At 41.6% G+C, this 72089-nt stretch overlaps 1 protein-coding gene across 1 annotated transcript; it reads right to left on the bottom strand.

The window, feature by feature from the left end:
- Positions 1–12990: 12990 nt before the first annotated feature.
- Positions 12991–39726, bottom strand: LOC126100534 (pupal cuticle protein 20-like). Its single transcript, XM_049911151.1, has 4 exons — positions 39667–39726; positions 28879–29120; positions 18701–18889; positions 12991–13880 (listed from the first exon to the last, which is right to left on the bottom strand). The coding sequence occupies exons 1-4, from the start codon at positions 39679–39681 to the stop codon at positions 13781–13783; spliced, it is 546 nt and encodes a 181-aa protein (XP_049767108.1). The 5' UTR covers positions 39682–39726; the 3' UTR covers positions 12991–13780.
- Positions 39727–72089: the final 32363 nt, after the last annotated feature.

Here is a 72089-nt window from a genome sequence, read left to right as displayed (position 1 = left end):
ACCCAACATCCACTCTGTGCGCCAGATATGACACACGCTGACGTCAATCCAGTCTCAAGCTTATGAAAATTTCTGGCTGAAAAATATATTGAGTCCAAGCATCCATAGATGGACAACACTGTTGTTAAACCGTACGTAATTCCTTCCAATCGTTACTATTCAACCGGTTAATCTTTGGGTGAATAAAATCCAAAGCCGCGCGGGATTAGCCGAGCGGTTTAGGGCGCTGCAGTCATGGAGTGTGCGGCTGGTCCCGGTGGAGGTTCGAGTCCTCCCTCATGCATGGGTGAGTGTGTGTTTGTCCTTATGATAATTTAGGTTAAGTAGTGTGTAAGCTCAGGGACTCATGACCTTAGCAGTTTTGTCCCATAAGATTTCACACATTTTGAACAAAATCCAAAGGAGATTGTCGGAGAGCTGCAACACAACAAATCTATTTTAAGCTTTTGCCTGGACCAAAATAAACTGAACTATATATTCCCAGGAAGCTCGCTGTAATATGTCCGAAGCCCTGAGCAAAATTTAGTTTTATTTTTTTAATATTTTTATTTTTTATTTTTGGCTGATGCACGTAATCTAATGTATACGATGTTTCACCTACAATCCGATAAATTACTGCTAAACATTGCTGTATTCTTGAATTAAACGTTCCTTTTAACGGTAAATATTTAATCTAACCGATAGCACCAAGCATGACAATAATACATCTGTACCACTAACACGACAATGAATAAAATTAGAAGGGTTAACTAGATGCAGTCGTTAGAATAATGTGTGTCATCCAAAGAAGTGACACATATGAAGTGAAATCAGTCGTAAGCTACTACAGCATATAGGGCACAAATTAAACTTACCATCCCACAAATCCTTTTTCGAAACGGGCGTAACTTGCACGGGTTAAACCGGAAAAGTAGCAGTCCCTAATTTGTGAGTAAGAGGAATTTTATATGCTCGGGAATTGAACAGAAAGCCAATCTAGTGTCACTGGTAGTTCGTATGCTTCGAAACGGGATTTTAATTTTCTTTTCACTGTAAATGTAACTACGTAGATCCTTATAAATGTTCACTTACGGCGACAAAGATTCTTTGCTGCTGTCGCGTTAATCGTAGTGGAACTACAAATAGAGCTATGAAATGTTTCTATAGGGCTCCATCTAAATTAATAAAAAAATAGCACCGTCCGTAATTTTGATTTTCACATTCAGTGACTGACGCGGAAATAACGTTCTTGTGTAACTTCCCTAAGGATTCCAAGGGAATAGGTTCAAAAATCCCCGGGGCACGCCTGCGGAGTAGGCTAACTGCGATGTACACCGTCATAACCGTGCTTTCAGTACCTCTATTTGTGGCAGAAAAGTAGTGCGTGCATGGTGGAGACCAGTTTCTCCTTTTTCTTTCATTTGGCCACAGCTTATTTGTCACCAGATGAAGGTAGTGAATCAAATGAGCATGAGTACTGTGCGAAATGTTTCATTGTAATTCGAAGCACACAACGCCCAAAGCCCAATAGTCCAGTTTTAGAAATTCCAAAAGCCACCTCGAATTCGTTTCCGTTTGTCTCGTTCGCACTCCGCAGCTACGGTCTAAAGATCGACAGCAATTGCAGAACGTTGAATTGTAAAACTCCTTTTTTATTTTTCCCTCCGCTTCCAAGAATCACGTCCCACCTCTTTATCCCGTTGGTTCTTCCCACCTAATAACTACGAAATGACAGACGTAAAAGACTGGAATTCCTTTTGTTTTTATTGCCTTTATGAGAGGGTAAGTGACTCTAGACAGGAATAAAGGTATGCACGACCCCCGAATTCTGTCCCAATAAGTTTACACTGTATCTCTGTGTTGTTTAAATTTACAACAGTAAATGCTAACGTCATGAGTTGTATCAATATGATGAACGACAAGTTTCACTATTTAAGTTGTTACTAACTTATGTTTGAGTGCAACACAACTTTCCAGCGTAACGTCACAGCAGTGGAAAGAAAATAAAAATGGATAGAAGGTAGGTTATCTGGGAACGAGTTGGGAGTATTTGGAATTGAGGGCTATAGACGGATTGTGACATTTCAGTAGACTCGAGATTACAGTCATGCGAAATAGTCTATGAAATCATGCCAAAACAGTAAGATATTGTGGAAATCCATTTGCTATTTTGCGAGTTGAAAAAGCACAGGATAAAATTTACAGAGCAACAGAGTGATTGGAGTTTATGGCACAGGATATTGGTGACACTGACTGTGGTGCGTGATGAAAGGAAAGGCATGACGAGCATAAACAGATTACTGAAGAAACTACACTGAAAAGAAAGACGAGTCCTACACAAGAATTGCCACTGCGGGCATAAAGTATTTGGATGTTATAAGAATTATCGTTCTGCTCGTGAATTGTGAGGATTACGTTGGAAAACGATCTTTTGGCGCGCGTAGTAATTTAAACTAGTCAATCCCACGAAGTGGGAGGCTAATTGTAAACAGGAAATAAGAGGATCGATAGCTGGAAGTAAACAGGTATGTAACCATGTTATTCAAAAGTGTCCTGAGATTTGGTTTTCCCAAATCAATAAGAAGGGACAGCAGTGCTACCTACTGCAGGTGGTGTTTGTGTAGCCACCGCTGTTGAAGCTTCGTGGAGTCAACACAGCAGGTGAGAGTGTGTGAAGTCTGCTCTCCACGTGCACGAACTCGTGCACAGGCTGCAGCCGCAAGGCCGCTGGATGACGCGCCTCCGTTGTACGCGTGCCATCTGGAAGATGCTGCAGCTTCCGCAAGGCCGCGCACTGCATTCCACGCTTTCCCTTTCTGTGACTACTGCATTCCGGAATCGCTATTTCTGGACATCGTTGTAGTCGCAAGATTTTCAGGTGATGACGACGACGCTCTTGTACGCAACTTTTTCCTGCAGCAGAACAGGTTTTTCTGCTCAAACTAATTTTATGTATAACTACAAACTATGCAGAAAAGCCAATGTAACATGAACAGAGAGTTTTTCAAGCATCGTTAAGGAGAAAGAGTGGCAGTATGTTTGTAGTGCTGAGCACATAGATGACAAATATAATGCTCTCCTCAACACATTCTCAAGCTCTTTGAAAGTTGCTTTCCATTAGAAGCTTCAAAGAATGGCAGTAGCTGTAAGAAAGGTAACATAAGTGGCTGACTAGTGGGGTAGGGATATCGTGTAGAACAAGGTGAGAAGTAGTCACAATCGAGCTACACTAGCCCACTGCAAATACAGCTGTAAGGTGCTTAAAATATTATTGGGAAGACAAAGATCAGCTAATTCATAGGATAAAATTAAAACCTTTATTGTCGGTTGTGAAGGAAGTGTTGGCCAGTAGCGCAAGGTCAACGACATAAAGTCAGTGCGTAGTGAAAATGTTTCTGTTACTTATATATGTACAGTATTTACGAATCACTTTTTGAACTTAGCTAGTGAATGAAATAAAAACTTAGCGTCTACAGCGAATCATATAACCCTCTTGGAAAAACGCCTTTCCGAGACTGATACCTGAAATAATCCTTCTTGATACTGACAACAGAGAGACTAAGTTAATCATTAAATCACTGAAGTCTAAGGACTCTCATAGATTTGATGGAGTATCTAGCGGAATACTGAAATCCTATGCTGTGCATGGTAGCTTCTCATTTATCCTTATTTGTAATTCTTCCTTTGGGAATGGTTACTTTGTTGAACCATTAAAGTACAGATAGTAAAGCCGCTATATAAAAATGGATAAATGGATAATGTAAACAATTTTACACCTACTTCTATACCATCAGTGTTTGCTAATGTAACTGAAAGCGTTGTGTACGTAAGGATAATTGACCATTCATTTCACATAATTTGCTGTCAGTTGTACAGTTTGCTTTTAGAAGTGGTTTAACAACTGAAAAACCTGCATTCCGTGTTCTTTGTGAGGTACTGGTTGGATTAAACAAAATGTTTCGAGCGCTAGGAATCATTTGACTTAACTAAGGCGTTTGATTTTGTTGATCATAAAATATTGCTCCAGAAGTTGGACCATTATGGAATACGAGGAGTAGCTCATAACTGGTTTACCAATTACATTGAGAACAGACAGCAAAAGGTTATTCTCCACAGTTTTGAGAATGGATGTGATGTGTGGTCCGAGTGGGGCACTCGGGATCATTCTGGGGCCACTCCTGTTCCTCATTTATATGCTTGTTAGAAGGGTTTGTAATTTATGTCTATTTGCTGATGACACTATCCTGATAGGAAAGGATGTTGTTTGCAACGTTGGTACTGTTTGAAACAATACAGATCAAGAAATCAGATCATGGCTTGTAAACTAAAGCTAAATCACACTAAGACTCATTTTTTTCGGTTTCTGACACATAATGAAACAAAACCTAACGTTCTAATTACACACAAGGCGCATATGATCAGAATGACATAACAGTTCAAATTTCTAGGTGTTCAGGTAGTTAGTAAAGTGTCGTGGAAAGCCGATGTTCAAGATCTTGTTCAAAGATGTAATGCTGCCATTTTTACTATTAAAACAGTATCTGAAGTAAATCATAGCTCAACACGACAAGTAATCTACTTCGCTAATTTTCACTCGCTTATGACGTATGCTATTACATTTTGGTATAGCTCTTCCCATTCGCCAAAGGTATTTTTCCCTCGGAAACGAGCAGTTCACGCAGGAAGTGGTGTAAGTTAGCGAACCTCTAGAATTAGCAACTTCCACTCAGTTAATACTAGCCAGAAATGCTGTTTGTATTTGAATCCCACCTCCTTGACTCTTGTGCAGAAAGAAATTCAATATTCTGCTGCCTCCATTATCTTTGAGACAAGAATTCAAAAATCTTAGCAGTAATCTACGCGCTTTCAAATAAAAACAATTTCATGGGCTATTCCATCTATTGGGCTATTCCATCTATTTTGTCGAGGAGTTCCTTGAAAAATTAAGCTAACTTTTGTGTTACATTGTTGATAGACATTGTGTGAACTTACAGCTTGCCGTCTTTTTAGCTGAATTTCAAGAAGTATTCCTCAAGTTGATTTTAGTAGCGTTCCTGTTCCAGTGGCGACTACAGTCACTGTGTTTAGTGGAATACATAAATTACCATAACGATAACTCAAGATAAGCAGTAAGGTGAAGCGAATATTTTGTTGCTAAATACAGCGACCCATCAGTTTCTCTGCTAAATGCTTCACAAGTTTCGACAGAAAAATTAGAATTTAGTTAGGTAAACACGCTGTCAAGATTAGTCAAGGAGTGCATTGTAGTTTAACATTGTGTTCAAACTCTTAATATTGTTGCCTGGATTCGCGAGTTGAAATTTAGGAGCTACGGATGGCACACAAAGTGTAGCAAGGGCACATTGTGTCAAAGACGCGAAGAGAATCAATTAAAAATAGACGTAAAGACAAAGCCATGTTTGAGAATAGTAAAGGAGGGTCGTTATAGCTTCATTGACATCTGCATATCAATAAGTTTCAAAATAAACAGTTCTCGGAATGATACCTAAGAAAACTGTGATTGTGGATGAAGCATCGTTTAGGCTCCGTGGTATGTTGATAATATAAACTGCCTGACGAAAGTAAATATATAGCAACTTTGCTCTATCATGTGTAATGTAAGGTTTTCAAGAATAGCGCCATTGGTCCCTGTTTTATTCACAAAACTTTAAATATACTGTGTAACAGAATTAAAGGACCACTTTTTCGAAACCTGTAGTTGTCTCCCACTCCGACGCATATATTTCAAATTTGGATCAAAGGTACCTTGAAGCGTGGCGCCCTAAGACATCACCCTCACCCTCAGCTTCAAACATGCGAAAAAATGGCCACAGCTCGGAAGTTCATTTGAGACTTCAGGTGGGTTAGTAATGTTACACTGGCAGCAGATTTGACCACGAATCTACCGAACACCAAATGATGGAAAGATCGTCACACCTTCTCTCAGCCACCTTTCACCCAATCTTTTCCCTCCTCCACGATAGGGTTCAGAGCGCGAAACCCGGTGTTGAAATCATGTGATTTTTCTGTGAGTAGCTGAGGGAAACATTTCAAATACACTGCAGCTCAAAATCGACACAAAAAGACCTCAGAGAGTGTCATAAATAGCGTTAGTAAAACCGCTCTTCTCCCTTACGTTAATTCCTTCACAATTTGCTATCGAAAATGAGCATTTGCAGTGCAATGAGCCACAGTTCTTGACAACGTTCGACGCTGCTGCCAACCCTTGGGCGTTTCAACCACTTCTCTAAGGATGTAGTGGAGGTGCAATCCCCTTGAACGTGATCTGACTTGTTTCAGTTATAGTGCGGCAACTTTTTTGCTCTGGTATATGGGATAGAACCACTATGGACCGTTAAAATCCACTGTATGTCATTTGAACGTGGTTTGAAGTTGCAAAGTGTTTTACGCTTTTTCAGCGCTTCTTCTCACGCTCTCTTGTGGCGTGATCACGAGCTTAGATGGAGAGGGGAAGGGGGAGGAGAGATGGGAGAGGGGTGTCACATTACTATGTGCGTGAATAAATCTCAAACTGTCCCACCATGACCTCTAGTTAAGCAACACCCTCGGTGCTGTCCGCGCATCTTTGTTGAGCACTGAACGCAGGCGCCGGCCGCGGTGGTCTAGCGATTCTGGCGCTGCAGTCCGGAACCGCGGGACTGCTACGGTCGCAGGTTCGAATCCTGCCTCGGGCATGGGCGTGTGTGATGCCCTTAGGTTAGTTAGGTTTAAGTAGTTCTAAGTTCTAGGGGACTTATGACCTAAGATGTTGAGTCCCACAGTGCTCAGAGCCATTTGAACCATTTGAACTGAACGCAGGCAAACCGCACCTAAAAGGTGCCGAAAGGCATTGCCTAATCCTCAGGCGTTGCAGCAACCGTGAGGCTGAATCGATTTTGACGTTTCAGATAGGCACATTTTTAACGTTCACGAACTTCCAACATGCTGGGATAGCAGTTGGTAAGCCACTTCTGTTAATCAGTACCTTGAAAAACCAGAACAATCACAAATAAACGAAAAACCAGCCCAAAGTAGAAAATTTTTCCTTTTTTTAACACACATGGTGACTAGTTTCGGAGCGAAACTAGTCATCGAGTGAATAAAGAAAAGTAAAATTTGCAATTTTAGACTGGTTTTTCGTTGTCCATTTTTAATGTGCCCAACAAGAGTACGTGATCACGCCACAGGAGGGCAGGTAGCAATAGGGTGGAGAATAATAATTGGTGTCAGCGCTAACAGAATAGTAATGCAGAAAACACAAGTCCAAAAACGATTTATTGGACTCACACTAAAACGAAACAATAATACAATCTCAAAGAAAACAACTTACTCAATCCCATCTGTGGATCAACAAAAATACAAAATAACAAATAATAATAACAGAAGAGACCCTACTGTTTACGGGAAGTGGACACAATAAGCACTTCTATAACGTAAAGAGGTTCGTCGAGTTTACCAAGTCCATTTACCAGCGATCGGCTGGCTAGAAGAGGCGTCCGGACGTGTCTTCCGAGGCGGCAGCGCTGTATCTTTCCAAGCGGTGCGTCTAATTGCCATTTGCCGGCAGTGCGCCGCCTTATAGAGCCCGTTGGTGGACGGAACTATTTGCGATCACATGCCTGGCGTATCAAATAGTTCCTGGGCTAGCTACGACCTCTGGTAAAGCTGTTCTGCAGGTTCGGCGAACGGGTAGCGTCTCTGGCGGCCGTTGATGGAGACCAGGTGTTGTGTTGTGGGCCCCGGTAAGTATTTACGTTGAAAACACAGACGACATAGGATTTCCTGGTGAATATACACCCTGTGATGCAGGCATCCCGTGTTGTTTCGACGTGAAGTGGGATGCCGATGCGGTAGGCGCTACGATGTACGAAGTGGGCGGCCGCAGCAATAATACTCTTCTGTTGCTTCACATCCCATTCAAAATTCGTCAAATGGTTTTCAATTGCTCCAAATGATATCAGCTTGAATACCAGAGAAAAAATTGGTGCCGCACGAGACTCCGAAGGGGACGATCACGTCCTATGGGGTTTCAGCCCCGTGATGTCCGTCAATAAGTGCTGAACTGCAAACGTGGTATCAACAGTGCCAAAGATTGTCAAGGACGTCGTCCTTCCACTCATCACACTGGGAACTGCAGTTTCAACCGCGAAATGTCTGGTAATTAATTCCCAAAGGAAACTGATCGTTTCACTAACGTCTTATCTGCCACCACCTGAGGCCTTGTCGTTTCGATTATGAGCAGCGGTTATTTCAAATGCTTTTCACGCTCATCCGTAAGAAGGCGCGATTTCTACGCTGGCCCTCGCGGTTCTGATATTTAACGTACCTTACAGCTCATGTGAACTTCAGACCTGTGGCCTTTTTTTTGCGAGTGTAGGTATCTGGCTGTTGGAAGCGTCACCAGGCCCAAGAGTGACGTCCTGCTTTTGCATCATTATAGAGGAAGGCTGTAACCATCTTTGGGAGAAATTTCAAACTTACATCTCAGAATGGGAGACAGTTACGTGACTACGAAGAAGTGACAACAGGATCTGGTTTGCAAGCTAACCAGGCATAGCACGTCTGAATTGTTTTTTCTGGCGAAAATTGAAACAAGAGGTGTGCAAGGAACATCGACGGCTCCCCAAGACATGAAATTAGTAAAACAGGGGAGTGTACCGTTGTGAGTCCAGAGGAAATTCAGTCTGCAGTATTGCCTGATTTGGAACGGCTTATAACATGTATCAGTAATCCAGGTCAACTGTTACAGTACTTGATGAGCTGGTCATAGTAATAACCACACAAATCGTACCTGCTTTTTGTGTGTCCCTGCATTTGGTATGGAGGGATAGGTGTTTTAAGATCTCTTCTTAAGACGGCAGAAAAGAAGTTCGCGCTGTTATCTTGTTAACTGTTTGATCAGGTTCCACTCATCTTACTTCAACGAACTCAACTTAGGAGGTTCTTTCCAAAGCCCAGGAAAAAGAACATAACTCTGTTTAATGAGGGAAAGAGTAGGGGTCGTATTGCGGCAGCTATAAATGTTAGCAGTAACCTGTGAAAGTCAGAAAAATCCAGTACTACTTATCGTTCTAGGCGCATCAATTAGTGTCAGGAAGTAATGCCCCCTGTGTCATAAAAAATTTAATAATTAACATATAACAGCGGATTAGTACAGATCAGAGCCTGAGTTGTCCTATACATAACACCACCAGTAAACATTTTTATCGTGCATTTGTAGATATCTGCGCCATTGCTGAACTCAGGTATCTAAAACACTTTTCAAATATTCCTGTTTTGCTTCTTGACCCACAATTTTAAATCAGTTGAAATCTCACCCATGAAGAAAGCATAAAGGGACGCTTTAATGGACACGAGTAACGTGCGGCGTCGGGTGAAGGAGTTGAGTAACGGAGAAATTGACATTTCAGATACACCGCCCACAGAGGACTTGTTCATGAAGTGAGACAGATGCGTTCTCAGAAAACAGCTTCCAGTTTCTTTTAAGAAAATTGGGCTAAGAAGCAAAACCGGAAATTTTCCAAACTGGTTCCGATGCCAGGTTTAAACGATGACGCAGATGTCTACAAACGCATCAGAGTACGTAGAACGTTAGTGTTGCGTAGAGGTCAGTTTGTGTTATGATAAGATATATTATTGTCAATACGTTCATTATTAAATTTTGTGGATAACAGGAATGACTCGGTACTCTAGTCTTTGACTATCAATCAAAATGAGTTGGTTCCCTGTTCGAACCTAGTCACTCGGTAAATTTTGAATAAAAATCATCACCAACTAAGACTTGGTTCTGCCAACGGCCTAGTCAGAGGTCAGAGGAGTAGAAAGAGTTTCTGGGCGCTTGCTTGCTCCTAGAAGACGGATGAATAAGCAATGATCAACGGCGTGAGCACGGTGAAGGCAGTGGGCTCCACCGGCCTTAAAACAGGTAAGTTATGTACACAGCACTTGTACCCTGTAATTGAAAAGGTGTAATGATGATGTCTCCAGTGGCAAAAGATTCCAGAAAGCCCCTGCGAGGGGACTTGCAAGGGGATGTCGGCTATGAGAATATAGGGAATAAGAATGTTATTCAGCAAGTGGAGGCGGGAAACGTAAGAAGTTTGAACGTATTACGCAAGGTAGATAATGTGAAAAGCAAAATTCTACTCCTCAATCTAGATATAGTAGAGGTCAGTGAAGTGAAATGGAGAGAAGAAACGGATTTCAGCTTAGACTGCAACAGTGCAGTATCAATAGCAGCTGAAACTTGTATAATGGGAGTAGGTTTCATTATTTACATCCACATCTACGTAGAAACTCAGCGAGCCACAGTACCGTGGGTGGTGGAGGGTATCCTGTACCACTACTACTCATTTCCTTTCCTATTCCACTCGCAACTAGAGCGAAGGATAAACGTCTCAGTATGAGCCGTAATTTCTCGTACCTTATTTTCATTGTCCTTACGCGCAATGATTGTTCACGGCAGTAGAATTGTTTGGTAGTCATCTTCAAATTTCTCTAACTCTTCTCAACAGTCTTTCTAGAAAATAATGTCGTCTGCTCTCCAGGGATTCACCTCTGAATTCGGAGGTAACACTTACGTGCTGTTCGAACCCACCGATTGCTTCGATGTCTTCCTTGAGTCCTACCTCGTACCGATCCCAAACACTAAAGGAGTACTCAGTGATAGGTCACTCCAGAGTCCTATATGCTGCCTCCTTTACAGGTGAACCACTCTTTCCTAAAATTCTCCCAATAAACGGAAGTCGTCTCCCCTGTCACATTTCTCACATGCTCGTTCCATTTCGTGTTGCTTTGCAATGTTACGGTCAGATATTTAAACGACTTGACTATGTCAAGCAGGACACTAATAATATTGTACCCGACATTACCGTAATCAGTACGCAAAGATAGATGAAAAACTAACAGTGATGGGGGATGGGAGTGCTGTTGTAGGGGAAGGACTGGAACAGAGTATTACAGGAGAATGTGAACTTGATAGCAGGAATGAGAGAGGTGAACGATTGAGTTTTGCAGTAAATTTCAGCTACTAATGTCGAATGCTCAGTTCAAAACTCACAAAAGGAGGAAGTATGAGTCGTGAAGATTCCAGCTGGTCAGACAGTGATTCTGAAATGATAAATTGGATATAAGGGGTACCCAGGAGCAGATACAGATTCAGATCCCAATTTAGAAATGATGAAGAGTCGGCCACCTTTTAAGAGACTCGTACATACTAATTAGTGTGGAAGGAAGTGTGATAAGGAAGTACTAAGGACGTATGAGGTGTGTTTGCAGTTCGATAAAGATGTGTATACTGTGGTCAGATATACCGTAGCAGACATTTCAATTAAAGGGGAGTGGAAATCTCTTGAAAAGAAGAGTCACAAATGTTGAGAACAAAGATCTAGGTGCTAGCAATATAACAGCAAAGAAACCATGGATAAGAGCAGAAATACTTCAGTTGATCGATGAAAGACGTTAGTACAAAAATATTTAAGGACAATCAGGAATGCAGCAATATAAATCACTCAAGAATGAAATACGTTGGAAGCGAAGACGAAGTGACTGCAGAAGGTAGTGATGATGTCGAAAAAGAAATGGTGGAGGAAAGACTGACTCAGCTTATGCAAAAGACAAAACAATAATCGGTGAAATTAAAAGCAAAGGCAGTAATGCGAGTTCCTCTATTAAACGCAGGCGAAAGAACATAGTTGAAGGCCTTTATAGGCCTCTACGAGGTAGAAGGGGGAGGATTTGTCTGATGACGAAATGGAGGGTGAGACTGGTTTCGCCTTATAAGAGATAGTGGATAATGTACAAGAAGTAAGAGGGAACAATAAGAATGAAAGACGAAATACGAAATATTCGGATTAAAAGGGTATAAGGAGTGGATGGAAACTTTCAATCCTATTGTTTAATTTACAGAAGCAATGACGGAAAGTAAAGATAGAATCTAGAGTGGGATTAAAATTCAGGATTAAACGATAGTAATTATAAGAGTCACTAATGAGATGTTTATCATTAGTGGAAGTGAAGAAGAATTAGAGGATGTTGAAAGGAGTGGACAGTCTAATGAGCACAGAATATCTATCGAGAGTAAACTGAAGAATGACGAATGTAGTGAGAAAGAGAAGGAATGAAAATTGCGCGAAGCTTAACATCAAAACTGGCGATGACGAAGTAGACGAAGTTAGGGTATTCTGCTACGTCGGAACCAAAGTAACCCACTACAAACGAAAGATTTTCTCTTCCTCGTGATGATTGGGTGTTGTGTGATGTCCTTAGGTTAGTTAGGTTCAAGTAGTTCTAAGTTCTAGGGGACTGATGACCATAGATGTTAAGTCCCATAGTGCTCAGAGCCACAAACGAAAGAAGGATAACATAAGAAGTAGACTAACACAGATCAATACAAGTAGTATCAAACATAGGACTTTCTTTGAGAACAATGTACTCTTCGAGCAGAGCATTGAGCAGTAGTGTATCATGGATTATGGGAAAAGCGGAACAGAAAAAATCCGAAGCATCTGAGATGTGGTGTTACAAAAGAATGTTAAAAGACAGGTGGTCTGAAAGCGGGGAATGACGAAAATCGGAGAAGAAATTAGCATATGGAAGACACTGACAAGAAGAAGGAGCAGGATAATAGGACATACGTCAGGGAATAACAAGAGGGTGAAAACTTTAGAGGAAGACAGAAATGGGAATACACTCAACAAGTAATTGAGGATGTCGATTGCTACTCTGAGATGAACAGGATCGCCCAGCAGAGGAATAGGTGGTGGGCTTGTTCAAAACCAGTCAGAATACTGCTGAATCTAAAAAAAAAATCGTAGTTGTGATCTCCTTTATAGCTACCTTAAATGTCGTTGAAAGTCTGTTTCGAAGTACATAACCGTTTGTATAATACTGGCTGAAGTAGCGTCCGTTAGGCTTAAATTTAACGCCTCTGAATGAAAGAACAATCTTGTGTTTTGTTAAAAATAGTACTATTCAAGTTCTTGAATGAGAAAAATGCTTTCTTATGCTCATATCAAAAAGTCATTTATTTGGAAATACATACATACTTACACACATCCATAATAAAGTTACAAAATAAAATTACAAAAAAAAATATCCACACATCATTCCTTTTCCATATCAATAGAGAACTGCAAGTATATTACATGTTAGTGAAAACCAATGGATCTGATGCTAACATACAGTATCAATAGTATATACAGATAAAACATTAGGAGGATGAACTGAGGTTAGTGATCGAATAGAGATCTTTATTGACTTTGATCTCTAGTTTTCAAGGAAGTAAAACTGCATAGCATAGTGCCCACAATGTAGGCTGGTACAATAATGAAAATCAAACAGTCCAGGAGCGTATGTTTCGAAATGCAGGAAGCACTGCACTGCCGGAAGTCCTGTTTCATAAATTATTGGTTGTTGCACAAGAGGAAAGAGGTAGAATAAGGACCACTCGCATTACAATATTAACAGTCACAGGAGACCAAACCGCATTTTTTGGAACAACTTAAGCTCTCCAGCTCAATGACCGCGACAGTAAGTGGTACGTTGCACGGTAGGAGTTAAAAGTAGGAATTCCCCTTTTTCAGTGTTGTAAGTAGCTTCGATGTATAGGAACTGACGTTACCAGTGAGTCGATCACAATACTGAAATGGCAGTGAACCACAATACTTGTCGAGCTCGGCGAAAGCAGTAGGCAGGCGGGCGGTCTCCAGACAGCTGGTTGTGAAACTGGCGTAGGATTGTTCCGAGAATTGTGCACCGAGTCGTCGACAGCGAACTGTTGTCACCCAGTCGACGTCCACCTTTACTGGGCAGGCTGGCCGCTCTGACCGGCCTGACCAGCCTGACCGCCTTGACCACCGTAGTCGACCATCGGGTGGTATCCAGACTCGTCAGCCGTATACCTGTGACCAGACACATGTAAGAAGTCACGTAGGGTACATTAAATGCCGCGAAAACTACATGACCTATCGCAAGACAAGACCGCTCTTTCATTTACAACGTAATGAAAACTATGATATATAAACACATGTGATGTAGTTCAGAATCAGCTTATAAATATTCTGTGGCCCTGGATATGTAGAGAGTCGAAAGTGGTCACGTGAACCTTCTTATTTTCACTGATATCACAAGATAGTGCCTGCCGCTGGTGGCCGAGCGGTTCTAGGCGCTTCAGTCTGGAACCGCGCGACCGCTACGGTCGCAGGTTCGAATCCTGCCTCGGGCATGGATGTGTGTGATGTCCTTGGGTTAGTTAGGTTTAAGTAGTTCTAAGTTCTAGGGGACTGATGACCTGAGATGTTAAGTCCCATTGTGCTCAGAGCCATTTGAACCATTTTTTTGAACCACAAGATAGTATTTACTACTCGTTGGCCACACTTACATGACAACAACGTATAGTGCACAACGTATCTTTCTCCCTTAGTGGAAAGGTGTAGCATTAGAGCATCTTACAAGTACTTGTTGTCTGGTATTTTCTTTCGTGGAAAAAGTCAATCAAATGCTTCCGAATACTGAATACTGCCCGGATTTGAGGTCTTTTAATTTCAAAAAAATGGCTCTGAGCACTATGGGACAACAGCTATGGTCATCAGTCCCCTAGAACTTAGAACTACTTAAACCTAACTAACCTAAGGACAGAACACAACAACCAGTCATCACGAGGCAGAGAAAATCCCTGACCCCGCCGGGAATCGAACCCGGGCTCCCGGGCGCGGGAAGCGAGAACGCTACCGCACGACCGGTCTTTTAAGTTCTGGTACGTTAGTACATAGTGAACATGAACTTAATGGCAGCGGCTACGACAACAACTGGTATTCTGACCTTATGTCTATAACATTTCAAATGTTTTTTATTCCAGTCTTTTATCGCAATATGAATTCTTTAGACGATGACCGGTTTCAGTCCGTAATGACCATCCTCAGATCTTTTTTACACCACGTCCTAAGGTGATAAGGCCATAATGGCATCGTCAAAACATATAATCAGCATGTTTTGGCGGTGCCATTATGGCCTTATCACTTTAGGACGTGGTGTAAAAAAAGATCTGAGGATGGTCATTAAGGACTGAAACCGGTCATCGTCTAAAGCATTCATATTGTGATCAAAGACTGGAATAAAAAACATTTGACAGGATTGGATCACAGTTTATATACGGGACCGTGTCGCAGTTGGTATAACATTTCAAGAATTTAAAAGAAAATGATATACAGGTGTTGATTGGTAAAAAAAATTATAATTTGTTTTAACCTATGGTAAACAAAGTAGAATTAAATATTTTGTTGTGATACGAGGGAATGGAAACTGCAGTGACATTCCGACGGAGCTTTGCAAATCTGTGTTGGACAGTGTCCGTAGTATGTCCATCGATCTCGTCACGTCACCCGTTTCAGTTCTGATCGCACTCTGAGCACGTAAAGATGTATAGAAAGTAGTGTCTCCCGCCTGTGAGAGATTTCGCCTGATTTCATGCAGTCCACACAAAGCAACAGTCGTGCAGTTCCTTCTTCATGACAGTTATCGGCGGCGCACTGAAGGGCAATGAGGACGCTCCTGTAGCGTTTCGATGGGAAGCATTTGGTCACCCACGATATACGTCGGACTTTGCTCCCTCTGATTTTTATCTCTGCTCCCATCAACCGCTGGCTATGCAGACAACATTGTGGCACAGAGAACGGACTGCAGGTCAATGTAGAAAATTGGCAGAAAGTACAGGCGACTGCCTTGTATGATGAGGGTATTAGAAAGTTGGTACAATGCTACTATGGATGTAGTAACTGGTAGGTGCGGCTAACTGTTGCAAATACAACGTTTTTTATTTTCACTGTGGTTTCCATTTCGCGACCGATCGGACCTTTTTTTTCGAACAGCCCTCGTATTTTAGCACCTAATTTTATGAGTAACGGCATTTATCCAAACATAATGGGAATGCGAAGAGTACGGCCTAAGCGTTTGCAGCTGAGAATTCTACTGACATTCTCAACCATATCTCTCGAATAATGTTTTTGTTTTCCAGTGAAGGTGCGACTGTGTTTGCACTGAGGTCAGAGTTTTAATGGCAATTGATCAATGCACTTAACATCGTAAACAGCTGGTGAGAAATACAGCTTTTCCTTCTTTCCTTCCTTGTGTGTCCACATTTTTGAAAAAGAACAGTTTGTGTTATTTCCGTATTGAAATGATGCCCGTCTATATCCATCAGATACGGGAGAAGTATGCTTATATTCGAGTTCCGCCTATTGATTGTGTAGTTTTGTTTATCTGAGTTGTTATGGGTAATGGAATGAAAGGGACAAGACCTGGTGCTATAGCCATTTGCTGCCAAACAGTGTTCGTTCAACAAGGAAAAACCACATACAATAAATGATACAGCATAGATGAAGAAGGGATCGATTGGTAGGACATGTTCTGAGGCATCAAGGGATCACCAATTTAGCATTGGAGGGCAGCGTGGAGGGTAAAAATCGTAGAGGGAGACCAAGAGATGAATACACCAAGCAGATTCAGAAGGATGTAGGTTGCAGCAGGTACTGGGTGATGAAGAAGCTTGCACAGGATAGAGTAGCATGGAGAGCTGCATCAAACCAGTCTCAGGACTGAAGACCACAAAAACAACAGAAGTCAAACATACGCAATTGAAGGAGAGCTAGAGAAATGCTGTCTGGTAATGGTATAGAGGCGAAGGGTACCTTAGTAAAGAGCAATGTCATCTTAAAGATACATTACAATAATCAATTTAGGTAAATGAACAACCCATGACATATATAAGTACTACGGGTATTCGGAAAATAAATTCCGACTGACCGCGGAATGGAAACCACGTTGAAAATCAGAAATATTTCATCTGCAACATTTAGCTACAGCTTCCAGCCTCTGCTCTACACAGTCACCACTCCGACTTTTGTCGTAGCGCTGTACCAACTTTCCAAGACTCTCGTCATAAAAGGCAGCCGCCTATGCTTCCACTCCAATTCTCTACTCTCGTCTATAGCTCCTTGTCTGTGCGAAAATGCTGTCTTCATAGCCAGTAGTTAATGTGAGCAGAGGTGAAACACAGAGGAAGCCAGTTACGGGTTGTAGTGCGGGTGATCAAACACTTCCCATCGAAAACGGTGCAGGAGCATTTTCATAGCCCCTGCAGATTGCGACCGAGAACTTTCACGAAGTAGGAACCGTATGACAGTTCTGTAATGGGGGCTGCATAACATCAGGCGAAACCTCGCACCAGGACCTCATACTTCGCGGGAGACAATATTTTCTATGCATCTTTATGTGCTCACCAAGCGCTCAGAACTGAAAAGAGAGAAGTTGCGTAACCGACAGGCATACTAGAGACACTGTCGAACAGACATGTGCAAAGCTTTATTAGATTTTCACAGTGGTTTCCATTTCTTGACGGATCGGAACTTACTTTTCGAACATCCCTCGTACATTATTCAGTAAACTGATACACGTATTAGTTCCACATGTGTTTTACACAACCTTCAGCATTTTGCAGATTTCAATACAATCTTTTCTATTTTTGTATCCACCGTTCCACACCTTTAGAAGGGTAAACTACAGAAAAATACAGTCACAAAATACTTCTGACACTATATATGACGTAACTAATTTTTCTTTTTCAGAAATTCTCTTCTCGCTATTGTCACGCTGCATTTTATATCCGCTCTGCTTCAACCACCGACACATACTTTTTTGGACAAACACCACTTTTGCTGATACATATATCTAATAACCTCTCTAGAAGACACTGTTTATTCCGTTCGACTTGTTTTGCAAGTTCTTTGCATCTGTAAAGGAGTTTCAACGCTGCGGACGAATTTCAAAGGTATTATCTCTTTTCCCTGAACATTAATTCCCGAATCAAATTTCTCCTTCGTTCCCTTCGCAGACTGCTCCATATACAGACACAATAACGTAGGGGGTAGGCTAAAACCCTGTGCTACTCCGTTGGAAACTGTAACTTTCCCTCGACTATACAACATTTCGCTCTCTGTATTCTATCCGTGCTACTTTCTGAATTTTGAAGAGTGTGGCGTAGCCAACTTTGGCAACAGCTTTGCCTAAATATACGGTTACTACCAAAATAATTTTGCCTAAATTATTTGTCAGTATGTACCGGGTGGTTTTAATAAAAGTGCTGCTAATCACAGAGGTAGCCTGTATGCTGTAATTACCGTAGGACACGGAAACATGATGGATATGCAAATGCGCTGATGGGGAACCGATTCACACTGGAAAAAAAGTAGTTCAAGTTTTCACCACCAGGTGCAAATCGGTCGGTGTAAATTATCTCGTCAACGTCTCTGCTGCTCAGACTGAACCGGTTGATAATAAAATCAACATTACGTTTATCTCATCTGTTTGACTTTTTCCGCCCACGTCCCGGTCCTAATCCGTTACAAATGGAAACATTTCTATTAGTATTTCTAGCATTCACAGCGCCGGATTTACACCTGGTGACCAAAATTGCAACTATTTTTTTATTTCTAGCATGAATCAGTTTCACATTAACGCTTTAAAGTACTTACCAAATTCTGCTGAGACACGATAATTGCTGTCTTCTCTGGACCTCTGTGACTAGCTGCACATTAATTATAACCACCCGGTATATAGACAAAATTACATTAGTTGGAGACTTTGAATGCATGACTGCCATCTTTTCTTTCCCTGCAGCCCTCACTGTCGCGTGACGCGAGAGTGGCGGCGTGCGGCAGCGACCCACCTGACGCTGATGGTCTTGCCGTCGGGCGCGACGTAGGAGAAGGAGCCGGTGACGACCTGCACCTCGTCCCCGGAGCCCTCCTCGTCGGCGCCGCCCTCCGCCCCCAGGCGCGCCTGCGGGCCAGAGCTCGAGTTGCCGGGCTTCAGGTAGCCCGACTGCTCCGCCTTGATGCCGTTGCTCAGCTCGTAACTGGCAGCACAGAATGGAGAAAACATTTGATTCCTGCATCTCTGACTCGAACACAACACAAGTAAGGATAAATACTCCTGTGGACCAACTGGTGAGCTGGTACCAAGACACAGTAATCACAATATGTAAGACAACACTTACGACATACTTTTTACCACAATAACGAAGTGCAAGGAAGTGATTATTATATAGGAATATGATATTTTGTACCCAGGGAGTGCTAGGAGGCACCGTCCACATATTCAGGGATACGACAGTAGCGACCCCTCAAACGCTAGTAAACATCGGCTCTAAGCTGCATACCCTAGGACAGGGCTACTCTTTACGCAGCATTTTGACGACAAGAAGACGGCAGCCCAGAAGATGGCCAGGTCGTTGATTCCGTTCCTGAAGAGTAAGGATCTCAACCCTAAGACTAAACTCCAATTGTATAAGGCAACGGTGGAACCCACAATTTTGTATGGCTCCACCTCGTGGGGAACTACGTGCGTCTCCAACTACAACAAACTCCAAGCGCTGCAAAACATTTGCTATCGATGGATCACAGGAGCTCTATGGTGGACAAGAAACGTCGACGTCCGCACCGCACTCCACGAGACCACTATACAAGAGAAGGTCCATGACAAGGCTCTACGAGTTTTTGACAAGATCGATGCCCTTAGGGACGAAGTTCGACAATTACAATCGGTAGGAACGGTAAACCCTGCAAGATGGCACAAGTATCGCGTACCGAAGTCAATAACGTTTCACCCCCCATAGGCAATCTGTCATAACACGAGGAAGCAGTCACACATAACAGCCTTGACACATTTCACCCTCCCCAGGAGATAGACATCACCAAAGACAGCAGGCTAAAGGACCCATTGCGTGCCCAAGCCTAACTGAATGCGTAATAAATAGTTTTCCTTTTATCCTTACATCCCATCCTAGAAGAATAAGTCATCAAGGATGATCTCTTCAGTCCACACTACACACACAAAAAACAAAAACAAAAAACAAAAAAAAAACTACGATAGGGCCGGCCAAACTCTGCACAGTGTGCAGACGTGCGGAAGTGCTGCACACGTGCGCACGTGTGCGACAGCGAGCGACAGCGACATCTGTTATTACACATGTGTCCTAAATGAACGGCGGCGGCTCCACTTACCTGTCGTACAAGCAAGAGCGCAACATATCCAGTCTCGTTTACCCCTGGTGACCGTAACCTTAACAGAGAAGTACTGAGAAGTGGCAAGTACTGTGAAAAAGCAAAGGACGGGAACTCTATGTTCTCAGTCGTTTAAAAATGACTGGGAACTGCAATTCTTTTTTGTAGCCGTTGGTGACAATTGTTTGCTGTGCCGCTGAATAATAGGCGTCCAGCGTAAGTTTTCAATTGAAAGACATTACGATACATATCTTAAAGACGAGTGTAGTGTACTCAACAGTGAAGAACGGCAAGCAAAATTAAATGTCCTTAAGAATATGGATGAGACACATCAACTCGATTTCACTGTACGTCAAAGTAACTGATACTTCCTGAACTCTCAGTTTCTTGTGTTACATTTATGTCTGTTTTAGTGTAAGCTGTACAATGTACTGTTTTCAATTTTCCAGGATGACAACAACACTAAATGTTCACTGCGAGCAAGTTTTAAAATCGCATTAAGAATTGCACAATCTGGGAAACCATTTTCCGAAGGGGAGTTTGTGAAAGGGTGTCTGATTGGTGCTGCAGAACTTGTGTCTCCCACGAACGTTAGCAGGTTTCAAGAAATCAGTCTATCCAAACAAACAGCGACAAGACGCATCAGTGCTATGGCCTACGATCTGCACAGGCAGCTAATAAATAAGGCTAAAGACTTTGTTGCTTTCTCTGTTGCGCTCGAAGAAGCAACAGATCTTAGAGATACAGCCCAGGTTGTGATATACATACGAGGTGTCGATAACGCACTTTGTGTAACAGAGGAGCGACATCGGTACGTAGAAACATGCACTACATGAACGCTGACGGCTGCGGCGTGCACGCTGTGACCGGGAAGTTGCACATGTGCAAGAGCACCACACGCGTGCAGAATTTCTGGCCGGCCCTGCCCTTCGAATTATGAGCACTTTCCATAATGATTTTTTAAATATTTTCGAATCACGTATGAAGATCCCTATCATTTTTAACTCTAAATGAGACGGTTATAAATTGTGGGAGTAATAATAGATGAAAATCTAAACTGTTCTGAGCAGTTAACTGCAATGTGCAAGAAGGCACCAGAATCTCTCCATGTAGCACAAAAATTTAAAAAAGCTCCTCCCTCTGAAAAAAAAACAGTAATAACACTTCTACTTACAATACTGATTTAAGCGATGTTATGCCGAGTGGCCTTTCTCAGGAAAGCTCACGACGCCTGGTACTGGTTATGAATGTTGGTTTTCGTTGTATCTGTGGTGTTCGATTCTTTCATCATATTTCACCATCATAAGCACAGCTCTCCTGCCTGCGTCCAGACAAGGGCAGAGATTTGCATACCCTCTGTCTTCTCTACTGTCGTATCAACGTACACCGTATCTCTCCGGAACCTTTAGTCCCTTGTCTGAACAACATGGCAGAAACACCCTTTCCGTATCAGAGCAAAATCCCTCCTGCCCACTCCATCGTTCAGTCATTTTCACGAAACCCTTCTCAGTAACTCGACCGTGGAATAATCTCCCGCCTTATGTTAGAGAACCGAGTAACATCTCCATCTTAAAAAGACAGTTAATGATATATCTGCTAAGGCAGCAAGCGCTTGTACATCCGTTTTTCCACAACAAGATCTTCCTCATTTGCCAGAATTTTTGGCTGGTGCAGTCTCCTTCAATTTTCTTTTCCCAGATCTTGCTGTATCAGAAAACTTCTATTTTGTACACCTAAACATTCAGGTTCGCCGATGACATTGTAATTCCGTCAGAGACAGCAACGGACCTGGAAAAGCAGTTGAACGGAATTGACATTGTCTTGAAAGGAGAATATAAGATGAACATCAACAAAAGCACAACGAGGTTAATGGAATGTAGTTGAATTAAGTCAGGTGATGCTGAGGGATTTCGAGTAGGAAATGAGACATTGAAAGTAGTAAAGAAGTTTTGCTATTTGGGGAGCAAAATAACTAATGATGGTCGAAGTAGAAAGGATATAAAATGTAGACTGTCAATGGCAAGGAAAGCGTTTCTGAAGAAGAGGAATTTGTTAACATCGGGTATAGATTTAAGTATCAGGAAGTCTTTTATGAAAGTATTTGTATGGAGTGTAGCCATGTATGGAAGTGAAACATGGACGATAAATAGTTTGGACAAGAAGAGAATAGAAGCTTTCGAAATGTGGTGCTACAGAGGAATGCTGAAGATTAGATGGGTAGATCACATAACTAATGAGGAGGTATTGAAAAGAATTGGGGAGAAGACGAGTTTGTGGCACAATTTGACTAGAAGAAGGGACCGGTTGGTAGGACATGTTCTGAGGCATCATGGAATCACAAATTTGGCATTGGAGGGCAGCGTGGAAGGTAAAAATCGTATAGGGAGACCAAGAGATGAATACACTAGGCAGATTCAGAAGGATGTAGGTTGCAGTAAGTACTGGGAGATGAAGAAGCTTGCACAGGATAGAGTAGCATGGGGAGCTGCATCAAACCAGTCTCAGGACAACAACTATTATTAGTGTCGTTGTTATTGATATCCTTCGTCTTTCTCTTCTAAAAATTATTTTTACTGTTATCAATATTAGCGGCAGCAGCAGCACGAGTTGAAATACTGCCCCTATTTACTTCATTAGTTCATAGTCAGTACTATTTACTCACATTTCCACTTAAGACACTCAATTAATTTCATTCTATTTGTCGTATCAAAACTGTTTCCTCTCCTAGGTCACTATGATTAAAAAAAGGTACATCACTATGATGTAAAAAGGTACTCTATCTGTGAAACCCTTGTCCGATGTAAGACAGGGACCGATCGCCATTATCACATCAGATTAAATAAAAAAAGAAAGAAAGAAAATAAATAAATGAGACCGGGCCAGTGTACAAGCCCGGCATTCACTTCTTCTACTGCTGCTCTTTTGTTTCCATATTTTTGGGGATGTGGTATCGTCCTGAACAAGAATAAACTGTCTCTTCAATGAATTCCTTCAGAGCTATGAGTAGTTGTTAAGTAGAAGAGACGTCCATCATAGTAGAAAAGATAGCCAAGTGCTCATAGCTCTTAAGGTATGCATTTTATGTTTTTTGCTTCGAATTATCGTTCCTGTCATATCCCTGAATGTTGACCAATCCTCTTGGTAAATCCTGTATAAGGGCATACATCCCTTTTTGAAACCAGAAGCATATGTCACGAGGAACGAGATGCCTTCGTAAAACGAACGTAATATCGTTTGAACCTAGGATTTACAGTGAGACTAATTTGAGCCATTTTTGGATATCAGTTTCTACTGCTATAATACATTTTCCTATGTTTTGTTCTTTGTTTCTCTTGGACTTTATCCATTGCCTTCACATGATCGGCATGTTAATTAATTGATTAGACAGCATTAGCGGCAGAGGTTGTCCGGATTCCGTTCCTTCTCCCTTTTCACAGCGAATATTTGTCCTAAGCTATTAAGGCAACAAAATTTGAGTAAAATGTAAATTAAATAGTAACTTAGCAAGCGACTATATTTGCACATACAGTAAGTATATGATGTCATCCACGCTACAAGCCATAATAGGCCGGCATCGGTAACACATGATTATGCAATCATCATAATGCATTGATGGCTTCAAACACTGTAGTTTTATTCTTTCTCAATATAGTGTTTTCTTTCGGCACATTCTTCATCCTGCTGAAGCTGGAAAATACTTTTCATCATGCAGGAAATTAATATTCATCGTATTGTGTTTAAAAGCTGCTTTGTGGCGCTTTAATTTGTAACACTAACTGTAACAACTTGAAGCTGTAGTTGTAGCAGTGCCAAGATACAAATCGTTCATTACGTAATGAACTTGTCATCTTGTCTTATTTGAGACATGAAATGAAATGATGGTATGGTATAGATGGCCGGGGAGGTCCTATCCGGGGACGGTCGGCCGCCAAGTTGCAAGTCTTATTTCAGGTGACAACACAACGAGCGCCTTGCGTGTCGATAATGAGGATAATACAACACCCAGTCCACGAGCAGAGAGAAATCAGCAATCCGGCCGAGAATCGAACCCGTGCCCGGTTCACAGTAAGCAATCAAGTTATCACTCAGCTAAGCAGGTGCCCTTTGTTTGTATAAGTTCGTAACGACTGTGATTGGCATTTGTTTCCATGTAACATGGTATACCACAATACGATGCAATAAAAATTTGTTAATTTTTATTAAGGAGGGACGATGTGAGTGAGTGTAACAAAACTACAGATTTTAGCATACGTACACAACAGAAATAAGGAACCTCTTACAAATCTTTAAAATTAGCTGAACTGAATTTGTTTGGACAAGCAAACTCGGGTACTGATGTTAGCGTTGCAAGTCCTTCGGGCTCTTCAGCAACCCTCAAACAACAAGAAACCACACGTTTCAGTCATATCTGCAGAAAGTCACGAAACTAAAGGAAAGACACTTTACTATTGCAATGCATTCAGGTTGCCTATATTTTGCTGTCGGTCCCGATGTATTAGTCGAGGGCCCTTGCCTGCACAAGCTACAGCTGCCACCTGATGGTGGTACACGTAACCTCTTGCCACAACGAGCTTGCGCGCATCCTCAGATAGTTCCAGCTTCCTCCGCAGCAACCGTCGTGGAGCTGTTGCACCTTCTCTGTACGATGAGCAAGTATAGCACAGAAATCAGTTTGAAGAAGGAATGAAAGAATAGGCTGAATACAGTAACTACTTTGCCAATAAATATTTTTAGAGTAATGAAGTATCGGTAATAATTTTTAACTGTATTTTATTTCATTTCATTTTACTCATGAGCATTTCTGTGGCACCAGGAAATCATTTTCTTAATTTCGATGTTGATGATTCATTGTCAACAACGTAAACAACGATTTAATAATTTCCTCTCTTTATTCCGATTCATATCTACTCGGTACAACTTATGTTCGTTTGGTAATCATATATATGTTGTAAAGCATTTCCAGGAACCTAATACACTACACATTAAGTAATAAATTTGTCTATCATCTAATTTGTTAGTCTGCAGTTAGGTAAAATAAAATCCTATTGCAATGCTCAAGGCTTACTGATACACTTTTCCGGGTTTTAAAGGAGCTAACACTTTTTTGTCCACCTTCAATTACCTTTCTTCAGTCCATTTTATTCTTGTTTTCTTTGCAGTTTCATTCTCTGTCTTCATTTCCCTTCTGCCGGATTTTTCTTTTCCATACAACTTTCGGTGTAAAACTTGCGAGGAATTTATCAGTGCTCACTCTAGATCTTGTTTGAGTTATTAAACCCAGCGTATACTTTTCAGTGGTCGTGTGTATATGGCATTTTATTTTGTACCACAATTCGGTTTGTATGAACGACGTCTCAACACAGACATCTATTTACTGACTAATTTAATTCGTGCTGAATCAAAAAGCTTTCGGACCATAGATTACAGACTGAGGCACTGTTGAGCGTGAAGTAATTTATGCCGATGTCTGAGTTCTAATTAGGCATAGAAAGAGCAAACTATATCCCGTGGTCTGTTTAAACGTAACACCCAAGATTTCTTCTGTAAGTAATTTAGAACACCATAGATAAACTACACAGAAGACACTTCCACGGCGCGTTTGGTCCGCAGCTCGTGGTCGTGCGGTAGCGTACTCGCTTCCCACGCCCGGGTTCCCGGGTTCGATTCCCGGCGGGGTCAGGAATTTTCTCTGCCTCGTGATGACTGGGTGTTGTGTGCTGTCCTTAGGTTAGTTAGGTTTAAGTAGTTCTAAGTTCTAGGGGACTGATGACCATAGATGTTAAGTCCCATAGTGCTCAGAGCCATTCCACACTTCCACGGCGCTTTACTATTTTATTACAAGTTTTTTAAAGTTGCAGTTCACTGTTAGACTATTCTTATAATCTGTTTTTCCTCTCTTACTCGTCGGACAGTTTTAAACTGGCCCCCAAGATTTTCTCAGATGTGTCAATTTATCTGTCCCAGACTACTACGAGTACATATACCAAACATTTTGAGTTATGTTTTAAATGTACTCCATTTGCTATCTCCTCCTGCAGCCTTTGCCCTTCACGGCTCCCTGTAGTTCCATGGAAGTTATTTGCGGATTTCTTAATAACATGTTTCGTCCTCTTGTGTTTCCTTCTAGACATTGCATCCGACATGTTTCCTTCCTTCTAGAATATGTGGAGAATCTCATACTTATTATCACTTACCACTTAGAACGACCGTTGTGTCACAGCAGGCACATTGCTACAATTCTTCCCAGTTTGCACCCTGGTGTAGTTTTTATCTATTCTACATTGGGACATGGAATGAACGTTTGGGCAAACATAGGCATAACTTGTAGTGACTTGCTTGTGCCACCATTGTCTCGTTTGTCTAGTCTCATTATTTCTCGTGAGTGTTGTCAGATGTATGGTCATAATTCGCATTATATATTCTCCAAGTGATGTTTTACATTTGGAAACGACGACTTAGTTCGTTGAAACCGGTAATGCAACCCCCCTTTTTAAAGAAAACATTTTATGTACTGTACCTGTGGCTTCACTATTGTAGTGTCAATTAAACATTGTGGTTATTATACACTCAGTCATTAGATTACTTTCGTACAACAGTCCTATAGAAGTCAATCGTTGACACTAACTTACTCAATTTGTTGACACTCTGACACTGTGTTCTTAATACCTCGTTTCTAATGCCACCGTTACAGAATACTTTGTCACAATGTATTTAGTGTTAAGGAGTTCTGGAATTTGACAATATTTAACTGCATACATTCGGCAGTACTCGGTACGCACGAGTCCATAGATACCATCCGAGATTTGGTAATCACTCCATTGCGATCTTTGTTGATATCGTGTTCCTTTTTTCAAATATTATCTCTTCATTTCTCATTGTAGTAACTAATTAATAAATTTTAAAGTTTGTCCCACTGATTTTACATAAAACTGTATTTTCCCATGCTTAATTTACGAATGCTTTTCTTGCATGTTTTGAAGTGTTCGTTTTGAGATTTTGTATAAATTGTTTTAGAGAAATGTGGTCGCCCATACAAGACTTTGAAACTCTTAGTTTGAGAATGTGAGTGTTAAACATAATTATACTCAGACATCTTATCGTCAGGTACGTGTGTCACATGTCTTACTGTTAGGTACATGCGGCTACATATGTACACGTTTTATATCCCAAAAAAAATATATAAATCTTGAAACCACCGTTATTTTACACTGTGCCATTTGTTATTAAAATTTAGAATTTAGGAGGTAGATTTTGCAAATAAGTGAACCAGAGCATCATCTTGAATTATTACCTAAGAGGTAAATTCGAGTATAACATAAGCAACGATGTAGTTAGAACTCTGGACTTATACAGTATCTGACACCTACTTGTGCCCACCCTTCGCCTTCATGAGCGCTTGAACTCTGCTTGGATACTGTCAGTAAGGCGTTCGAAATGTCCATGGAGGGGCGGTAACCCATTCTTCCTCAAAAGTGGAAACCAGAAAGGATAATGACGCTGAGATCTGCAGCGAAATCGACTTTCTGTCTCATGCAGAATGTGTTCCGTTGGGTTCAGATCGGGACTGTGGGCGAGCCAGTTAATTTAAAGAATGATACTGTTCACAAACCATTCCATCACAGATGCTGCTTGATGACAGATGGCATCGTCATGCAGCTGCAATCATCGTGTCCGAAAATGTTCAAATGTGTGTGAATACCTAAGGGACCTAACTGCTGTGGTGATCGGCCCCTAGACTTACACACTAGTTAAACTAATTTAAGCTAAGTACAACACAGACATCTATGCCCAAGGGAGGACTCGAACCTCCGACGGTAGGGGCCGCGCAGTCCGTGACATGTCGCCTCAAACCGCGCGGCCTCTCCGAGCGGCATCGTGTCCGAACTGCACGCAATGCGCAACGCTTTGAAATACGTTATTAGTCTTTGGCGTTTAGCATTTTCATGAACTCATAAGAGAACCTTATCCTAAGAACCAAAAATACCCTCGTTCCCCACTGGCACTACACGTGATGTCAGGTAACGTCCTCCAGGCTTCCGGCATATCCAAATGCTTCCAACATAATGCCACAAGATATAGCGTAATTCATCACACCAAATCTATTACTTCTGCCATCTACTGTCCCGTGGAGTCGCACTTTACAACCCCTGAAGATAGTTTAGCACACTCTACGGAAATGTGTGGCTTACGACCAGCTGCTCGACCACTGTACCCGTTCCTTTTAACTACTTACGCACACACACTGTTGTATCTGGACTGTTACTGAGTGATTCGTTCTGCTGATACCATGCGATTTTGTACAGCCATCTACCGCAGCACTCAACAGTGCCTGCCCGTCAGTACGTGAGGCTTTGCCTGGTCTTTGGTTTAGCACTCGTTGTGCCACCGCATTTCCACTTCACCATTCACTTCAGTAACAGTCTGGCAGCATTAGAATCGTTATGCAAGTGACATCCCACCATTAATTCATGTTCGAATTCACTTAGCTCTTGTGAACGATGATTTCTGTTGTTACTGCTTCTCTAGAGACAACACAACATAACACCCCCCCTTCACCTTATTTTATACTAGTATGTCCGCATCACGTGACATCCAGTGGTAAATTTCTCATCACGCAGAGGTGTCCAGATAGTGTTAATCAGCGTAGAAGCACGGTCAGGACCCAGTGCTTTAGGTTTAATGTGGTTCCCGAAATCTCTTAAACAATCAGAGCGATCTTCATCTGCAATCTGCATTTTCTCTCGCAACCACGATGACGACGGGCCATAGAACGCTGAACCATTTCCCTTCTTTTCATCGCTGCGCCTGGCCAGGAAGTATCACGTATACAGCTGCCACTCACCTGTAGTTGAAGCTGCCGTCGGAGTTAATCACGGAGTTGCTGGAAGTGATGGAGGCCTCCTCGCCGGCTCCCTGGGCAGGCGCCGCCGCTCCAGCGGGTCCCGCTGGAGGGGCAGGGGGCGGTGGAGGTGGAGGCGGCGCCGGGCCTCCTGGAGGTACGGGACCCGCTCCAGCCGGGGGCGGGGGTGGGGGCGGTTCCTGGGGCAGCGCCGAGCACACCGCCACCAGAACCATAGCTGCAACCTGTCAGGCACAGTGATGAATCCGTCGTGAGTCGTAAAACTAAGTGTTACAGGTGGCACTTTTCACATCCACATGTTCTCAGCCAGTACGGCACAGTGAATGAAGTAAGGACGCCCTCATTCTCTAGCACAGTAAGCAATCTAGTGGAATTTGATAATTGAAAATATTAGAAGTTTACATTTTCACTTCCACAAATGGTTGAATGGTATGTGAACGGAAGTACATTGGTTATTCAAAGACCACTACCAGTCGCAATTCTCTGTTAATTTTGTTTATTTTCTGTTGCCTTCCCTCATTAGTCCCGCACGTGATTGACACAGAAACAGAATGAATTAACGTCATCCATAGTGACATAGGAAAAGCTGTATTTAAAAAAAATGTTTTTATGAAACAATAGATGAGAAACCAGGAATGGCCCGGTATTTTGCAAATTTTCTAATAGAAACGTAAACAAAAAATAAACTGTGTTTATAGTGATGTATCGAAAAAATTTCATTTCCCTCTAACGGTAAAAACTTTATAAATTGTGAAACATGCATACAAAAAAATACAGATGTGGGTAAATTCCAAGAATGTTTGCCTATCGAAGCCGCGGGCTCCAAACGATAGATACCGAACCTGCGATTCTACATCGATCACGCAACTGTGATGGCGGGTGCTATGATAAATTATTTGTGAGATGCTAGGGAAACCCAAACGATTTCTGACGGTAGTGAGTGGGATGTCTGGTATTGCAGACGTTTCTTAAGCCGATTGCGACAAGTGGAAGAATCTAATTCCATGGTTATGCAATGTAGAAAATTGTTTGAATTTTTGTTGGAAATGTGACATTCCACTCATATTTTGGCATGACATTGGCAGAGTCTACACAGGTTACGGCAAATAGGGAATGCTTTCCGTAGCATACACATCTAACGGAGTTTCCCATGACGACAACGTCAACGATGAGTGAGATAAGTAGTTTCCTTTGTAGTTACAACTCTTCTTTTGTCGTTGCTGTAATAATCACTATAAACACTCTCATAGCGCTCGCCACCACAGTCGCGTAATCGATTTAGAATCGCATATTCGATATCTACCCATTGGAGCCTGCAGCTTCGATAGGCAAACATTCTTGGAAATTACCCAGATTTGTAAGCATAGTATGTAAGTTAATAAACATGGTCCTGGTCAGCTTTCGTACGCTGGGCGCAAGCTGCTTCCCGTATCTACAACGCGACTTTGTAAACGTCTCTATGGCAACGCCTGTTCATAGCTCCGTAGACGGCTATTGTTTCCGCCTACAGCCGACTGAGCATCGCATCTGAAAGCTGTAAAAGGCGCTTCCACGTGCAGGCATTTCCCAAATTTCACTCGACTGCAGGAGTGTCTTGGTTGCAATGAATAAACATATTAAAAATTCATGCATGATGCGATATTTTTTCACGAATCTCAGCGTTTGTGATGCCATATTTCTTGAACAGAGTTTCGCATGATAATGTATTTGTGTAGGTACATTAAGCAGCATATATGGATGCTGTTAGCGAAGTACGTTGAGGATAGAGTTAGTTGCAAGGAAATAGTAAGTTAAATCGTCAAGCATGATGCAGTAGCCTTTCATGCATCTCATTGCTTGTGACATAACATGTAGTGAACCATGACAGGTTACCAACACGATGATTGCCTGACAGCAAGGTATGTGTGTAGTACGTTTGAATGTTTGATTGAAATCGATGTAGAAGATGTGTGATATTGACACACACACACACACACACACACACACACACACTTCTTTCGAGTTACATCTTTATCATCCGCCATAAAATGACAACACAAAAATGTTTTTAAGACAAGACATGGTTAGGTAAGGAGACATACAGTCTTTAAAGTTTTCTTGGTCGAAATGTAAAGAAGCAGTCTGGTAACTCGTGCAGTTGCTCATCAACCATATTTATTTAGATCATAGTTCCCAATGCAGCTGGCGTCCTCGCATTGCGAGATGTAACCAGTAACGGTGCACTGGAATTGAACTGCTTATTTATATTGCGATCAAGGTAAATTAATTCATAATGAACTGAAGCATCTGACATGGCTACACATCGATTGTGAACTTGTAGTGTTTTGGCCTAGTCTGGTCACCTTCTGGTGTCGTATTTACTTCTACTCATTGCTGTCGCTATCTGGATTTTAGATGTCCACAATTTACAGACTTATGAAGAACACTTACGACATAAGATCTTAGGTTCTCGTTACCGGAGTCCACTTCTACAAAAACCTTCTGGGTGTACAGCGGTGTCAAGCGTGATAAAACCACCATCTGCCATTACTAGCACATCGATAGGAATACTGAACTGAACTTCGTTTTGACTACTGTCTTCCTTCTACTGCCAAGTGACGTTAATCAAATTAAACAATGCGTCGTAAGCGTCCTTCATACGTTTTTGAACGGTGGTAGCGTAAACACAGTCAGCCACAGCAGTGGATTAAAGTGAGGACGCCACAATAACACATATATTCCTGACGATAAGGATAGGCCAGCATACACGAAGACAGGAAACAATCACTCTCAGACTGATGTATATCCATGTTAAATGTTTTTGTATTCCAATTTTGGCCACGTAGTAAGGTTATATCACGAACTATATCGCAATATCAAATAATTCAGATAAATGTTTTTTTCTAGCGTTTTTGAGCAATCTATTTATATTTGGTAGCACTGTCGTGAAAGAGTCAGGGTACTTTAAACTGAAGCAATGTAGGAAATTAAGAGGAAACATAAGACCGAAAGAACATAATTACATAATCTGTAATAGTATAGATATCAACATGTCTTAATGTATATAGATAAAGACCTAAACTCTCTTCATAATTTTCCTTATTCCCCCACGCTTTTGCAATTAGGGAGTTAGCAGTATGGGTATCCGGCATGAATGTTACAAATTTAGTAGTTTACCATATAGTACTTATTTCACACATCATATCAGCACATACGGAGTTACCTCTAGCCGTAATTTCTGTTGCTCCGTTGCGCTCTCGTGATTACGAAATTAGGAGTTAACTAAATGACATACTGTAGGCGAATTCCATGTAGGCAAATTTTACAAGGTAGGTCGTGTTATCTAGCTTATAGATATCTTTGAGTGCAGTGGATCTGCTTGCCTACCTTTCAAAATGTCCCCTTGAATGTATCCTGCAGACAATAGTGCGATTACGTGGTCGGTTGGTAAATGGTTCGTCACTGCAGGTCGTATTCGATGCATTGTACACGATATGACAGTTCTGATTTCTGTGTTTGCTCCAGAGCTGCTTTGTTACACGCGAGCAGTTTCAAACACTCGGCTATTATTAACAGCTTAATGAGCATTTCCCTCATGGAGGTAGAAATGAAGAGCTAGGAATGTAGCCTGAAAGACTATGTAGCATAGAAATTTCTAGAATGTAGATACATAGCGTGGTAAAGCTCTTATTCATTACCACAACAATGGTTTCTGTTTACCATTTGTTGTATCATTTGTTGCAAGAAGTGTTGTGATTCGGGAACTAGTTGGTTCTATGTCTGCCTGTGCTGTCATAGTTACGAAGATGAGGTGTCAGCCGGCAACACACAAATATGACCTGTTACTGAGAAGCGAACACTGTAGAGATTTCTCGCTGTTGTTATTAGGCTTGTGTGAGGTACGTTTGAAAAACTGTCGCCTTGCGACATGGATAAAAACTACTTTAGTTCGAAGCAATGATGTGCATCAAAGTACGTAAGCGTTAAACGCCAAAACACTTAGAGTAGTCTGCGTCATAAATGACGATTTACCGTAGTAGTTGTAAGCAACTGGGATAAAATTAAAATCAATGCCAAAAACTAGAACAGGAACGGAAAAGCGAGAGAGTCACCGAAGTAACGAATTAAGAGAGCCAATAGTGATCTCGAGACCACGTCATCTCTAGTTTTGACTTTCACTGTAAAAAAATTTGCCTTCCTAAATTAGAATCCATTGGATACCGATGGCGCACAGCCACTGTTTAATATTCATATGTAAAGGACAGAAATCAGTCGCAGAATTCGTAACTTATTGCAGATGTAGATTTAGACTGTAACACAGTATTAATCGGTGAATTACCATAGTTATTCCAGTATGACTCTAGAGGTAATGGACCGACGATGACTGCTTTTTCGTCGAAATCTAGATCTGCAATAAATTGGGAGGTCTGCGATTGACTGCTATCTTTCTTTACATCTGTAATTTGTCTGAGCAGCGAGGAGAAAATCCGTGAGATGTAACGCATTTGAAACTCTGAATTAGCTGCTATCCAGATTGTTTCAAAGACTAGTGTTGACACCCAGACATTCATATTTGATAGGAGCACGCCAACCAGCACCTGCAAATGTAACTGTATACCTTCTCTACTGGTTAAACCACGAAGTACATGTACACCAGGGACGATGGTGGCAGCGAAACGCTCGGTAGACAAAAACAAAGATCAATAATGGTTCTCTTAAAATGGCTTTACCAACAACCACAAAATCCATAGTTGATAATGAAAACAAGAGGCCAAACAGATCTGAGGCAAAACCGTCAGATCGTATAACAATATTCCGGTCTAATTGGTAAGCGGACCACATACTGACCATGTAGTGGACGGCCATTCCTGCCTATGGGATCCGCAGGTTGCATCAAGTAACACAAACGTCCTCCATTCTTCCCCCCAACACCTCCTCCCAACAATAACGAACTCCAACCTCGGAATATCAAAGAGGGGAAGGAAATACAAAAATTTCATATCTTAGCCTACAGTGGTGCGTCTGTGGGTATGGGTCACATGTAGAGAAACTACGACCTCTATCTGTGTACACACGATTTAAACTAACTGACGTCCTTCAATTGGTAGCTTCAGCCTTTGCAAAAAGAACAGTCTTTGTCGAGGTGTAGAGGAAGAACAACAGGTGGAATATTTATCATCATAATCATTGCATAACACTCTTCGTCTGCCCCCCTCAACTCAATTTACATTCAGTCGATGCATCAGTGCATGTGCTTCGTAGGCTAACAGTTCGTTCCATCTACTTCTCCCAAAATGAGGTTCTATATCAAGAGGATCCCCCGTGCTAATTATGCAACTCGGCTAATTCATCCCCTTATCGCACACAATGTACTATTTGTTTGAGTAATGTATACGTCTCACACTGAAGAGCAGTGTTCAAGTATTAGTCGAACAAGGGCCTTGTAAGCAACTTCTTTTGATGGTGGGCTAGCCCTCCTGAGGATTCTTCCAATGAACCTCCGTGTGGCATCTGCCTTGTCTGAGAATAGTTTTCTATGACTGTTCTACTTTAAATCACTCCGTAAACATACTCTTAGATATTTAGTGGATGTGATTGCTTCCAGTATTCTTTAGCAATTATGTAACCTTACAGTAACGTGTCTTCTTGTAATCATACAACAATGAGCATTTTTTTTAGCTGCTAAAGCGTCAGTCTCTCAGGAGTCTTCTCTTTCCTCTGTTAATTTGGTATCTCCATTATGTATGTACCCATTATATTTTAAGCTGTAAGGTTACACATAGAATAGTCGAATACAGCAAGCGAATCCGGTAATAACTATGTCTCCCATAAGAAAAGGAAAGGGGACATAATTCGACAGCGGCCAGGTCGCAATCGAGGTGACTGAAACTGTGTACTAGCTAGAGAGAAGAAACAGCACATCAGAAAGATTGGCACTAAAGCATCAGACCATACAAAACTGGTCCCGTCTGACGGATCAGACGCCGAAATACTTAACAGTGGTATGGGCGGCGATGTCTGCGTGAGGGAATCAATCAGTATGGGGGGACGGTGATATAAATTCCGATCTAGATGAAAGTTCATTGGGACACCACAGTCCGTGAGCGTAGTAAACAAGGGCGAAAAGCAGTTTATTATATGAAGTTGCATCGTCATTTCGGTGTGATCCTTAAAGGAAATAATAGTGGCCAGACTTCTGCCTACCCAACATTAAGTGACAGTTAGTTTACAGAATAACATAGTTCAGAATTCAAAGGCTTAGAAAAGTTGAGAATAATCCTATTCGTCCGTCAGCTGTTGCTAAGTTCATACATTTTGACAACATAGTCTATGGAGAGCAGCGACCTGATTCTATATTTGGAAAACGAAAATCAAGATGCCAATAATATTTCTCTATTAACAGGTTTAGTTGTATCTACAAGCCACCTTCAGAACGTTTTTGGCCCCCTATGGCTGTTGATGGAGGCTCCTCGGATTTTTCGTGATATGTGGTATCACGAAATACTCGAGCAGCCTCCAGCACCAGCCATAGGGGGCAGAAAACGTTCTGAAGGTGGCTTGCAGATACAACTAAACCTGTTAATAAATATTATTGCGATCTCGACTGTTCATTTTTAAATATTTTGCTAAGTTGACTGACGCACAAGAGCTACATCGTCACACTCTCAAGCGTTATTCGCTTTGAGCTGGTGATGCACAGTGCTGCAGTGAACCTTCGATTTTTAGCACCAGTAATCGCAGTTAGAACGGGAGCGTTAAGAGCTACATCCGTGGCGTAAGTGACCTTCGCTTCGTAAGTCCTAACTGGAAGGAACTTGACTTCCTTCTGCGTCATTAGCTGACTTCTAGTGAGATGTAACGATGACAGGCCAGTGAATTATTACACATTAGGTGTCATCATTATTCATTATCATTTGGCATTCTACAGATGGAGGTAACAAAGTATTTGACCATTCTGTCATAGCATCAGATATCTGTTTTCCATATAACTGTTACATTCTGTCTTAATTCTCTTAAAGTAATGTATAAAGTTGACGATAAACGTTCAGCAGCTTGAAATTCAGTATTCTGAAAATTTTCACTCAGTATTTATCCTCAAGATCTTCATCGGCCTTTTGGGCGCTATTCTAAACATATCTGCATCCTTCAGTAATGTATAAAGTTGACGATAAACGTTCAGCAGCTTGAAATTCAGTATTCTGAAAATTTTCACTCAGTATTTATCCTCAAGATCTTCATCGGCCTTTTGGGCGCTATTCTAAACATATCTGCATCCTTCGTACCAACAAAATGCGTTTCAAGTTTTCAAGCAGCCACATCAAAACTCCTACCATTCTACAGAACGTTGGCGTATGTCCACCAAACTCAGAAATGTCCCAAATGCAATGTTACACTCTACGTATTATTAATTTTCTTGGCGTCGGCAACAATTTCTTCTTGTATTGTGCTGCCTTCCAACAGTTTTTTTTTTTTTTTTGCACTTATAACAGAAAGTCCTTAAAAGCAAACGTATGCTCTAGTAGTTAGTTACTACACAAATACAGTTGTAACACCTCAGTTATCCAGCGGTCGTCTCAGTGTCAATTTTCCTAACTCTGTCACGACCAGACAATTTGCGTCTCATTTCTTTCGATACCACGAGGATAGCCAGTGCTCGGAATGATTGGAATTTTCGTTATCAGGATGTGGCTCAAGGGCAGACAGCGTACCTATACCAACTGTCAGAGCGTTTACTTATATTCTGACTTACTGAATTAAAATCAAAAGCTCTGCGTCGCATTTCTTTGAGGGAGGTGGTGAGGCATTGTTCATGGGCATTTCTGTTAATAATGATGTTATGTCCGTTTATTAGCTCCGACTGCAACATCCTTTTGTTGTGGAACAATCAAGTAATATATCGATACAGTATATCAGTTGAATATTGAAAGCCAATTAAATTTAATTGAAACTACATGTCGAATGACCTTCTGTGTTCAGGTTTTCTGTAAAGTGGAAGTAATGAAAACTCATGGGCCATCTAGCCGGCACTCCAATTTAACGTATATCAGAACGGAATGACATTTCACGAGCTGAGAAGCAGTTTCGAAGAAGCGCAAACTAATTTTAAAACATGCTGAACAAGTAAGTTGTCGTAAGGAAGTGAGCAATCAACAGAGAACTCTCGTAGCCAGTATTTGACGAATTTCTTAGGACATGGGGAAAGACATCGACTTCTGCTCCTCATCTTACACCTAATAAAAACAGAAATGCTTACAGCTATATTCCAGGAAACTTAGTTGCTTTAACCTCAACGGTCAACGGAGTCAGTTGTGTATCATAAGAGTACTTTTTCCTCCAATCTCCCTTACCCATGCTAGCCTCTGTCATTTTCTTCCAAATAAAGCGATACTAACTTTTTAATCCTTCCTATCACGACGAAATTTTTCCATAGCTCGCATAAAATTCTCTCCCCTTCAGTTCGTTACTGTCACAATTTAAATATGTTCTTTCCTGTCAAATATAGCTCAGGTTTCATGTATACTTTTATTATGATTATTGTTGTTCAAATGGCTCTGAGCACTATGGGACTTTAAAATCTGAGGTCGTCAGTCCCCTACAACTTAGAACTACTTAAACCTAATTAACCTAAGGGCAACACACACATCCATGCTTGAGGCAGGATTCGAACCTGCGACCGTAGCAGTCGCGCGGTTCCGGATTGAAGCGCCTAGAACCGTTCGGCCACAGGGGCCGGCGATTATTGTTGTATTAACCGTTCCATTTCTAAAGATTAATACCAATACAATATTTTTCTGATTGTTAATACTTTTACCGTTTGTGATATCTAATAATTTCCATTATATTTCAGTTTTATGGTAGGGATATTTGTATAGGATATCTTCTTAGATTTAGTTGAAGGGAGGAGAGAGAGAGAGAAAGAGAGAGCTTTTGGCTTGATGTTGACGGGGAAAATAAACAAATAAATAAATGAACTTAAATAAATTTCAAAGAATTGATAAAACCTTTAAAAGACTGAGAATTATCTTGTACGCCATTCAGCTTGATTTCCGTGTTTAGTTCTTGAATGTTTAGTTGATTAATGAGTGGTTTATCTGAGAATGATTAAAAATTATCTTTAAATTTTAGGTACAATGAAATTTAAGATAATATGTAAACATTCTCGTGAAGGAAATTTTACTGGAACTCCTGTAGTTTACTACCAGTCCATTGTTGATCACTCCGAGGTCACTGAAGAACTTAAACGTTTGAGATGTGAATACGAAGAAAGTGCTTGTATATGGTTCTTCAGTGGTGTAAGAAAGACGTACCACAGAGAAGTTAATCCACTACAGACTTAATGAAGGTACCAGCGTAGGAAATAGGTTCCCAGTACGTAACTTGAAGACTTCTCACGTAATAAAACTCAGTATGTTGTACTCGACAGCCAGTGTAGACTAGAGACAAGAGTAACGTCAGAGGTGACTCAAAGAAATATAGTAGGGCCCCTGTTATTCTCAACTTATGTAAATGATCTGAAGGACTAGCTGGGTAGCAATCTGCGGCAGTTTCCTGATGATATGTGGTGTGTGGGAATGAGTCGTCATTTACTGATTCTAGGAAAAAACAAGATGACTTAGACAGATATTCTGATTACGTTAAATCTATTCGAAATTGCGAAAATGGACAACCATCAGCGGTAGGACTGAATGACGACAGTGAATATTTGTGCCTGGCCGGGGCTCGACCCCGGATTTCCGACTTACCGCGAGTGGTCGCCTTACCATTTGGCTATCCATGTGCGGCTCAGGGCCAGATCCAGATTTCCATATGTCGTCAACCATGCGTCTGCTGCCAGCACTTCTACATCCATTATTGTTCCCGACCAGGTGAGACATTTTATTCGAAACTCGCTTGCCCTGTTTCGGTATTGCAGTGCCTGTGTTATTCTGAATTACGATGCCAAGTTCCTTTGGACATACATGCATGGACGAGTATCCAAAGGAACTTAGCATTATAATTCTAACAAAGGTGCTGCAATATCGTATAAACTTGTAGTTGGCGTGATGAATGGCAGTTGCACTAAATATTTGAAAATGAAAGTTAAGGCAGATGAGCAGGAAAATCCCATGACATTATACTACAGCGTTAGTAATGTGCTGCTTCACACAATCACGACGATTAAGCAAGTAGACGTAATGTTACAAAGCGATATGAAATGGAAGACCACGTAAGAACGGTCGTAGGTGTCAGAAATGATCGACCTTTTTGGAGAATCTTAAGGGGGTGTCGTTTATCTGCAAAGGAAACCGCTTATAGGACATTAGTGCGACCCATTCTTGAGTACTGTCCGATTGTTTGGGATTCCACCAGGTCGGATTAAAGGAAGATATTGAAGGAATTCAGTGGCGTTCCGCTAGATCTTTACCGTTACGTTATGATCAAATAGCGAGTATTACGTAGGTGTTTCGTGAACTCAAATGGGAATCCGTGGAGAGAAGACGACGCTCTTCTCACGGAACACTATAAATAGAATTTTAAGAACGCTGTTTACAGCTGCCTGGAGAACGATTCTACTGTCCACAACGTACATCTCACGTAAGGACAGCGAAGACAAGAAGGAACGGAAGCTGTCTGTCGCTCCGTTTGCGAGAGACAAGGAAATTGCTAGCAGTGGTAAAAGATACCCTGCTCCAGGCACCTTACGACGGCTTGTAGAGGTCGTAGATATAGATGAAGATGTAGGAAAGGAATACTTTTGGAGTCTGTGTGCTGGCAGAGAAGAACAGTTCTGTTTCTGCGTTTGGTACTTACCAAGAATCGGACCATTTCCGCGGCGGTAGTTATTGACGTTCACAAGTCAGAGAATTCCACAGGAACTGCCTTCCTCTGGGCTCTCGGGGCTTTATATATCGGTGTTTCGGCTTCCCTCCCCGTGCTAACTGCTTTGTCCTCACGGATACCGCCTCCCCTCTCCCACCCATCGACAGAGTACGCAAGAGCCGCGACTCCATTGCGCGGGGGGTATGACACGCCGGAGACTCAGCGCCTCAGAGTCTGCCTGGGGAACTCCATACGTTGTGATTGTGAATGTGACCCGTGAGTTAATACGTACTGTAAGGCCACCGTTAATACAATATATCCACCAAATTCGGAAGTTACTGGCTTATGGCCAAGAAGTTTCGCATAATGTCGTAGGCCAAATTTAACTATACTTTCTTTCGAATACCGTTATGAGTTGTATGCGTAGAATCGTAGGCTAAATTTTGTCTAAAAACCAGTATAATGTCTTCTTGACTGTAAAATTCAGTTTTTGTTAACAATGTAACTTTTGGTCACCACTTTTAACATACTACGTTTACATTGCAGCAAATCATGATCGTGGAACAGTTTTACAAGCGCCAGTAACAAGTGTGTTGATTTAACTGCAATGCGATGTGAAGATCAGCCTTTTAGGACTGTAAATGTATATACTCGTGAACTAATTCCAAATCTGATTCCACTTGTGGCTAGCTGAATTGATTGGTATGGACGCTCTCTTCTCATGATTTTAGCAACTGACTGATGTTTCTACAAAAGACCAGTCAACTAGTTCGATTTATCGAGAAATTCGATTTATTCAAATTGGTATTAGCAACTCGATTTTATTTCTGTTTGGTTAAAATACACAAATATTCTTCAGAAATAAAAAAAACATAAAACTTTGGTAGTAGTACAATAATGCAGATGACGAAGGAAAAGAACGAATTTGTGAATTGTTTGATGTACTGACCCAGAAGTACTTTAGTTTCATGTTTGATTTTGAAGTAGAAAAATGTCGTTTTACGAAGTGAAGATCGCGTTCACTGCCACACTTGTAGAAGTAATGTGTCTTTATCGTAGTAACTCTTGAGGAGCGAAGTTATTCATCTATCTTGTACTACTGGTTATTCCTGCGGTTACACAGTGACAGTGTATTAAAATATGAAATTTTGCTTCATTGCCACTTTTCAACCAAGCGATGCAATTATGTTATCCACGGATATGATACGTCCATGAACGATCTTTTTCCGCTGCCATATTTCTGAAACAGCTTTGGTATCTTAAAGATAAATTTTTAATATTTCTGTTTCCAAATTCTCTATACAGATTTAACAAATACCAAGGAACGTATCAATCCTTCATGATCGAGACCTCTGCTTTACTTAAGTACCTCTACGCTGTTCCTAGTAAGATTGCTTCATGAATACCAGTACCGGTTTAGTTACCCTCGAGACCAAGTTCTCATTCGAAATGGTCGAAAAATCGAGTTTTGTTGCCTTTTTGAAAGGTACTTCTGTCTAGAATGTTGGGACGAAAAGATTTTTAATCCGTGTGTTATAAAAGTTTCTGCGCACATTGTCCGAAGCACTGTCACAGCCGATGTGGGGCGCTCTCAGCCGGAGTCACCCGCCTCAGGTAAACACTTCGTCGTGCCGTGACGCACGTTCACAAAACGATTTGTATTAACAGTATGCAAGCAGACATATTCGCTAAGAAAGCTGAGGAACAACGTGTGCAGCCTACCGAATACAGTACATACAGCTCTGCTAGATCGGCTTTTCTTGCAAAGAAGCACGAAGGAATTGCTCTCCGGGAACAATTCGAGTTAGAGGAAGGGGTTGATGTACGGTTCTGGAATTGCAGACTAAAAGTAAGTAACGAAATTTTTTTTTGTAAAATTTCGGTCAAAGTTGGTAAAAACATAATTTTTGGTCCGCCATATTGGATTAGCCCCTTTGCATTTTGAAAATCTAACTTTAGATTCGTGTTCAGCGACATAAAAAATATATAATAATTTGTAGTTTTACGCAAATTGAACTAATAATGCATACAAAAGTTTTCACTAAATTTTATGCTGGCCGCAGCTTTGAAAAATCTTTTCCGAGAAAAGATTTTTCAAAGCTGCGTCCAGCATAAAATAAAAACGGTTCGACCTATTAACTTCTACCTTTGACTCGCGGTTCGACCTATAAACTTCTACGTTTGACTCCCGAAAAGTAAACGCTTTTCTTGAGGCTTGTAATTTGTTAAAATCGATTATTTTTTGTAAATCCATAAAGAGTGAAACAAACCCGCACAAATTGAGCTCGAGGTTCGACTTAGCACCACGTCCTTAAATTTCAAGTTATTTCATTGTGGTTAGGTATAAGCTCCCATAAATGTAATGTAGTATCGACTGATGTTACCCTTTTCTGATTTCAGGTAGCTACTGAAGGGCTACGTTGCACGCAGTCTGCGTACTTCAAATTCGCAGGCCCTTGACAAAGGCATAATTGCGGTCGCCTTTTTTGTTGTAATAAAAATCTAAAACAAAATTCAAAATATGATCAAACATAGTCCTTAAATAGACCTTTTATATGTATTTTCACTGTCTTAAAACAATTTCCAAACTTTATGTATTATTTGCGTGTTTAAATGAGAACGTGGCCTTAAGTGCAAGGTGTTTTTACGTCCGACTCGTATCCTCTTCGCGATACGTAGTTTACGTCTATTACCGATTCGTGTTTTATGGCCCCAGTAATCTTAGAAGCACCAGGTATGTCGTAATATTCATGTACAGAAGCCAACGGCGCCTGATTCTCTTCATCATTAGAGGTGAGACTTCGAGAGCTATTAAATGTACGTAAATGACTGAGATACGTTTGATGGTGTCAAGCACGCGGCTGTTTAATGGCGTGACTCTCGATCCTCCACAGTCGAGGATAAAAAACAGTACTAATCCTCGTGATACAATACATCGAATTCTAGTAAACTCTCAGCAAAGATTGCTGATATAGGATAACAATGTAGAAATTTGTCTAAAACAGTATTATATATCTTTCGCATTTCCCGTTGGACAACATACACGGTCCATCGCCGAAGGCTTTCTTTCAGTGTGGGGGTTTCAGGGCCACAATTAGCAGGAACATTGGGCTCCTGAGTCATCGTGCTTGCGCCACACGGGTGATGCGGCTCCAACTATTATCCCTCGCATTTACCGCCGTCTCGAAGCGGTGCCCAAAGGCAAACATTCAATATTGACAACAGGCCAGTTCAACCACAAGCAACACCAGCCGTCAGTCATTTGTCTGCGGAAACAATGAAATGCAGTGTCGTCAGTCACTAACTCTCGTCGTGCGAATGACTTCGTGTTTTGCAATTTGCGTCGGTCGTCAGGTTCTGACATTGCGAAGGTCAGTACTGAAACAAGGTGCAAAGCGTATAACCGTCTACTGTCACGTTGAAAAATATAAAATTAAAGTATAATCTAAATATTTCGTACGCTCATTCTGCGGAACTAGTTTCTACGTTACTAGAACGTACTGTATACGATCGCGGAACATGTCAAAACTACGCCTAAGCGTAGCCACAGCTTACGGTTTGTGGCAGAAGGTAATATGGGTTTCTCTATAGTTATCCTCTCAGTGATCGCAAAATTTTTTAACGTTTAAGAATAAAAATATGTGGAACAGGATTATCATGACACTGACCGACGCACTGTGAGGGAAGTGTGATAAAAAGAGGAACTTTGGAAAAAGGTCAGATTACTTTCCGGCATTGACCCTTCCGAGCTTCAGATACTTCATTTCTTTTTTCTTATTCACTTCTCGATTCTTTTTTTTTTATTCAATTTTTTTTACCAAGACGGAGATGTGGATATTAGTACGAAAAGTATTCTTTCTTGCAGTTCAAGCTGAATTTTTTAATTGTGGCTTATGCCTGAAACATTAAAATAATCTGGGCCATGTGGAATTTCTACTGGCGTATTTTCAGCATCATGTATATGTACTTGAATAACCAGTATGTTTGTGTCAGGTCACAGGACGATTTTGAAAGCTTGTTAACTGAATGTCATACATATGTCATTCCTTCTAGCAAATCTCACCACGCCAATCGTAAACGACCGCCAGGACACCAGCTGGAGCAGTTAACAATAGAACGTCGTAAGCGACAGGACCCGATTCCGTGTAACCTTTATGAGGCGAAATGTTTATGACAGCGCCAAGCATGTTTCTCTCCATCTGTTGCAACAATAATTACACTGAGGTCTTCCGGTGTAGGGGAGCCATACCAACCACTATGTCCATTTTAAACTGTCGACAAAGGCATAAAAGAAACAAAAACTTGGCAGCATAAAAATTATCTCCCCGAAATTGTATATTGAATAGTCAAAGACGTTTCTCTGTTGCTCTGCGGCAACAGCATGTGGCATTGAGAAGATTGTGAAATGTTTCAAGTGACTTTCTGTTACACGAAGAATATGTAACACGAGACACACCTTATACGCACTGCATTGTGTGTGAATAGGACTGTTGACGCCGGCCGACAGACTGGACGGTAATTCACTAGACTTTCTGCTGCTAGTCTGCGGCCAATGGCGCGAGATGAAACAGAATGCTGCAAGGGGTCAATTACTTGTTCTGAACAGCAGGCGCTGAAGTGGAGGGGTTACTATGCGTTTGGTGGACAGTACAGCCATCCTGCCTTTTGATTGTCAAACGTGTACCACTGGAACCTTGATTGCGAGAATGCCGCCCCCTCCCTTTCCCATGTAGTGCAACATAGCGCCATTGTAACATCCGAATACTCCATATATTAGGATATCGCACGATTCGAGCAGCCGGCCAAATGGACCCAAAAAATTTAAAGGCTCATTTAGAACTCTGTCAGGGGCTGATATCGCCGCCTCAGACGAGTACGTGCAACCTCTGTGTCCTTCACAGTTATCATCCAACACGTTACGATGTTCACGCGCCGTACATAGCCTACGAGGCCTGGTGATAAACACGAAAAGGTTATTGCACTCTGGTAGCGATTTTCCTGTCACAAGAAAATGCAACTCTAATCATCGATGATGTCTGTGTGTACAAATTTGCTTCCATATACAACGACGTATTGCGGATACTTCACATTTTTACAAGGGAGAGCATTTTACCATCATCTTTACTTGTAAACAGATCGTCTGTAGACCCAGAACAAGGCCGAAATGTTGGTTTTTCTCCAGCAGCAGTAGTTTTATATATTATGACGCGTTACCATACCCAGAAAACTTATCTGATTCTGGCCGTGGAAGCCTACACAATTAGATTTTGTGGTATAGGGTTTCTTGCTTCTCAAAAATTATGCGATTTTGTGAATTCAGAGGGTGAAATAAGCGATAAATACACTTTATTTACGTGATGGTCGTTGTGCACCTTCATGACAGTTTGCATAGTCTGTGTATATCTCCAGAAATTTGCGTACTAGCCGAATGTGGTAAGTTGTATATCTCCTAGACTGAAGAGCCAAAGAAACTAGTACGCGTAATATCGTATTGGGCCCCTACGAGCACGCAGAAGTGCCGCAACATGACGTGGCACGGACTCGACTAATGTCTAAAGTAGTCCTAGAGGGAATTTATACCACGAACCCTGCAGGGCTGCCCGTAAATCCGTAACAGTACTTTGTAAGGCATACCAGATATGCTCAATAATGTTCATGTCTAGGATGTTTTGTAACCAGCGGAAGTATTTAAATTCAGAAGAGTGCTCCTGGAGCCACTCTGTAGAAAATCTGGACATGTGGTGTGTCGCATTGTCCTGCTGGAATTTGCCCAAGTGTTTCGGAATGCATAATGCACACGATTGGATGCAGGCGATCAGACAGGAGGCTTACGTATGTGTCACCCGTCAGAGTCGTAACTAGACGTATCAGGAGTTCCATATCACTCCCACTGCACACGCCCCACACTATTACAGAGCCTCCACCAGCTTCAACGGTCCCCTGCTGACATGCGGGGTCCATGTATGCATGAAGCTGTCTCTGTACCCGCACACGTCCATGCGCTCGACACAATTTGAAACGAAACCCGTCGGGCCATCCAGTTCCCAGTCATCAACAGTCCTATGTCGGTGTTGACGGGCCGGGGCGAGGGATGAAGCTTCCTGTCGTGCAGTCATCAAGAGTATAAGAGTGGACCTTTGGCTCCGAAAGCCCATATTGAGGATGTGTCGTTGAGCATTTGTTGATGGCCCAACAGTGACACCCGCGGCAATTTGCGGAAGCGTTGCAGTTCTCACACGTTCAACGATTCTCTTCAGCAGTATTTAGCCCCGTTCTTGCAGCATCTTTCTCGGGCCTCAGCGAAGTCGGACATTTGATGTTTTACCGGATTCCTGATATTCACGGTACACTCGTGAAATGTTCGTACGGGAAAAATTCTCCGTTCATCGCTACTTCCGAGACGCTCTCTCCCACTGCTCGTGCGCCAATTACAGCAGCACGTTCAAGCTCACTTAAATGTTACTAACCTGCCATTGTATCAGCTGTAACCGATCTAAGAACTGCGCCAGACATTTGTTGTCTTACATAGGCGTTGCCTACCGCAGCGGCGTATACTGCCTGTTTATATATCTCTGTATTCGAATACGCGTGCCTATACCAGTATTTTTGGCGCTTCAGTGTATTGTAACAGCGGCAATGAATGGATGGAATTCCAAGTGCAATGACAACCAGTCAGTTTTGCTTGGGCTGATAGTAACATTACAGCCGAGAGGAAAAGCACCCATGTCACTAAAGATAGATAAAGAGTTTACAATTCGATTAAAAATATCGCAATTTTTCACTTAATATTTTGAAAAGAAATTTATTATACGCTTCATTAAAGGAACCAGAAGGAAATTCACAGCCGCTACGTTATTCGTGTAGGTGGTAGCGCTGAACAGTTGTGCAGCTAAAATGATTGCTTGCAGTTTCTGGCCAGAATTTTTTTTTTAGCGTCCTTTAGATCTACGGACAATACACTCCAACTCCTAAATTTTCGACGTGCTTTGATGTGCCCGTGTTATTTGGACGAGCCTAGGCATCCATCAGTGTCGACAGCGTGTACTTACCATCGTAGAGACTGCGTAAGTAGGTGGGACCAAGGTCGTCAGAGAGGCAAACAATCACTGTACCCGCACCATACGAGGCGACACCACCAAAAGCGTGTCCGTAAGCAAATTATAGGCTCGAAACGCACGAGCCTCTGACTGTGTTTCGGCAGCTCTTTCATCACTACTATTGTCCAAGTATCTCTGGAACACTTCCACTTGCTTGTGTTCAGAAAATAAATCAACTGATGATGCTTAATAGATACTTCATTAACAGAAAATCATATTTCAGTTCAAAATAATGTTCGTCCACAATTTATTTACGGCAGCATAAGAGAAATCGGTATAATACACTGTTGGACTCCTCGCCGCGTCAATTCATGATGAAATCTCGAGCTTTCTACAACTAGTTACATCTTGGTAGCTCAGAACAGTTGCTCAATTAAAATGATTACTTACAGTTTCTGAACAAACTTTTTGCAGTGTTCTTCACACCTTCGGTCAGTTAAGTCATACTGCTAAATTTTCGACATGCTGTGATGAACCCCTGTAATTTGGATGAGTATAGGCATCCATCAATGCTCCTAACGAAGCTGACACAGGTGATCGTCTAAAGTTCAAAGTGTAACCCTCAATTGACTCGGCAAGAAATCCGAGAATGTTTTATACAACAGTGACACCTCGAAATATTTCGTCCTCATATAAGAAAAATCTGATGTATATACGTAGGCTTCTGCGCCTGTGTTAATCATTGTAATCATTCTGGGTTACTGCAGCACAGTATTTACAATACTGAAAAAAATAAAACAAACAAGGTTTCGTCGGTGTTGCCGCGGTCTTGCTCATGGAACAGACTAATCATCTGGAGAGTGACTGTTTCAATATTTTGCTTTTCGTATTGTGTCATATGGTCACCGATGTCATTTGCGCCAAAATGTACATTGACCCTAAAATACCACTGGTTAAGAGAGAGGGTGTATGTGGAAAACGATTTTTGTTTGTTATGGAGAAAAGACGACAGTTATAACTGCGCTGATTGTTTAGCCGGTGAGGTTGCTTCTATGTGAGCACTTAACAATGTAACATCAGTTCAATACCTCGTGCATCAAAGTAGCTTAGAAGAATAATACACTGAAGAACGGAAAATACAATCGATCTCTGATGGAAGATAAATTTCCCTGCAGGAAATGCAAAGGGACGGAGAGGCAGTTCTGAAGTTGCGCTTCATAACGGAAGCTATGAATAGATGCAAGAAATATCAAGAAACGTTCAGAGGATTGTGGACCTAGGAAAAGCGGTTGACAGTGTAAAATGGTGTGAGATGTTTGAAGTTCTGAGGATAATAAGTGGAAAGTACATCGAGAGGTGGGTAATATACAGTATTTTCAATAAACGAGGGAAACGAACAATTATGGAAGACCGAGTTCGAGGATCTCCGAATGAAACCATTAAAGTTCAATCTCCACATCGGAGAAACAATTACAGCAATAGAAGCTTCTGGAGTGGGATTAATATCCACCGTGGCATTGCTGTCCTGAGTGAAAGTGAAGAAGAATTACTGGACTTGATCAACGGATTCGTCTAATTGCTGCAGAATATGGATTGAGGGTGTACTAAAACTATACGAAGGTAATGAGTAGTGCTAGAAATGACATTAGCGACAGGTTTAACAGCAAAAATGGTGACTAAATAGTAAATTAAATGAAATACGTCTGCTACCTTGGCATCAGAATAACTCGTGCTGAATTAAACAAAGGGGAAAAATGCAAAAGAAGAGTTGTGGTTCTATACAAGACCGTTGAAAATCAGGTGGACTGATAACAAATTAGACAGTTCTCTGCAAAAGCGTTTGTGAAAGGGACGTATGCAGAATACTAAGACAGAAGACGGAACAGGATCGTAGGACATGTGTTAAGAGATCAGCGAATAACTTCCGTGGCCCTATTGGGAGGTGTAGCTGGTAAAAGCCGTATATTCAACAATTCAAACAAATGGTTCAAATAACTCTGAGCACTATGGGACTTAACATCTGAGGTCATCAGTCCCCTAGACTTAGAAGTACTTAAACCTAACTAACCTAAGGACATCACGCTCATCCATGCCCAAGGCAGGATTCGAACCTGCGACCGTAGCAGCAGCGCGGTTCCGGACTGAAGCGCCTAGAACCGCTCAGCCACAGAGCCCGGCTATACATGTGCAGTGTGTGCAAGTGCTTCTGTGAGGCGAAGAGATTTCCACAGGATAGGAAGCCGTGGCTGGTCGTATCAAACTAGTCAGACTGCTAACTAAAGAAAGACTTAATAAATGAATACATTATTTTATAATTTGTTCGACAGGAGAGTATAACGTTCTGTTTCAGGAAACTTAGTGGAACGTTTATGATATTCATGATATGCAGCTGGCTACATGTCCTTTACTTTTACTACCGCTTTCAGTTATTAACCACCATAACAACATAAAAGTTCATAAATTATTTACGTATCATGTCATATCAACGTGACAATGTTACTAGCACGGCGCCATGTGAACTTCGGAAATCTAAAAAGCAAACGTGTATTCTCATATTAGTATGACAAGATACGTAAATAATGTGTGCTCTTTCACAGTACGAGGATTAAAAGAAACTGCTACCGATAGTAAAGGACCTAGAGACTGCTGCGTGTCATACATTTCAGGAAATACTTCATGGCTGCTGGCAATAGCCTTCAGGAAACCTGCAGGTGAAACTAAATTAAAATCATCACATTAAAAGGATTAGAATACCAGAATGAACATTTATACCAATGAAAATAATAAGAGATGCAACTAATCCGCATCGGGATGCGAAACAGGTCAGAACACCGTTGCAGAAGCAACTAGAAAAACTATGCCAAATTTAAATGAATGCAACATACCCATCGATCAATGTTTTACAGAACCTCGGCATTTACCGTGGGCTTCAGTGCGTGATGCTTGTAAGAGTTTACACAAAGAAAATCTGTCTCCACACCTGGCAGCAAATCGAGAAAATCGGAAGAGATTTTAGTCGTAAACAAAGTACACCAGCTGCAAGATACAATCGATACCTTCACAGAGTGATAGCATTGGTAATGTGCTGATTGCAGGCCCACTAATGCGGAGTTACTGAGTACGGTTTTCCGAAATTGCTTCACCCAAGAAGGCGGAGTAAATATTTCAGAAATCGTATCAAGAACAGCTCTTACCACCAGAAACTATGAAGTCGGTTATCCTTGATGTAGAGAAGCAACTTACATCGCTTACTAAAGGCCAGATTGTATCTCATTTTAGTCTCTCGTGGAGTGAGCTGATGTAATTGCTCCATACTTATCAGTCATGTACAACCACTCCCTCGACAAGAAATTAGTACCTAAAGACTGGAAGTGGCACAAGTCACACCAGTACGCAAGAAATAAAATAGAAGTAATTCGCTGAACTACAGCCCCATATCACCGACGTCGATTTGTGACAGGTTTTTGGAACATATAAATTTGTGTATTCGAACATAATGACGTAAAATGGTTCAAATAGCTGTAAGCACTATGGGACATAACATCTGAGGTCATCAGTCCCATAGACTTAGAACAACTTAAACCTAACTAACCTAAAGACATTACACACACCCATGCCTGAGGCAGGATTCGAACCTGCGACCGTAGCAGCAGCGCGGTTCTGGGCTGAAGCGCCTAGAACCGCTCTGCCACAGCGGCCGGCCATAATGACTCACCTCGAAGTGAACGATCTGTTGACACATAGCACAGGTTTAGAAAATATCGTTCTTGTGAACTGCAACTAGCTCTTTATTAACATGAAGTAATGGGTGCTACCGGCGTGGGATAGATGATTACATATCTCTAGATATCTATAAGACTTTTGAGACCGTTCCTCACAAGCGGATTCTAATGACACTGCGTGTCTATTAAGCATCATCTCAGTTGTGTGACTGGATTCGTGACTTCCTGTCAAAAAGGTCACAGTTCGTAGTAATTTATGGAATGTAATCCAGCGAAACAAAAGTGGTGTCTGGCGTTTCCGTAGGAAGTGTTATAGGCCCTATGCTGTTTCCGATCGAGATAAATGATTTAGAGGACACATCAGCAGTCTTCTTAAGGCCAGGTTCTCATTACAATGAGCAAAAAATAGTCAAAGTTAGAAAACGTTTTTGAGACAGAGAAAAGACATACAAACAATCTGTTTGATGTTACGACTGATCTTTCTCTGAACTATATTTTAGATTTTCAACGCTAAAAGTAGTGGTCCGATCAAAAGCCTGCGAGTCTGAAGTACGCAGACTGCGTGGAATGAAGCCTCTCAGGAGTTATCTGAGATCAAACATGGATAACAACAGTCGATACTACGATTATATTCAAACTATGGGAGCTTATACCTATCCACAATGAAATAACCTTAAATTTAATGATATGGTGCTACGATTTGTGGTGGTTTGTTTCACTCTTTATGGCCTTGGAAAAACTTGTTGATATCAATGGATTTCGTATATTGTAGGGATAAGCTTGAAGAAAAGTGTTTACTTTTCGGAGGTCGAAGGTAGAAAATAGGTTGAATCATTTTTATATTATGCGGCACGCAGTTTTGTAACATCATTTCTAGAAAATAGCCTGTTTAAAGTTTAGGGAAAACTTATTGTATGTATTATTAGTTCAGTTTACATAAAAACTACAAGTTATTACATATTTTTGATGTCGTTGAACACGTCTGAACTCAGATTTTCAAAATTCAAAATGGCTAATCCTATATGGCGGACCAAAAAGTATGTTTTGACCAATGTAGATCAAAATGCGGTCAAGAAAATGTATTTTCGCTACTTAAGTTTGGTCTGCAACTCCAGGACCGTACATCAACCCCTATTCTAACTCGAATTGTTCCGGGGGAGCTATTCCCTGGACCTTCGTGATGAGAATAGCCGATGTGGCTGAACTGGATATTCTGAGTTCGGCAGCCTGCAGAAGATGTTCGTCAGCTATTTCGACGAATATATACTGTGAACGTGTGTCACGGCACGGCAAGTTTTCTACCTGGGCCAGGCGTCTGCAGCTGACGGGTTCCCGGGTTCGATACCAGGCCTCGTCAGGGATTTTCTCCTTCTGCGGTTGGTTTTTGTGTTGTTCTCATCATCTCATCATCTCATCATCATTCAGGTACACAAGCAGCAGAGACTACTGTTTGCTCAGTGGGCAAAGGACAGGGAAGAAACTCTCAACAACGTTTGGTTTTCAGACGAGGCGCATTTTCATTATGACGGTGTGGTTAACAAACAAAATGTACGCTTTTTGGCCACTGAAAAACCACAAGTGCTTCATGAACGACAACATTATGCTCCGAGGATTACAGCATGGGCAGCAGTCATGGATTTATTGGACCCTTTTTCTTTGAAGAAACTGTGAACAGCGTTATTTGAGAATGCTTCGCAATAGCTTCATCCCACAGCTTCTTGCTAGTGCCTTGCCCTTCAACACGGAGTGGTTCATGCAAGATGGAGCAAGGCCACATACTGCAAACACTGTATTGGAGTTTTTACACGAGCATTTCGACAAGCGGATCATTTCACTCAGGTTTCCAGGTCGCTTCAATGACGGTCAAAATTCGCCCCCCAATAGTCCAGACATCAATCCATGTGACTTTTTTCTTTGGGGGTACCTAAAGGAAAAAATTTTCCCGAAACGTCCACGTGATTTAATGGAGATCAGAAGACTTATTCTTCAAGCTTGCAGTGAAATTACGGAAGACATGTGCCGTAGATTAATCACTAACTTCAGTGTTCGTTTGAAGGAAGTTAGGAAACGAAATGGTGAGCATATTGAGCATGGCTGAGTTAGAAAAAATCTCCATGGACGGATCTTCATTATAGTATATGTTCCTTTCAGATTGTATTGACAATAAAGTTTATATTCAAAAACAAAATGGTAACACATTTCGTGTGCCACCCTGTAGTTTAGCTACCACGCTGGCATTAACCATCGATCGTGACGGCCTTTCTAGTAACTTTGTTCATTACGAAGCTATGAACAACCTTATGTCTTTTCTAAATAGGACATACTACGTATATTTTTCATTCTATAATTCATTTCCTCTTCTCAAAACGTGTTAAGTATTCACGCAAATAGAACTTGCAACTTAGTAAACAACGGAAAAGGGATGACTCAGTACCATTTTCTGCAGCTGTAATTCACTGTGGGCACAGAAAGGAGTGGAATATTCAAAGGCGCTCAGAGTGGTCCCAACTGACAGTCATACACTGGTTCTGCTCTGAATGGATAAATTCATCGCTGCTTCCTTTGTTGCTTCCCAAAGTGGGTAGTCAGCAAATACGATGCAGTTCAGCATGTTCTCTGGAATTGGAATATCACGATGCACAAGTCCATCCCAAAGAAAGAAGTCCAGAGTAGTTAAGTAAGATACTCTCGGTAGAGAACAGGGCATTATGTGCCGGACATCCAACGTGTTGGTACAACGTAAACGTAGTGGTTATTTCTTACCATTTAGATTACCTTATGAAATAAAAATCAATATTTGTAGTACATGAAACGTATTCGTAGTAGCGAATACGAACCACCATCATCTGTGTAAGGGAATGACGACAGTCAAAATTTGCACCACATCGGGACGCGATCCCGGATTTCATGCTTCACGCGATTAGTCATCTTAACCGGTTTGGCTATACATGCAGGACCCAGGGCCAGGACCGAACTTTCATATGCCGTCATTCCTCCTTCACAATCTTTAATCGCACACACACAGTGTAATTCCCGTAGAGGGGAGGACATTTTAATTGAAAGTCGCTGCGTGGCATCGGCAGATAAATACGACATAGTAGTGCCTGTATTAGCTCGGACATGTATGCATGTTGCGGTGTCCGTTGTGGTTTAAAGACCACCACTGCCGTCCCTTAACTTCAGCAGTGTACTGGCCAGTCTTTAAAGACATATCCAAGCCTTCGCAGTGCTGAATGAAGCACACTTCTATCCAAGTGTTTGTGACGTCTCAGATGGAATGTCCTTTTCGGACTTTGGCTGGAGATACAAAACTCCAATGACGAGAACCATGCTTGTGACTCTGCGATCTCGGCTATCACCTGCAACAAAACATAGTGTACCATGGTGAACATCTGATATTTACACAGTTACGGTCTAAGGCGCTGCAGTCATGGACTGTGCGGCTGGTCCCGGCGGAGGTTCGAGTCCTCCCTCGGGCATGGGTGTGTGTGTTTGTCCCTAGGATAATTTAGGTTAAGTAGTGTGGAAGCTTAGGGACTGATGACCTTAGCAGTTAAGTCCCATAAGATTTCACACACATTTGAACATTTTTCAACATTTACTAAGTTATATATTAAGATTTCAGACTCTTCAAATGAGCCCCAATTCGTTATTTAATTTTAACCTCAAGGAATCAAATCGAAGAACTTTTCATCACCCCCTCGTATACGCAGGCAGCACATTTCTTCTGTCCTGGGGCGAGATAGGAGACTGATGACCTTCGCTGATTAATCAGCTCAAATACTCAATCAGCCTCATCGCCTTTGGAGGCAAGTACACATCGTTTGGTAACGCACAGTGTGTGTGTGTGTGTGTGTGTGTGTGTGTGTGTGTGTGTGTGTGTGTGTGTATGTGAATTCCTAAGGGACCAAACTGCTGAAGTCATCGGTCCCTAGATGTACACGCTACTTAAAATAACTTATGCTAAGAGCAACACACACACACACACACACCCATGCCCGAGGGAGGACTCGAACCCCCGGCAAGAGGGGCCACGCAATCCGCGACACGACTCCTCTAACCGCTCGGCCTCTCCACGCGGCTAACGCACAGTACTCAGATCACTGCTTTAAAAGGGTAAGAAATAGTTTATCCTTCGATAAACATTTATATAGCCCACTCAAATCTTTTGCAGTGTCTTCACCGGTGGCAACACATATTTTTGATCTGAATGCCTGTAACAGCTCTGATTTTCAAATGTAAAATTCACATATACGTAATACCACTCCGTTCAGTGATTTCAACACTTTTTGTAAGGAATTATCCGATTAGCTTTCATCTAATATATGTCGAACACAAATATTCGAAACGTGCGTTTCATTACTCTTAATAGTAGTATTTATGCTCTCCCCATGCACTTCGCCTTGAAGAAATTAGTTACAGTGAAATGCATTGATTAGCGGGACTAGGCGTTGTAACAAAAATAGCATCTAGTGGTAATTAACATTCGGATCTGTGACGGTTTTAAAGATTTAAGAATGCTCAATTTGACATAGATGTTTATCTGATTTTGCGTCCAATCATCTGTTTTTCTTCTTTAAAGTGATTTATGACATAATTGATTATTACAGTGACACAAAACAGTTGTAAAGTAAGAGGTACAGTATATAGGTACTAAAAGTTCAGTTTGCGAAACTGTAGTACTTCAGTCATTTCTCTCAAGTTAAGCCCATTCTAAATGATACTCAGAACAAAATTGAAGTAACAGGAATAGAATTTCTACGGGCTTTATGATTGTTTGACTGGTATGTGTTATTCACCTGGATTGTGCTTTGCATTACGAAGAATGGATGGCAAGACTGGCGCAAAGGGTTTTCGTACAACTTAATGATGTATATAGACAGTGCATCTAGTCCGAGTATCGAAAACTCGAGCGTTTTCGCCTGTTGGGGTATTGATACTGGCAAGATATAGATTCCAAGACTGCAATAATACGAGTATAAATGTGGCATACACTCATGCAGAAGGCAGGCGACCGTTATCATAATAACAAGTAGTTCACAATTCCGGATGACTGAGTCGCAGTGGTAAGAGTCAAACATTAGGTAAGGAACGACCATATCACTCACATGATGCGTTTCAGAATTAATCCATCAGACGTGCGGGAGTGGTTACTGCACGTACACATGGCGTTTCTAGCTCAATGTCAAACCAACATTTGCAGACTAGTCTGACATAGAAGCTTCGATTTTTACACCCCCAATGGACCGTAGGCCTGTCTGATGTTTTGACTTTTACCATTCCAACCCAGTCAGCCTGAATGCAGAACTACTGACTCTTTTAATTTCAAGTTTGACGTCAGATAACAAATGACAAAAGAAAAATTTTTCGTGTGATACAATTATAAATTAACAGCTTCCGGATTTTTTCTTTTGCTTCTGCTATGAAACCCTACTCCTTGGAAATATTCGTCATTCTTTATCAACAGGAAGTACCTATAGACTTTCATAAGTGAGTTGGTGAGTATTAAAACATACAACATTAATGGTCGTATCTTGTAACTGCACTGACTTAGAAGTTTCAGTTTCATACACCGCCCAGGGGACATACACCTCAATATGTGACATAAATTTAAACTTCATACGTCTACGCATTCCTGACGAAAAGGTATTTTAACCGTCGGACGGTCAGACTGACAAACAGGCTAACGAACAACAAAGGCATCCTATAGGGGTTCCGTTTTTACTAAGTGAGGCACGAAACCCTTAAACTACATCCCAAAGGGTGGTGCATGATTTGATTGAAATGTAGATATGTCCACGACGCGAAACTGTGTGTGCGCACTTGCTAAGCCATGAACTCAAAGGAGAGGCGTTCTTGCATCATATTATTATGCAGGATGAGACCTGGAGCAAGTAGTGCGGGCCACACCTGAACACCAGTAAATCGAGTAACATCATTATGGGGCACCATAACAATCTAAATTTCATCAGATCTGAATTTTATATTTGAGAACCAAAACCGATATGCATTGCTGCTAGTGAAGACAAAAAAAAAAAAAAAAAAAAAAAAAGGCGAGTGGGCTACCTACAGAAGTGGTGTACCCAATCCGACTGCGTATAGAATAAATTCTGTGTACAAGTGAGAGAAAAATGTTTAAAATACTTGCGTAGCGTATATTCGAGGCAGAACAAGGGAACAAGCACGGTATTCGCCTAGTGGAATGTGGGAAAACGCGGTACTCTGATATGTGCTCCTTAGTAGACAAGAGGGTCTTTCTCACGCAACTATGTGGAACTGAGACGAAACAATAAATGGAAATTATCTTTGCTTAGCAAATCAAGTTTGTCACTCCTCAACACAGTCCTCGACGAGCGAGAAACAGTAAATAAACACACCCATCCAGGGCCGGCTTAAGGTGGCGCCGGATCCATAGCAGTACTGAGCTGTAGTTTAGTATGTGTTCTTAAACGGTTTTATCATTTTCGAATAATTTTCAGACCTGTGGGTATAAAGAAATTTCACGGAGCACCCCATTGCAATACGGCACGCAGTAAAGATCGAGACTCAGTGATTGGGAAAGCCTAATCTATGAGTGCTTGAAGCTTAATAGTGCCACATTGCTGCAGAGACGAACAAAACGGAAGTATAAATATTACTTTATTTGCACACACCTACCACCTTTTACTTTTTTTTCAGGGTGGTAGAGGGGGAGGAGTGTGTCAACAGTTTTCTCATGTGGCCAGACACGAGTTCTCTGCTGTACCAACCTCTTCGTGGCGAAGTAGTACTTCCATCCAACGTCCTCAGTTGTTTCCTGGCTACATTCGACACTCTGTAGCTCCATCTACTACCTTCACGCATGACGTATCATTCTATCCCTTCTACTTGTCAGCCTCCTCCGTATGTTCCCATCCTTGCCGAGTCTGCGCTAAACTCAGTTCTCGTCCCTATACAAAATGTTCAATGTCCTAGTCTAGCATTACGTCTCAAACGCTTCGATTCTCTTCTCCGTTATTTTAAGAGGCTATGATTCACGTCCGTGCAATGCTCTGCTCCAAACGTACATAACGTACGTACTCAGAAATGATACCTCTGTTAGTTATTAGTAGACTTATCTTAACCACGAATGTTCTCCCTGTCAATACTAGTCTGGTTTTTACGTCTTCCTTGCTTCGTCCGTCACGGGTTATTTTGCTGGAAAGACAGCAGAATTTCTTCACTTCATCTTCTTACTGAGGTTAAGTTTACCACTAGTCTTGTTTGTGCTACTCCTAATTATTTTATTCTTTCTTCGGTTTGCTCTAAATCTACATTCTGTACTCATAAGACCATTTCAAACAACAGGTTTTGTGATTCTACCTCACTTGCTGTGATGGATAGCACTATCATCTGCGAGTTTTGTAATTGATGTCCATTCACCTTGATTTTTAATCTCACGTTTGCCATTGCTTCACTGTCTTACACCCTTTTTAAGTCCAAGGACTTCGTTCTTAGTCTTCCATTCTTACCTCAATGGACGCAGACTCTTCCCATCGTGTAGTGAACGGTCTAACACGTGCTGTCGCGACATTCTCGAATGAAAATCAGTGAACTTTGTATGCCCCAAAGGAAGTGCAGCACGACAGTGTCAACTTAGTTTTCGTAACGCCTGAGTATACTGTGATCACTTTACGTAAGTGCCAAGGTAGGTATATCTACTGAAGTAGGGACGGCCCAATATGGTAGACATTTGTTGGTCAGGTTGCCTCCTTATCAGTGAAGTAGACGTGTGTTCTCCTACTGCGTCATTGGATAGTAGTAGGCGCCATCGAGAAACAGTTTGGTCCGAGAGACGGGTTGATTGGATTGTTGATTTGGGGGAGGGGACCAAAAAGCGACATCATCGGTCGCAGCGGGCTAGGGAAGGATGGTGAGGGAAGTGTGCCGTTCTGTTTCAAAGGAACCATCTCGACAGTTGCCTGCAATGATTTAGGAAAATTACGGAAAACCTAAACATGATTGCCGGACGCAGCTTTGAACCGTCGTCCTCCAGAATGCGAGTCCATTGTGCTAACGACTGCGCCACCCCGTTTGGTCGAGAGACAGGATTTGCGCTTACAGTGTTAATTAAGGTTTCGTTTGTCAGTATCATTTTCTTCTGTATCATTTTCTAGACTAACATGTGCAAAACATTATTAAAAACAAAAGAAATGATGACAGAATGAAGGATTTAATGACACTGCTGCCGGGCTATAAGGTCATGAGACACGAAACTCCTCTGTTCCTGGCATGTTGTCCATAACTGCCCTGGTCGTTGCTCGTCCGTTGAATCTTGCCGTCGTCCAGCGCAGTTCCTGGCGAAATGTTAGGACCAGAAGAGTTTCGTGGACCACGACCTTATAACCTGAAAGGTTTACCAGCAGTATGGATCCATGTAATGTATTCCTTCACTCGTACCGCAATCTGACCAGACGTCACGTCACGTCACGTCTGAGTAATTATTGCGGATGTTGTGCGAGAAACTGTACTTTTAGGTATAACATCATACACCGTTTTCTTCGGTGACTAAAGCACGTACTAATAGCCAGTCATAAAATTATATTGCTATCGGCCACGGTCACGGCACGAAATGACATTCGACTACTTCTTGCAAGGAATGTAAAATGCTAGGAGACTCACGAAACACATCTACGTTCTTTTTCTTAATGCTCATTGGAGTCCGTAGCGATATTAGTCTAAAATGTTCATAATTTAGCTTGTATACTCCCATTAAGATAGTGAAAAAACAAAAAAAACTAAATTACGAACATTTTATAACGCAACGTTTTTATGACGCTGTTTTGTAATATTTTTCATTCTTCAGGAGGATGATTTAATTATTTTTCCACGGGATGCGATTTTAAGCAAATTTGTCTACAATGTTTAAAAACATTCCGTATAATAACAAAAGAAGTAATCTTATTTGAGATAACAAGCTATTACATACGCTTCTTGTCATTAAGATCGCAACACCATGAATACGGCTGGCAAAAAGCTTCAGATTAGTCTGAATTTTGTTACAGTTTTGGATATGTAAATGATTAGCATTATAGCGCAATAAGAAAAAAGTAAACTACATAAGTTGTAAATTAGTCTTCCGCCCTGTTTTCCTGTCTGTATGTGGAGTCTTATCTCAGCAACTACTGTAGGAGTCTTGATGAGGTTTTCAGAAATATATGGAATAGTTTGTGAGGAATGTTTGAGTACATAATTGATAATTATAATAATGATGAGTTTGTAATACATGTATTGTTGCGTTTACAATTATGGGAGGTACGAGCTGATTCAACAGAGGTGGCGGTATCTGGCGGGAAAAGCAGTAAAGTAAACAGCTAAGCTTGACCACAGTTTATGCATACGCCGAAACATATTTTAAAGTCCTCCGCCGTGTTTTTATGAGAGTATCCCTAACAACTGCCGGCATTTTAATAAGAATTTCACTAATAGTTTAACGAGGAAGGTTTATGTATACCTATAAATAATATAAATTAAAGACCAGGCTGTGTTTTCGCGTCGACAGTTGTCGCTGGAAGCTCCCCTCTCAGTTTCTGCGTCAAAGAATGCGTCAAAAATGGTTGGATAGCTTACAGACGTAGTCGCAGTATGTTGTCGTGTTACCGTAACCGATCAACTCAGCTTACCTTAGAGGGCTATGTGACCATGTTATCAGATGACTGGAAAATGATATCAAGAAATTACTGATGGGCTCAACTTATAAGAATTGCCACTTTCGTCTTGAAAATTTTTCATTCAGATATGTAACCTACATTAGGGCTACGGTAACTGCAGTACTATTTATATGGGCTAAAGCTGATGTTGAAAAATTTATCAAGGTGCAATTGTGGAAATGAAGAAAAGAGATCATGACGCATCACTAGAGGGTACAGTGACCATTTAACTAGTTAACTGGCTGATCTGTAAAGAGCGTGGGGAAGGCGCCCCCCCCCCCCCACACACACACAGATATCAAAACACAAAACACTGCTTATCATTATCTAGCTAATGAGTATTTAAAATAATTCCTTACATTTCGCGAGCAAGTAGTTGAAGCGTCGCTCTATATTAAATTTATTTAATATTTTGCTTAGGTACCAATCTGGTGACAAAACCAGCTGTATAATATGTTCATTCAATGAATGCTTTCACGTCCGGATACCTTAGCTGCTACACGATGTGTTAACTTTTGCTGCTGCAGTAAACCCATTTCAATTTCCGCACATCTGGTAAAAAAAAAGAAGGACCAGCGCAGGTAAATAAATTAGTTTTTCCAACCAGTAGTATAAACAGACCATTTTCAGAAAGTTACTGAGTAAAAAAGTTTCAAATGAAGAAAACTCTCGAAGGGGTTGGTTCGTATTTTCAAAATCATGGCATTTTTTTATCGTTTTCACGACAGAATTTATAATCACTTGGTTTCGTTACGAAACGGACTGCATAAGATGGGCAACACTTATCTACATTAGGATTTCCCAAACCGTGTTCCATGAACACTGATGATCTGCGGAAAATACACACATCAAAAAAAGTTTTGCAACACGTCGGTTCCGAGGGTTCTGGAACCTGTACAGAAAATTGGAATAGAGATCGACATAAACATCATTTCCGCCGTTTCATTGCTCATGAATAGCACATATTGCATGTTGTGCCGCCATTCAGCGACACCTTCATACCTGGTGGTCCAGATTGCTGTACACACCGGTACCTCTAATACCCAGTAGAACATCCTCTTGCATTGGTGCATGTCTGTATTCGTCGCGGCATACTATCCACAAGTTCATCAAGGCACTGTTGGTCCAGATTGTCCCTCTCCTCAACAGCGATTCGGCGTATATCTCTGAGTGGTTGGTGGGTCACATCCTCCCTAAACAGCCCTTTTCGATCTAACCCAGACATGTTTGATAGCCGGCGGGGGTGGCCGAGCGGTTCTAAGCACTTCAGTCTGGAACTGCGCGACCGCTACGGTCGCAGGTTCTAATCCTGTCTCGAGCATGGATGTGTGTGATGTCCTTAGGTTAGTTACGTTTAAGTAGTTCTAACTTCTAGAGGACTGATGACCTCAGAAGTTAAGTCCCATAGTGCTCAGAGTCATTTGAACCATTTGAACCATGTTTGATAGGGTTCATGTCTGGAGAACATGCTGGCCACTCTAGTAGAGCGAAGTCGTTATCTTGCAGGAAGTCATTCACAAGATGTGCACGATGGGGGCTGAATTGTCATCCATGAACACGAATGCCTCGCCGATATGCTGCCAATATGTTTGCACTATCATTCGGAGGATGGCATTCACGTATCGTACCACCGTTACGAAGCCTTCCATGACCCCCAGCGGCGTACATCGGCCCCACATAATGCCACCCCAAAACACTGGAGTACCTCCACTCTGCTGCATTCGATGGACAGTGTGTCTAAGGCGTTCAGCCTGACTAGGTTGCCTGCAAACACGTCTCCGACCATTGTCTGGTTGAAGGCGTATAAGACACTCATTGTTGAAGAGAACGTGATGCCAATCCTGAGCGATCCATTTGGAATGTTATAGGGCCCATCTGTACCGCGCTGCGTCGTGTCGTTGTTGGAAAGATGGACTTCGCCATGGACGTGGGGAGTGAAGTAGAGCGTCATGCAGCCTATTGCGCACAGTTTGAGTCGTAACACGACGTCCTGTGGCTGCACGAAAAGCGTTATTCAACATGGTGGCGTTGCTGTGAGGCTCAATCTAATCCATAATCGATAAGTTGCAGTCATCCACTGCAGTAGTACCCATTGCGCGGCCTGAGAGAGGCGTGTCATCGACAGTTTCTAGCTCTCCGTATCTCCTCCATGTCCGAACATTATTTCTATGGTTCACTCCGAGACGAGCGCACACTTCCCTTGTAGAGAGCCCTTTCTAGCACAAAGTAACATTGTGGACGCAATCGAACCGCGGTATTGACCACCTAGGCATGGTTAAATTACATACAACACGAGTCGTGTACCTCCTACTTGGTGGAATGACTGGAACTGATCGGCTGTCGGTCCGCCTTCGGGGGTGATGCTCATGCATGGTTGTTTATATCTTTGGACAGGCTTAGAGACATCTCTGAACAAAGGGACAGTGTCTGTGATACAGTATCCACAATCAAGGTCCACCTTCAGGAATTCTGGGAACTGGGGTGATGCAAAACTGTTTTTTGGTGTGTGTAAACAAGTGCTCCGCGACAAACTGTTGATAACATAGCGTATTTCTTCGGTATCTCTATTTTTTTGTATTTTTATTATGAATCCTGTGTTGTCAGCTACAGAGGGAGGAGAAAAATTGTGTCACAAAATTTTAACCCTGGATAACTGATGCCAGTAGGAACCAAAATTACTAATGTTGAGTAGGTCGACAACGCACAATTTTTAAACTACGGAAACTTGGCGCCGCGCGCTCCGATTGGCCGCGGGATTTCCCAGTAGCCGGATGCTCTGGACAACGCATGACTGCGAATACTTTGATTGCCGGAAATCGCGATGTATCCAAGGCGGCCGCGCTTGGTGGTAGGGCGTCAGCCTTCCACACTAGAGGCCTGGGGGCGTATTCACTGGGGTCCGACACATCGATTGTAGAGAAATTCTTTTACAATTTTTGTAGCAAAGACATTGTTTACTTAAAGCAGGTGCTCGAACTGGCGACCCTCTGACGCGACACAAGCTTGGCAACGTCGAACGGTGTTTTGCTGAACTCTTTTAAAAATTCCTGGCATTGCCCTGATGTGATTGGCGGCATGATGAATGCTATCGATTAACTCCTCTTCGTTTGTCGGTGGTTCGCGTCCCACAGGAAAAAGTCCGGTGACTTGAGGTCTGGTGATCGCGGGGGCCATGTCCTATGAGCACCTCTGCCAATTACATGGCCGTGGACGAGTTCATTTAAATACCCGCACATAGCACCACTGCTATGTGCGGGCACCCCATCATGCTGCAATCATATGTGTAGTCGTATGTCCAGGGGAACATCTTCCAGCAGATTGGGTGGAGCAAAAAGTGAACGTAACATGGGTCGATAAGTCGAGCGAATAGACGCACCGGCCCAATAAGATGGTCACCCACGATACCTGCCCAATTGTTGAGCGAAAATCGATCCTGGTGTCGGTGGACATACGTGACGTAAGTATTTTCCCTTGCCCAGTAATAAACGTTGTAAAGGCCGTCCCGATGGAAGATGCACTTGTCGATAAACAACACAATGGCGGGGAAGTTGGGATCACGTGCAATGCGTCGCAGAAACCACCGGCAAAACCCTAGCCTGTGTTCGTAGTCCGCCACAGGATTTAGGTTGGAAACTAAATGGATGCTGGCACTCATCCCTCAAAACCTCCCACACTGAACGATGAGTGACCCCCATGTCGTGGCCAACCGCTGGAGTACTTGTCGTAGGTGCTTTCTTGAAGCGCTCGAGAACAGTGTCTTCAAATGCAGCGTCCGGTCGCGTTCGAGGTCTTCCAGCATCACCGTGATATTCCGCTAACGAGCCTGGCCAAGTCGCCGGTGAATTGCTGTAAACTTTTGCGGGTGTTGGTGGCACTTCCTGGGTTCCGTTCCTCGAACAACCGTCGAGCTTCATGGGCATTACCGCCGGCTAGCTCATTAACAAAAACCATATCTCGTTATTCTTCAAATGAATACTGTGCCGCCGTGCTTACTTTATGACTAAATCGCAGGTGACGTGTGTGTGCTCCGAAGTGAACCCTACGGGTGAATGCCTCTGACGTGAGGCGGAGAAAAAGAGCAAGACCTGTTCCACACGTACGCATATCACGTTAGGGCAGTGACTGGGCAAAGGAGGTTTGTACGTTTTAACCTACAAGCATAGTGCTGCCCGTCAACCGACGAACGGAAACAGGGCAATCGGAGAGCATGGCGCCAAGTTTCCGTAGTTTAAAAATTGTGCGTTGTCGACCTACACAACATTAGTAATTTTGTTTCCTTATACTGTCAATGTTTAATGCTAAATAAAATTTAAAAATTAAATTAATTTGCTTTTTTACATGACAGTTTTTAGGCTAAGAGGGAAGTCAGAAAAACTTTCCTTTCTGAAAGTGGCAATTTTTTGGTTGTAACTGAATGTGACTATAGTTGTGTGTTACACTACCACGTGGCTCCCGTCCATAAAGCATAGGTCAGCATGACTCATTGCTTTCATCATAGAATACAAAATGAACTTACGTATTGATTGTTGGAATTAATTAAAGACTTTATAGCTGTAGCCAAAATTATTGAAATTATTTTTCTGTTACATTACAGTGCACGCCTGACTCGTCACACAAAGAAGATATTTCAGTAGTTGTAGATTAAGTTTCCTTATTCCCTCAACCGAAAGCAATGTTGGAGTAAAGAAACATTTTAGAAATTTATTACAGTGCCACAGACACTAATGGTCAGGGATTTCCAACAGTTCTGTTACATCCTCTATCATATATCTTGCATATGAGAGGGATCAGAGGTACAAATTATTTTCTTCTATAATTGGATAATTCTCTTCCTGCCATGAGTCTAATACCGCGAACACAAAATAATTGAACAGGATGAAATTAATTCAAACCAAGGTAACCTGGTCACTTCAACACCCAGAAGAACAATGCATATAGCATCTCCACCCCTACTTATCATTTATTTAAAGAATACTGAACATAAACATAAAGCGTAGGATCCACAACGTTTCTCTGTCTGTATGTGAAGGCCAATCGTAGAAACGACTATAGGGATTTTGATACAGTTTTTACGAAGAGACACATCGGTTCAGAAGGAAGGTTTATTTGTACAATGTATAGTTATGGTAACTATCGGTAAGTAAAATGTATATTAACCTGTTACGTACTTAATTGGCATTTGGAATGGGAGTATCGTTGCAATGTTGGTAGTGTAGGTACAACACGTTCATCTACAGAGGAGGCGGTATCTACCGGGAAAAAAACATTAAAGCAAGCAGCCATAGCAACGCCAGAGAGCAGCAAAACTTTAACAGAATCATTACATCTGTACATATTATAAATTATAGACTAGTGCTGCGTTTTTATGTCTTTATATGAAGACTGATTTCAATAACTATTTTATGTACCTAGATATGATTTTCGCTAACGCATAACTAATTTATTTATAGGCATTGTAACACACTTCGCACTTAAGTCTGGTAGTGACAACTTGCAATACCAATACGCTGGAAAGCTGGTGCAGGTTGCCAACTTAGAAGGACAATGACGTCACAGTCCAAGATGATCAGCCCTGACTCCTTACCTATGCGGAGTGGCCGAGCGGTTCTAGGCGCTACAGTCTGGAACCGCGCGACCGCTACGGTCGCAGATTCGAATCCTACCTCGGGCGTGGATGTGTGTGATGTCCTTAGGTTAGTTTGGTTTAAGTAGTTCTAAGTTCTAGGGGACTGATGAGCTCAGACGTTAAGTCCCATAGTGCTCAGAGCCATTTGAACCATTTGAAGTTATGCAGTAGTAGCCAAAAGTCGATTTACTTACCTAATTCACACATAAATAACGTGTATCGTCATATGCAGTCACATCTGGAGTGTGTTGTTTCGTTGTAGAAACTACCTGCTGCTTTCGTTGAATTACATTCTGCACAGTTGTTTACACTTATGGATCCAACACACTCTACTTGCAATTGTCAGTGGTTAAAGTACTAACAGGGGACTGTTTGACACTCTTTGCTCTGCACCTCATAGATCATCAAATTATGTAATAGGTTTATCATTCAGTTCGTTCTTCATTAATCCAGTCCCTTTCATACTCACCAGCGTAATACTATATTTTTTATCCACATGGATATCCAAAGCATCAAATCTCTATGGACATCATTCCGGATATCTTAGTAGATATCTGAAATTGTAGTATGGTAGTTTAAGATATCTGTGTCTCTGAGGCACAGTTTTGCTCCGTTTTGCCAGAAACATTTTCAGTGTGCAGCTTCTTCTGAGGATACTGCTAGCTTTATGCTACACATCTGTCACATATTTTGCAAGTTCTATTTCCCAAACACACTTTTAGTCATCAGCTTGAAACATATCTGCTTGAAATCATTGCTTGCTCTAATGAGTTTCTGTGCATTAATATCAATGTATGGTTTCATCAGTGAATCTGTCTGACAAAATTTGTTGAATGTTTTCATTTTTTAATCGGTTTATGTTACAACATTAACCGAAAAAAAAGTTATATGTTGGAAGGGGAAGGAAAGAGTCTGCCTTTGCGCATTCCTGAAATTTCTTATCATTTAGGAAATGGCTACTTATCAGATTCCTACAAGTTTCCAGGTATGTTGTGACTGAAAGAAAAAACCGAAAATATCCTTATCTTATCAATGTATATATCACCATTCTGTTCCTCGTTTTCGACACAATGTCTCTCACTTCGTCATATTCGTGCTGCATGTAGTACTATTGGATTCGTGCATAAGTTCGTAGCGTCTTAGTTTTCTAAACATAAGAGATACACACAACAGAGACATTAATCGTCAACACTATATTCTACTGCACTAATTACAACATGCTGGCAACTCTGGGGTAACTATTCGATTCCGTGACAGTAAAAACCACGTGCGTTTGAGACAAAGAACTCGTTGAGTGATACTCTGAGCCCATTTTCATCCGGAAAGGATTAAATAGTGAAAACGTGTAAATCTTAGGGCGCAACATCAGGTGAGTAAGGTGGTGCAGAATGTCTTCCCAACCCAACTACTACACTGTGTTTTCTGTTAGGCTGTCAGAATACTGGATGCGTTATCGTAAAGTAGCATCACTTCACGCAGTCTTCCTAACGCCTGTCTGCAAGACGTTGCAGTTGTTGATAAATGTCAGCAGTAGTGGTTACATCACAGACAAGCAATTCGAAGTACATCACACCACTGCTATTCGACCAAGTGAATAAGATTATCTTTTGTGGATGGGCGCAGTTTCTGCTTTTTTTTTTTGGGTTCAAACACTCCTTTGTTTTCCTTAGGATAATGACACCATTTCTCATCAAGAGTAACGGTACAGGATAGGAATGGTCTGTGTTGTTCACGAACTAATTGGTGAGGTGTAGGCAGACATGCACATATGAACACCGGGTGATTTTGTCATTTTGGCTGAAAGATTTTAGAACCTTCCACGTTGAATTCAAATGTCTCACGGTGGGTGAATGATCACATTCATCACAGTTGCCAGTTCTCGAGTACACTGATGTGGACCATCGAGGGCTAATGCGTTTGAAAGATCTTCGTAAAACACCGAAGGACTTCCTGAACGTTGACAGTCTCTAATGTCAAAACTATCCTCCTTAAAACGGGAATACCATTTTCTAGCTGTGCTCTGTCAATGTAATTACTCCCATACATTGCGCAAATGTTTCTGGGGGTAGTCGTTGCTGTCACCCCTCTATTGAACTCATACTGAAAAATAAGTCGGAAGTGTACCAATTTCTCCATTTTCTAGCATCCACAATTACGCTTACAGTCTCTAAAAGACACAATGACAGTACGTAAACTAAAATAGCAAAAATGAACTACAAATAAATATTTCAGTTTACCAATAAACCCATAGCAACCGAAATACCAACATGCAAAAATAAAACGCTACCAACTAATGCAATAGCAAAAGTGAACTACCAATTAAAAAATTCATAAGATCGATAAGCCCTTAGCAACCGAAATACCAACATACAAAACCAAAACGCTACATGCCTATGTACCAACCTAATACAATAATGCTACAGTACAATTAAATCAGTTCGTTATCCTATGAAATACACGAGCAAATCTTTCATCAGTGCATCTTATGCTGTGCAGCTGCTGTTCGCATAGATACCGGCTATCACTGGCCGCCGACTCTAAGTCTGAGCAGTTCTTAGACGAGGCATGATGTATTACGTTGTACATTACGGGAAACTAATGCAGTGGAAGCTCTGGTTAACCGAATCAAAACATTTTCGAAATATCGACCTTTATTTTCTACAGAAAATATATTACACACAAACCAAAATGTGTCATGAAATCCTTTATTGCAAATGAGCCAGAGCAGCAGCAAAGACGTCCAGACATTACACAAAGTATTACAGAGACTATTCCTCCACGAAGATGATGTTGTTGCTGTCGCTGTGGTCTTCAGTCCTGAGACTGGTTTGATGCAGCTCTCCATGCTACTCTATCCTGTGCAAGCTCCTTCATTTCCCAGTACCTTCTGCAACCTACATCCTTCTAAATCATTTTAGTGTATTCATCTCTTGATCTCCCTCTACGATTTTTACCCTCCACGCTGCCATCCAATACTTAATAGAAGATCCCTTGATGCCTCAGAATATGTCCTACCAAGCGATCTCTTGTTCTAGTCAAGTTGTGTCACAAATTTCTCTTCCCGCCAATTCTATTCAATACCTCCTCATTAGTTATGTGATCTACCCATCTAATCTTCAGCATTCTTCTCTAGCACCACATTTCGAAAGCTTCCATTCTCTTCTTGTCTAAGCAATTTGTCGTCCACGTTTCACTTCCATACATGGCTACACTCCATACAAGTACTTTCAGAAACGACTTCCTGACACTTAAATCTATACTCGATGTTAACAAATATCTCTTCTTCAGAAACGCTTTCCTTGCCATTGCCAGTCTACCTTTTAATATCCTCTCTACTTCGACCATCATCAGTTATTTTGCTCCCCAAACAGCAAAACTCATTTACTACTTTAATTGTCTCATTTCCTAATCTAATTCCCTCTGCGTCACCCTACTTAATTCGACTACAATCCATTATCCTAGTTGATGTCCATCTTATATCCTCTTTTCAAGACACTGTCCATTCCGTTTAGCTGTTCTTCCAGGTCCGTTGCTGTCTCTGACAGAATTACAATGTCATCGGCGAACCTCAAAGTTTTTATTTCTATTCCATGAATTTTAATTCCTACTTCCAATTATTCTTTAGTTCTTGATGTCCATCTTATATCCTCTTTTCAAGACACTGTCCATTCGGTTTAGCTGCTCTTCCAGGTCCTTTGCTGTCTCTGACAGAATTACAATGTCATCGGCGAACCTCAAAGTTTTTATTTCTTATCCATGGATTTTAATTCCTACTTCAAATTTTTCTTTAGTTTCCTTTACCGCTTGCTTAATATACAGATTGAATAGCATCGGGGAGAGGCTACAACCCTGTCTCACTCCCTTCCTAACCACTGCTTCCCTTTCATGTCCCTCGACTCTTATAACTGCCATCTGGCTTCTGTACAAATTGTAAATAGCCTTTCGCTCCCTGTATTTTACCCCTGCCACCTTAAGAATTTGAAAGAGAGTATTCCAGTCAACATTGTCAAAAGTTATTTTCTAAATCTACAAATGCTAGAAACGTAGGTTTGCCTTTCCTTAATCTGTTTCCTAAGATAAGTCGTAGGGTCAGTATTGCCTCACGTGTTCCAATATTTCTACAGAATCCAAACTGATCTTCCCAGAGGTCGGCTTCTACCAGTTTTTCCATTCGCCTCTAAAGAGTTTGTGTTAGTATTTTGCAGCTGTGACTTTTTAAACTGATAGTTCGGTAATTTTCGCATCTGTCAACACCTGCTTTCTTTGGGATTACAATTATTAAATTCTTCTTGAAGTCTGAGGGTATTTCACCTGCGTCGTACATCTTGCTCACCAGTTGTTAGAGTTTCGTCAGGACTGGCTCTCCCAAGATCGTCAGTAGAACTAATGGAATGTCGTCCATTCTCGGTCTTTCAGTGCTCTGCCAAAGTTTTCACGCAGTATCATATCTCCCATTTCATCTTCATCTACATTCTCTTCCATTTGCGTTATATTGTCCTCAAGTACATCGCCTCAGTATAGAACCTCTATATACTAATTCTACGTTTCTGCTTTCCTTTTTTGCTTAGAACCGGATTTCCATCTCAGTTCTTGATATTAATACTAGTGGTTCTCTATTCTCCAAAGGTCTATTTAATGTTCCTGTAGGCAGGATCTATTTACCCCTAGTGAGATATGCCTCTACATCCTTACATTTGTACTCTAGCCACCCCTGTTCAGGCATTTTGCAGTTCCTGTCGATCTCATTTTTGAGACGTTTGTATTCCTTTTTTCCCGCTTTATTTACTGCATTTTTGTATTTTCTCATTTCATCAGTTAAATTTAATATATATTCTGTTACCCAAGGTTGTGGTGGTGGTGGTGGTTAGTGGTTAACGTCCCGTCGACAACTAGGTCATTAGAGACGGAGCGCAAGCTCGGGTTAGGGAAGGATTGGGAAGGAAATCGGCCACACCCTTTCAAAGGAACCATCCTGGCATTTGCCTGAAACGTGTTACCCAAGGATTTATACTAGCCCTCGTCATTTTACTTACTTGATCCTCTGCTGCCTTCCCTATTTCATCCCTCAATGCGATCTATTTTTCTTCCACTGTATCTCTTTCCACCATTCCTGTCAATTGTTCCCTGATGCTCTGCCTGAAACTATGTAAAACCTCTGGTTTAGTCAGTTTATCCAGGTCTCATCTCCATAAACTCCCACCTTTTTGCAGTTTGTTCAGTTTTAATCTACAGTTCATAACCAATAGATTGTGGTCAGATTCCACATCTGCCCCTGGAAATGTCTTACAATTTAAAACCTGGTTCCTGAATCTCTGTCTTACCATTACATAATCTATCTGATGCCTTCCAGTATCTCCAGGCCTCTTCCATGTATAAACTTTCTTTCATGATTCTTGAACCAAGTATTAACTATGGTTAAGTTATGCCCTGTGCAAAATTCTACCAGGCGGCTTCCTCTTTCATTTTGTAACCCCACTCCATATTCACCTTCTACGTTTCCTTCTCTTCCTTTTTCTACTATCGAATTCCAGTCACCCATGACTATTAACTTTTCGTCTTGCTTCAATATATGAATAATTTATTTTATCTCATCATACATTTAATCAATCTCTTCGTTATCTGGCGTGTAAACTTGTACTACTGTGGTAGGCGTTGGCTTCGTGTCTATCTTGGCCACAGTAATGCGTTCACTATGCAGTTTGTAGTAGCTATCCCACACTCCTATTTTCCTATTCATTATTAAACCTACTCCTGCATTACTTCTATTTGATTATGTATTAATAACCCTGTATTCACCTGACCAGAAGTCTTTATCCCCTTGCCACTGAACTTCACTAATTCCCATTATATCTAACTTTAACCTAACCATTTCCCTTTTTCAATTTTCTAACCTACCTGCCCGATTAAGGGAGCTGACATTCCATGCTCCGATCCGTAGAACGCCAGTTTTCTTTCTCCTGATAACGACGTCCTCCTGAGTAGTCCCCACGAGGAGATCCGAATGACTATTTTACCTCCGGAATATTATAACCAAATGGACGTCATCATAATTTAACCATACAGTAAAGCTGCATGCCCTCGGGAAGAATTATGGCTGTAGTTTCCCCTTGCTTTCAGCCGTTCGCAGTACCAGCACAGCAACGCCGTTTTGGTTAGTGTTACAAGGCCAGATCAGTCAATCATCCAGACAGTTGCCCCTGCAACTACTGAAAAGTCTGCTGCCCCTCTTGAGGAACCACACGTTAGCTTGGCCTCTCAACAGATACCCCTCTGTTGTGGTTGCACCTGTGGTACGGCTATCTGTATCGCTCAGGCACGATAGTTTCCCCACCAACGACAAGTTCCATGGTATTCCATAAAT

Source organism: Schistocerca cancellata, chromosome 9, assembly GCF_023864275.1.
Source record: "Schistocerca cancellata isolate TAMUIC-IGC-003103 chromosome 9, iqSchCanc2.1, whole genome shotgun sequence".
NCBI classification, from domain to species: domain Eukaryota; kingdom Metazoa; phylum Arthropoda; class Insecta; order Orthoptera; family Acrididae; genus Schistocerca; species Schistocerca cancellata.
Note: the sequence above shows the minus strand (reverse complement) of the source record. Positions and strands in the feature narration are given on the sequence as shown.

What these genes read in the sequence shown, in the direction of transcription:
- LOC126100534 (XM_049911151.1), bottom strand. An exon ending in GACGGCAGCTTCAACTACAG is followed by an intron (nt 18,890 to 28,878) that starts GTGAGTGGCAGC and finishes CTGTGCTGCCAG; the next exon opens with TTACGAGCTGAGCAACGGCA. An exon ending in GGCAAGACCATCAGCGTCAG is followed by an intron (nt 13,881 to 18,700) that starts GTGGGTCGCTGC and finishes GTCTGGTCACAG; the next exon opens with GTATACGGCTGACGAGTCTG.